The sequence below is a fragment of the Mytilus galloprovincialis genome, chromosome 11, assembly GCF_965363235.1.
Source record: "Mytilus galloprovincialis chromosome 11, xbMytGall1.hap1.1, whole genome shotgun sequence".
NCBI lineage: Eukaryota > Metazoa > Mollusca > Bivalvia > Mytilida > Mytilidae > Mytilus > Mytilus galloprovincialis.
In genome coordinates, this window is record NC_134848.1 from 67,280,519 (window position 1) to 67,350,589 (window position 70,071).

The window sequence follows — 70,071 nt, forward strand, 5'->3', positions numbered from 1 at the left end:
CATACAAAGAAAATGTATTATGATATATGCGGATTAAATTCAATCTGACATTTGTTGCTAGAAGCAACAGTTATCGCTACTTTGTATTTCTGGCGTACGAGGCAAAGGACTGCTCCACAAAGAGATAAATTTCACCTTGTGTAAAATTTTATTATAGGAGGGACAATTTGATATATAAGGATTTCCCAGGTTTCGCGGTAATGAAGCACTCGTTCGAAATCTTATGAACTCCGTGGAGGGCGATTGCGATTGCGTTTGATTAGTTAGCGATCCATTTGACTTATTCAAAAAAGTTAGGGTACTTTCCCCAATGAGGTTAAGAAAGAAATGGGTAGACGACATATGTGGAAAACAATCTGCGAGACAAGTTGGGCTATAAAATCTGATGTTTTATTCAATTGTCTTCATGCATACTCTGTGGTATGTGATTCTCTAGAAGATATCGAACAAGATTTGGATGCAAAAGCCAGAAGTTACCAATGTTTTATTTCTTTGATGAAGTGGTCTTAGTTGAAATACTGCAAGAAAACGTGAATCCGACGACGATTGGGATACATTGTACAACAGTGCGATCTGCCCATATAACTGATACACTTTCATAAAGCTAGAACTTGACCACTTTAAATTTTGATCTAGTCAAATATGTATACTTGTTTGCTTATTATTGTGACAATTCCAGTGACCACTGCCACCGCTGAACGCAATTTCAGTGTTATTCGCGGGATACAAACCAGTGATACAAACATATCTGCGTTTATAAAAGCAGGAGGTTTGGCTAGCAACAAAACCAGGTTCAACCCACCATTTTTTTCTTAAAATGTCCTGTACCAAGTCCGGAAAATTGCAATTGTTATCTTGTAGTTCGTTTTTGTGTGTGTTGCATTGTCGTTTGGTTTTTTGTTGCAATTTAGTGTTTCTGGTGTTTCGTTGTTTTCCTCTTATATTTGATGTGCTTCCCTTGGTTTTAGTTTGAAACCCGGATTTGTTTTCTCTCAATTGATTTATGACTTTCAAACAGCAATATACTATTGTTGCCTTTATTTACCATCACAAGAGAACGACTTTTTGGGCTATGTATACTTCACGGATACAAGGAGAAACCCATTGATATTGACTGTTTTGCGAACTAAAAATTAAAGAGGCTTGCTTTTTTTTTTTTTTTTTAAAGTTACTGGTGAGAGAGATTGACCCTTTTAATACTTCTTCAACACGCATATGGTCTTATCTGAGAGTCATGCATAATGATTTATTAAAAATATTGCTAAGCTTAAACACGATATTTGCCTAATATTGCCAAAGGAAATGGTGAGCTATCACATTATATCAATTTGATCGTCTGTTCCATTTGGTTTACCTCGTTAGTTGTTTCCAGCTGCCCATCAGTGAGTATACAAATAAAACGATGTGGTATGATTGCTAATGAGACAATGATTTTCAAGAGACCAAACGATAGACAAATTAACAACTATAGGTCACCGTACGACAAGAGTAAAACCCATACCTATAAAACTGAACTCCTAATTGTAAAACAATGTATACGAGAAAACTAACGGCATGATTTATGTACAAAATAATAAACGAAAAACAATTATTATCTACATGAACGAACGACAACGATTTTACTGAATTGGTTTATCAACAGAAAAGCGCAGACTACATTAATTGGGTTTCCGTTGTGGGGATTAAATTTAAACGTTCCATTTTATTCTTTTTATAGAATTATAAATATATCAATGTGATATATATACTTTACAGTTTATATAAAATATAGTAATCACACAAATGTTTGAAGGAACAGGCAAACAGAGTATAAACTATTATTTCCGTAGAATCGTGGCATGTAAACAGAAACTAATATTACAGCAGCTATATGTCATTCCCACGCGCTTATATTTGTATCGTTTCTTATAATCACAGTGTTTATGGTGATTGAGTACATGTGGCTATGTTTACTTTCAGGTATCAGAAACTGCCGTTACGTCAAAGAAAGTTTGCAACCATGTTTAAAGCTTTAATTTGCTTTTGAAGACATTTTCACAACTGCTGCATTGCAATTTTATAAGAACATGTCGACGACGTTATATGTTTTGGATTTTATTCCTGCACGACCTTACTAATCTTCCACGGTAATCTCAGATGATTAATAGATGTCAACACTCAATCTAAAAGTAGACGATCTTTTACAGTCCTTGGATGGTGTAAACTTCCCACTAACACCATACATCATTACACCACTCACCATACACCATTACACCATATATCCTGTGACATTACACCATACACGTTATACATTTGCACCACACACCTTACAGATTACACCATAATGCAATTTAACTTCAAAGAAAACGTTCGACTACAGAATTATGCATTTTTTTATGCAATCTAAAATTTTCAATATTGTATTATGTATTTTCTGTTGTATTTGTTGTTGCCTTGTCAAATATAGATAACCATGAAATCATTATGACTTTATGTTGCAAAAATGACTTCACACGTGTTGATACTCGATTATGCGCAAATTCTCATATTTCTTTAATACAGAATTGTTGGCTGGTATATCTGATATCCATTATAAACAATACACGTGATGTAGGATAAAGTTTTGTTAAGGCTAGTTTGTTGGTACACAAATTTTGACAATGTTTCATTAATTCAGACATAATTTATGTCTTCACCTGAATGTTTTTTTTTTATACTTATACTTATTGCTTTGTATACAAAACAGCTTGATTAACACATGGAGTTCTTCATATGGGATATTCCTTTGTATCTGATCTAATGTAATAGCAACTGAGTTTTTCTGAATATTTGTTTTATTCATGATTCATGATATGTCGTCATTCTGTTCTGCTGTGTTCGAAATTCGTATGTGTTTTACAAAATGTAAAATTGGATGCTATCTTATCCGATCATTCAATAAAGATAATATTCAGTTACCAAGTGTTCTTGACATGTTAGATTTCGTATATTGTGAATATAAATAAACAAATGAATGGTTAGTCAACAAGAAAAAAAGAAACAAATAATATAACACAACAAAAACAGAGCTATAAACAAACAACCAAAGCTCTAAAGGAGCAAACGATAAACAGGTAGCCATACCTGTACAATGTATGTACAGTAATACTATTTATATTCTCAAGAAGTATTAGTTTTACCAGAATACAAATTTATCCCATCATATGAATTAAATTCACTCAGCTTTCTTCACATTTTTACTTTTTAAATCAGACATTCAGTTCATTAAATAGCTAGATTCCATTTAATTGATACATTTGAACAACCCATTCCATATAGTCAGTTTTGAAGGCCTCGACATTAAAAAAAAAGATACAATTCAAACGAGAAAACTTATGACCTTTTAATTACTTAATGCAAATTTGTTTTTGAGATCTTAAACCTTCTTTCCCTGGAACATGGTTTCATAACACAACATCAGAAAAATTGCAATACAAATTATATCAATAAGAACAGAAATACGACAAAATATGAAAAACATGCAATATCTTGTAAACCAGAAAGTGTTCGTTCTTGACCATTCATGGTGAAATTACAAGACAATGTACCGTACTAAATTTAACGATTGGAGAAAAATATACAATTCCGAATGGTAAATGATTTGATTTGATTTTTGGTGTTTTATGCCACTTTTAAGCACCACATTTAGGCTATTTCGTGGCGGCCAGTTTTTATTGGTGGAGGAAGCCGGAGTTTCTTGAGAAAATCACCGACCTTCGATAGGAACACTGACATTCCTAGTCAATTGATTAGAATCGAATGCACCAACACGAGCGGCGGGGTTACGAACTCACAACCTGAGTGCTGACTGGCTAGTGATTACAGAAGTAACTACTTAGACCACTCGGCTTCCGAAACACCTGAGTGGTAAATGATGTAGCTGTCTGTTAATGGGCAGTTAAAATGCAATTTCGTTGTATGTCTCTCTAGTATTATACCGATAACCTCTGATTGTGTATTATTCCGCTAATAATAAAACAACACAGAACTATATCGGTTTTGTCATATATATCAACAACCCCGGAATTGTCTTCATTTCACGAAGCATTGATACCATAAATTACTATTACGCGGTAAAAATCAATTTTATTTTATATTCTGAATAGTGAAATGTTATCTTTTTACAATGATTTGAATACCTCGAATATCAGCGTTCTAGAAGGCTCGCTTGATATTCTAGTTGATAATGTCAGTATTAAGAACATAAATGCCATTGTTCTATATTAATATGGACGTAAATAAAAAAAAATATACAAGAATAAAAAAAAATGTCCATAGCACAAACACATAATGTTGGGATCCAAACATACCGAGCTCCATCAAAAGTATATTAAAAAATTAACAAAATACATACAAAGAACATTAAACATGTAATTCTAATGATCAAAAACCTCACACTTAAAATGGTTTCGTTCGTTAAAGATTCCTGTGCTGAGATGACCTTTTATGTCAAAGTTAAGGTATCAGTCTACAAATTGGTCGCAAGAAGCCATGATTTCCGTAACATTTTTAATGTTTTTGCTCGACAATTACATCATGTACATCGTACGACGATTCATCAGCACATTGGTGACTATACATTTACGCTACACAAACAATCACTCATTAAAACATAAAAACTGTATGGAAGCAATAATATGAAACGATTTGTGCAAATATTTAAAAGAAGCACATTGTCATTTACAAAAGTTTTAATATACTGTCTTTGAGTCAATATTTTAAACTGATCCAAAGAGTTATCGCTGATAAAGTTTTCTGGAAGTAAATCCAAGAGTAGAACTGAGAACTGGCTAAAGGTTTGGAGTTACTGATATAAATTAATTTTGTGATTGTGAAGGACATTATTACTCGATTGTTGTTATTACGAGTTTAGAGAGAGTTCCATTTTAGATGGTCAATCATAGTTTTTTATTATTATATTGTTATTTTGGGAGGCGACTTTCCTGATATGGAACTTGCGCCCTTCAATCATAGTAGTGACGGTACTGGTTTTATAGTACATATAGCTGTTTGTGACGTTTTGTGCTCTTCCTCATTGTAATTTTGTAATATAATTATATTTATTTGGGTGTTATGAGGCCAAACGGAAGAGTAGAGTTCTGGGTTTGTTCGTACCATAGATTTAAAATCCAAACTGTTAGTTTCTTTTTTTTTAAGAGTCCAATATCTAATTGTGTAAGCAGTGATGTTGTTAATATTGTTAACCCATGAAATTGCTAAAGTGATACCAAGATATGTTACTGCGCTATGCTCTCCACATTTATGCAGGTATATGTGTTCGTATTGTTATACGTTTACTTTTCTACATTGGTTAGAGGTATAGGGGGGGTTGAGATCTCACAAACATGTTTAACCCCGCCGCATTTTTGCGCCTGTCCCAAGTCAGGAGCCTCTGGCCTTTGTTAGTCTTGTATAATTTTAATTTTAGTTTCTTGTGTACAATTTGGAAATTAGTATGGCGTTCATTATCACTGGACTAGTATATATTTGTTTAGGGGCCAGCTGAAGGACACCTCCGGGTGCGGGAATTTCTCGCTACATTGAAGACCTGTTGGTGACCCTCTGCTGTTGTTTTTTTTTTTTTTGGTCGGGTTGTTGTCTCTTTGACACATTCCCCATTTCCATTCTCAATTTTATTCAATTTCCCACACATCATGCTGAACGTCTACAAACAGATATGTGACAGATCAGAATCTGGGAATCCCGCGATGCAAAATCGTTGTCATAATAACATTTACATTCATAATCATTACCTGATATCATTGACAAACAGTTCATTCTCAAACATCTTAATTACAAATTACAATTGCATTAAATTGTGTTGAAATAAGGAAATTTAGCTAACTCATTTATTGGCAGTTATAGTATGGGATGAGGATGTCGATACGTCGAGTACATATACAACTTCACATGTAATGGGAATGGACATGTATTCTTATTTTTTAGAATGAAACTCAAGTGATAGAAAATACAGATCAAGTTAACAGAAGCGACGAACAGTGACCATATTAAAAGGAACCATTGTTTTAAAATGTTTTGCCCTAAATTATCCCAAAAAAATGAGTTAATCTATCATATACAAAAGAAATAGCCGTAGAATAATATATCATTTAGGATAGACTGGTTACATGCATAATCTTATATTAACAAGTAGTTTTAAGTGTTTGAAATGCGCGGGTAGGTTAATGCGGTTTCAAATTGATTTTTGGTGATTGCATCGGAATCTCATCTTTTACGTCATTTTTGAAACTATTCGAATTCTGATTGGCTAAATCGGACGTTGGGTAAACTTGCTATGGAGTGGTGATTTTTTGGCTACAACAAGGTCAAAGATTTATCAACTTGTTGTTTTTTGACAACGGCATTGCGACGTTAAGAATGTCTTCATCTATGACCATTGTTTCGTTGAACACATATAGTTTTAAGTAAATAAATCGCAAAAAACTAATAATACCCCCCCCCCCTTAATTCTCCTTTGGTTTATTGTATGCAATAAACTAAAACTATCTATTAATGTATAGCTCCATAATTTGGGTAGTAAGGGTAGCATGCCCTATATATCAACCCAGTACCTCTCTTTAGGATTAGTAATTTTCTATACCTTTATATACCTCTCTTTAGGCTTAGTAATTTTGTATACCTTTATATACCACCCACACAAATGAACAGTGTTGTTTTTTTTTATACAGAGAAAGACATGGTTTCAATTCAGAATATTTTTTTTTCATTGTGATTTGAGCATGAATTTCATGAATATAAAACTTGGAATTGTTACACAAACTGTATTATATCCATAGTAATTTTCTAAGTTCATGAGAAAATACCAGGCACACAAAGACAAATAATTTATAAATGCATGTACAAACAAATTAAATGTACTATTAAGTCATATGTAAGTCAACAGGCTACCGAGATTGTAAAAAATGAGAGAATTTGCACATCTTAGTTAATATATTATCAATTTAGATCACCACTTTTATTCAAATGACATAAAGACTATTTAGTACTTATAGGATTTACTTGATAACTATTAAAATGATATAATTCAAATAAGTGATTATTAAATCTACTTCAAATGTTGTGAATCTACAATTGATCAATATCATACAGATTAAATACCTAATAGTCTTTGTTTTTTACAGCTGATTTTCAAATGCTTGTAGAGTTAAACTTTGGTTGGCTTGTTTGCTTTGCTTGTATAATTATTTATACAAGCTTTGACATCTCCAAACAATTAATATGACATAGTTAAACCTGTACATATCATATTTAAATTTAATTGGACATTATCCCAATATAATTGTACAATAAACAAACAAAACAAGCAAGCTAACCAAAGTCTTCCTATGCATGCATTAGGAAATTAGCTGTAACTGTATCTCTTACATTGCATATTTCTTACACTATTGATGTGTTTATTGCTTTAAAAGTTTTGATTATGCAACTTATATTTGTCTTTTGCAGAATTTTTATTCACTGGATTTTTCTACTGCTTCCAAGTGACTTGACATGTAGGAAGTCTGCATTATGTAAGCATTCAAATATTATGATATTGTTGAACACTTATTTTATAGTCACATGTAGTCATATTAAGCTATAATGAGTTCAGGTTAAACTGTGTGTTACGAAAGTAAACAAACATTGTATTTATTTTATTACAATCATGTAAGTTTACTATTGGTTTTACTTATCACGGCTTATACTATAGGCTATAAAGCTTACTCAAATTTGATATCTATATATCTTTATTCTCACAAACCAAAAAACAAATGTATTGAAATTCTTTTTTTTTTGTATCAGAATACTTAGAATAATATTATGTTTATGTTCAAAATATTAATAACATGACCAAAAAGAGCATATAAAGCAAGTACAATGATTGAGGTTATAGATAATATTATACATATATATAGCAATGGGGCTTATACTTATAATGTATGTAATTATATTATTATTTTTTTTGCAGAATATTAAGATGAATGGTAAACAATGGCTACTTCTAATACAATAGCACATTTAATAAAATGAATAAGACACAAGGACTGCATTTTTCATTCTAAGGAAGATCAACAAATAAAACCCAAACAAGGATATTGTCATATTATATTCCTGTCATATCATATTCCTGTATATCATATTCCTGTACATGAGATATAAAGAGAAATTTAATTTTCCTGAAAAAACAACTCTTTACTTATACATATGTGTGACAAAATGAATAAAATCAAGACTGTTTAACTGTGCTATATGGAATACAAATTAGAAGCTAATTGTATTGAAAAAAGTGAGAAACATAATTTACTGCATGAAAAAGCAGGTTCTACAAAAGGAAATCTGTTGAAATGAATGAATAACTAGATGCATTGATTATTGAACATGTATTAGTTCATATTCAAACAAAGGAAGAGTTACTTTTTAAGAAAGTGGAATACATATATATGATATGTGATATTGTGTCCTTATTGTGATCACTGAAAAGAGGATGTTTCACAGAACTTTTACTTCATAAATGTGTGTACAAATTGTTATCTCATCAGTTTGATAAAGTATTATTTAGATGTGCACCATGGAATATTAAATCTAAATTATTAATATTGTTTATTAAGGCGAAGTGTACGTAATTGCACGCCTCTAGCGGAATACGGGATTAAAAACGTTCGTCGTTAGTTACGCAAGTTATCTCCCTTACTCCAAGAAAGGACACACGAAAGAGAAACTACTTTCTGCGGTCTATAATGAATCCAACAAGCACGCCTGTGCTGTCTTAAACCTCATAGAAATTATCTAAATAACTCCAATTAGAAATCACAGCATTCTGTACGTTGTTCTGTGTGGAGCCTGACTTAAAAACACTGGTTTTGTATTTGTTTTAGACGCGTAGGAGAAGGCATTTCGTGTTTATGATATCAACAGAAAGAAAAAAACGCCTCACAACAAAATTATAAACAAATAAACAAATAAACATGTAACAATTTTTCTTCTATTGATATCAAATTAATTAAAATGAAACCTGAATTGACCCAACAATATCGTTTTAAAAAAAAACCGTAGTCTTGAACGAAAAACACAGTACTCAACGTAAAGTTTTATAATAGCCTGTTACAAATAATTAATGAAAGACGTGTGGATTTAATTGTTTAATTAAAAAGACGTTGAAAAGTTCGTATTTTGTGTAATTGAAAATTTAACGACATGATTTATATTCATATAAGAAATCAGACTATACCAAGAGAATAATTTGACCACTAGTGCAAAACTTACCATTAGAAAGAACAAAGACGGAAAACAAACAAAAAATAAACAAATTAGGCCCTAAAATTACTCAGTAACTTAAAAGTTGTCTCACTCTAATATTTATCTTAAAATAAGTAAAAATTATGTCATTCAACTCCCAGTTTTCAACTTTTTCTACATGCATGTGCAGAAAATAAACAGGTGTCTTCTATTCCGTCCGCAATTTATGGGAAAACTAAATCTAAATTTAGAACCATATTGAAATTGAAAGTACACATGTAAGATAAAATATAACATGTTATTTATTTCTTCTTTCACAAATTCCAATTTCGAAGAGAGATATAGCGAAATCTGTTTTCTTTTATTGTGCCTGTGTGCATCATTCAAAATTAGAGAATGTAATTTTGAAGTATCAAGTCTCAATTCAAGATTATGAATGAATAGAATATAGAATTACAGGGGGGGGGGGGGTAGGACCTTTATCGGAACTCCGGGATCGGGTGATTTTTAAGCTCGGGATTTCGGGATTGACCTTTTCGGGATCCGGGAATTCTATTTCCGAATTTCCGGTAGTCGGGATTTAAATTTTTTTAAATTCGGGACCTCGGGATTTTGTGTTTTTAAGCCCGGGATTCCGGGATCTGGATCCCTCCTTCCCTCCTCCCTCTATTATGGTTAAAGAAAAGAGGTCAGGGAAGTTTTGTGAAACTTGTAACTACAATTTAATATTATATTTAGTGGAATGAGAGGTGAAATGTGTTCAGACTATTACATTTCGATTTTTTTTTTTAATTTAACCCAAGTTTACTGCAAGGGGTGTTTAACGACCTCGATGATTATCCATGAGGATCTCGCACTCGGTCAGCTCTATAGGTTTTCACCTAGTTCATGATCATACAAGAATTGAGAAGCCTGTGGTTTGCTAGTCTTATAATATGAGACTTTGGAGTTCATATAATTTACATTCAACGTTTTTTATCGAATATTTCAAGGCTTTTTGACTATCAATGTTGACCCCTCCCCCAATTGATTGGATAAAATGAATAGATTGCCGCCCCTATTTCAAACTGAAGTCCTATAAACTGACTGGTATTCGAATTTGTTAAAAGAAATAATTTGTATCTCTGGACAGGGGCGTAGCTGCCGTTAGGCACTTTAGGCATGTGCCTACACATAATTTTTTCACATTTTTTTGTTTTATTAAAAATAAATTAATAAACAATGTTATCTGAAGATGAAAGCCGGTGAAGTTGTCAAAACTCTATAATTATCGAATTTCATGTGTACACAGTTGACTGAATACCTAGCTACGCCCCTGACTCATATTGATTCAATACCGTAATGCCGAAAAAAATCATTTGTTTTCGCGAATTCCGAACAGCTAGAAATATATTCCCGAGTTTCAATTTGAGTAACTCGAATAATTCAAGCCCTTTCTATGTCCGATTTTCTCCCACACGAGAAATGTAGCATGCGTACATCAGCTGAATAATACGACTGAATTATTCGGGTTACAATTTGTGTAAATCCCGAATGCACATAAAAGTAAAGGTCCAGCCCGACTTTCGGAAAAGGACTGTTGTAGATTTCAGATTGATTTCCAGAAATAAAAATCATACAAAAATGTTTCACTCAAATATTCGTCTTCAGACGTGTAAAGTTATACAACGGTTACTAGCCGGTCTGGATTGTGATAAAAAGAAGCGCATGTGATGCATAAAATATATAATGTCGTGGCTCAGGAATGTGTTGAATTATAGAGATGCTTATGCGGCACAAATATAAGATTAATTTACCCAAATGTACTAAGAATTACCACACAACTTTAATTTACTTAAATATTGATTTGTTATCCTGTGCCAGACAGATGGCTGATATTCTGAGAAGAGACCTTGATAAAATGAAGTTTTATGGGAACAAAGATTTTGAAAACACGTCGCAGTGTTTAGATTTTAACAAAAATAAGGCACCAATTAAGGTAGGAAATAGTTCTAGTTTATAATGGAAAAATGTCAACCGTTTTCTAGCTTGGCGATCTCCGCACGCACCCGAATATAATAGACAAATACAATACAATAATACACAAAACGTAACACAAAGAACTAAAGACCGAGCAACACGAACTCCAACAAAACGGTATATATTTCATACAAGTATAGAACTATATGAAGCGTCGTACCTAACTGTTGCTGCGACGTCAATAACGTTGTCGTTGTTTTTTGTTTTTTTACACTCAAGATTCAACTTTAACAGTGTATAGCTTGAAAAGTAGCACGGTTGCTAAGGACTTTCTTTGCACCAATCGATTCCTCAGACATTTTAGAATCGTCTCATAAATTTAAAAAAAAATCGATTGTCTAATATAATAGAAAATCTTTGAAATGTAACAATTCCTGCCGAATTTCACGATTTTTCCTATATATCCTTTGTAATTTTGGTGTATGATACTGTTAACTTCAACAGCTCGTATCTCAAAAACGAAAACGGTTACCCCCTTTTTTTATTTTATTTTCCGATTTATTTTTACAAGCAGAATCTACATGTAAAATTTTAAAAAAATCCATTGTGTAGTTTAATTACGTACACTTCGCCTTAATATAAATGTGAAAGAAAAGCAAAAGTGTCAGGAATGATGAAATGTTTTCACATACAAAGTAGCAAATTGATTCATCACTAGGATCACCCATTCCCTAATTTTATTGATTGTGAAACATGTTATTGTAACAAAAACAAAAATTTCTATGTTTCTGGGTTCTGATGGTCAGTTGTGACACATTGAAAATCATACCATATAAAGGAAAATAAGTCAGTGTTGCTGCATTTAATACACAATTCCAAATCAATCAATCAGTAAGTGTGTACTTTTAATAACTTGGATTAAATGAAACAACGTTGAGATTAACAAGTAGTTTTTTTCTATCAGACACTGATCAAATATTCCCTTACAAAGTCATTCACCCCCCTTTTCAGAAAGTACCAAGTAATGCTTATTGAAGAGCAATTATCAATAATTTAATTATCTAATTATATAAAGCTTAAAAAGATGAGAAATAGTATCACTTTTCTTATTTAACTCAACATGTGTTTAAACTGATGTCTGCTAATTTTATGATTACTTTGCTTAAAAATAAACACCTCATTGATGGTTAGCATTGCAATTATAAAAGATAATATATTATCGATATAAATAAAATATAGATAATCAAAACAGTTGTCCCAGTTCATGATTTTTCTAATTTATAAAGATTTAGGCCAAAGACACATAAATGGGGGTCTGAACTAGGGAGGGGTCAACTAACTGTTCAATTAAATGCATTGAGAGAAAACTTTAATATTCCAAGCTGTCATTATATATGGTGTGGTTGCAACTGTGACCAACGACCGAATGATGTACAATGTATGGCTCTGTATGATTTTTATAAACAATGAGCAAAACCCAAACATGAGAGTCACCCGGGCCCATCTGGCAAATAGAAAACACTATTCAAAGAATTGATTGATTGAATTGTGTCTAACAACACTTTCCGCACTATTTTGCGAATACACGGAGGTCATGTTTTATTGGTAGGTAAAGCTACAGTGTCCGTAGAAAAGTTTAAAATATAATTGTATTGTAAAAGAATAAACACAAAACAGAAGATAAGGGGCTTCATACCCCAAGCCGATGTGTGATAATCATTCTGATCTATTCTCCGAGTAAGATATTTATTAAACAGTTGGTTTCTTTAATTAAATCAACTGATTATGGAGAAGATGCAACAAAAATTACATTCAAAAAGATCAGAAACAATTTCCCCATGTGTGAAATTTGTATTACTGTTCACAGAATTACTTCCCCTTGAAAGTCACTTGTGCGTTTGTAGACAATGTCGGACCAGAAAACTTATGAAACACGTCAACTTTGACTTAAAAGTGCTAGCATGTTGTTTATGCCGTTTAAGTATCAGACGTTATAATATCTGAAGGTCATAGTATTTTTGGCACAGTACAGTCGAAAATCTCAGTTTATTTAATTAATCTTTTTATTCAAAGAGGCGAGTAGCACTTTTCTAATACTTGAGTACATAAGCTATCCACAGATAACAATTAATACTAAAAAAAATTGACTGTCTACACGCTATCACTTTTGAGTTTACTATTTTCATGGTTAAAAATTGATTTTGAGTGTCACGTGATAACCACGTGATAATTTGAGAATTTTATTTTTGAAAACAAAAATTCATATCTTCAACATTCTAGCAAAACTAAAAGATATAACAAATTACACCAGAAATGAGTCAAAAAGTCTTTTTTTATTCAAAGTTGAAATTGTAGTATCATTTTTTTTTTATATTTTTGAAAATACAGCATTAACCTTCCTGCGCATGTTGAATGGTCGATTCAGATGTTTTACCATTATTTTTAACAATTGTCGCAATTCCTACTAAATGTCTGTCTGAATGAATACGATTATAGGTATTTTTGTACTTGATTGTTGTAATAAATTTCTTATCATGTCTAACTTTCGAGATGAAAGTCTAACATTGGAAAGCCAGACAGATAAGTCAACGTCTGAATGTCACGATAACGGTATACAATATACAAGGGACTATCATTGTTTGTTTTAATGACCCCAGTCTACATTTACAATTTTATACACACACGAAAACATGGATAAGATGCATTGTTGGTATCGTAAGTATGATATTCATTTGTTATTTAAATATCCACAAATTTTTGTTACAGTGTTAAAACATGTTACCAAAAATAACACATTTCTTTTTAAATCGAGTATAATGTCTGATTGAATTTCTGACATTTAACATGTTTAAGACAGGTATTTTTATCAAATAATATTTGCTTTGCTACTCAAAACTGGGAATACATTCATTACTCTACACAATACTATATGTGCTAATTTTTTTCATAGCTGTATACTTTAAGGAATGGTTTTATAAAAACATGCATCATTATTTTTTTTCAAATATAAGAATGTATGTTGTTTCTATGTGTAAATAAAAAAGGTTTATTGCTTTCAAAAATGCAGATACTGTACATATTAGAGTGCAATTGTAATAGCAAGCAATTTGTCTGAATGGCTTATATGTTTCGTTGTTTGCTTTTATATTTGATTTGTGTTTCCCTCAGTTTTAGTTTTTAACCCGGATTTGTTTTCTCTCAATTGAATTATGACTTCGAATAGAGGTACACTACTGTTTGTTAATGCATTTTAAGGCGAATCGCGGGTATAATTTTTTTTTCTAATATAGGATTTCGCTTTTTTTTCTATAAGTAAACTTTATCATTTACCTAATAGAAAAATTAGATAAAAATATGGGGTCACCGTTCATTTAAGCTCATAATTTGCCTTTGAAAGAAGAATGCATTTTTATTTAGGTACTTTTTTCTGTTGAAAGATAGGAGAAAAAAGGTAATTTCGAATTAAAAAAAACTAAAATACAGAAATCGGTCAAATTTTACAATAGTTTTGATTAAGGTAGATGGGGTGTCTAAATTATAATCCATAGAATCTTTTAATAATTTGCCAAAATGTAGTTCATATCCTGCTTGTTTAAAAACATTAATAAAAAGAATGGGTCACCGGACTTATTTTCACGCTACAGGTTGTTCAAAATTGTCAAGATTTTGTATAGATTATGCATGGAAAACCCATTTTTCCGCCATAAAACGCAAACCACACCATAGAATTTTGAGATAAAATATGAGAAGATAGCTCCAATATTATGCTTTCAGATAAGAAAAAGAAAAAAATGGGGTCACCGGACTCGTTTTCTTGCTACATGTAAAAATGGGTAAATTCCTAACACATTCTATTGTAAAAGTAACACTATCTGAATTATCTGCCCTTGCATTTGAGTTGCCTCCCCTTATTTGACAAAGTTGGAAAAAAATTAATTAAACAAAAGAATTCTTATTTTTGTAAAATACAATCATAAATATGATGAAACATGGCATTTTCTATATTATAATGAAAACTCTTACACATGAATTACCTACTACTATAAAAATTTGCACATTTCATCAAAGATCTAGACCTTGTTTTCTAGTATTTCAAAATCCAAGATGGAGGAAGACACCCTATCTACCTTAAGTACTGTTTATATAAATAAAATAATAATTGATGAGTTAGAATGCGATTTTTTTTTATGTTTTCACCAAAGGGAGATAATTTGGAGCATTTTCAATTATATAAACATTTTAAAAGTCATCTGGATCCAAAACGGATTGACTTTTTTGATAGATTTTTGTACCATAATAAAAAGTAACAGCTAATAGTGTAATAAATAAGATTGTAATGGAAAAAAAAAGATTTAAATATTTGCTGAATTTTTTGTACTCTCGAGCCTCCTTAATAATTAGAATTTTTGTGTGTGTCCTGAATTCAAACACTATATTGGTTTTTCTCATTATTGAAGGCCGTACGTTTTTTTGTGCCATTTAGTCTCTTGAGGTAAAATCACACTTATACAATATTTAAAACTTTTGTTTGTATATTTATTTTTAAAAAATATTAACTAATTGATTAAAATATTCGAATTATCCATTTTTTTTTTTGTTACAGTGTTAATGTGTATATACATTATCCTGAATATGAAAGTTGGTGAGTCCAATTAAGTTTCGTCATTTGTAAAAGTTTATTTTGCCTGTCCATTTTTGTTTTATCATAAGGTTTCTTGCGTACAGTTTACATTTGTTTTTATTTTGACCACACGTTTATTTGTTGAAATACATTTTAACACCTCGGTCATTCATGCGTTAATTCATAAAATAAAAAATATTCAAAGCACTTTCATACCCGTCATTGGCATGCTTACTACCAATATCAAACACAATTCATATTTTTTAAATGCAACATTAACAAACGAGTTGCTCCAATTGCAGATCTGAACATAAAAACTGAACTCCACTTTTACAAAATCAATTTAGGAACAAAGTCGCAACTAATTTATAAATGCCATATAACAAGAAAGAAGACAATTTCATCATACAAATAAATCTTACTGACGAATTGATTATAAATATATATATATATATAATATAAATATTTAAATATCACTTTTAAAAATGAATGCGAACATTTATTAAGAACAAAATAATTACAAACTGGGTAACAAATGAATAATAGATAATTAAAATCCGTAAAAACCAATGGAGTGTGATTCTATTTTAAGAGGGAGGACAAATCTGCATGAAATGTTCTCATGCTGCCCACCCTGATTGTGGAGAAGTGGAACGGTGCCAGGATTACGAGGTACAAATGTACATTATATTGATACTTGAGTATAATCTATCGTATTGCGTTATTCATTTGAAGATAGCAATATTTTTATAAATTATGTGTGTATAATTTTAATGCTTATACATGTTTTATGTACATTTTAACAGACAAAAATGTTTTATCATAGACATCATAGATATGTGGTGTGAGTGCCAATGAGACAACTCTCCACACATGCATTAATAAGGGAGTTGTTATTTGATTTGTAAGGAGGCTAGGATGAAAACTTTTGCCCTGCATTTTTAGTTGTAATATATGTCCTGTCTTCTTTTATCAGTTCAAGCTGACTTTTTATACATAAATAGGCATACTGCCATTTTGTTGCAAAGTGTCTTACATATATTCAGCTTTTTCACTCAAAACTCATGTCCTGTCTTTTTGCAAGCCCTAGCTCACCCCTTAAAAATCAAATGGTAGTACCTTCTTATATATCTCTTTTAAAGTTACCTTTTTTATTTTACTGCTGTTTCCTTTTACGCATTTTATTTCTTTGTAGTTTCCCACAGAAGCGTTTCGGACGCTGCCCTATAAAATATAAAGATAAAGTAGGAATAACAACAACAAAAATAACAAATAACAGCAAATATAAAAAATAACATAAAAACGTCTATCCAATCTAAAATTACTGTGTTTGTTACTTATTTTAATGGTATTGGGATAAAAGAAGTTCCACATAACTACTATTTATAGTGCATTATAAATATGATATCGATGAACATTAATGTATGAGTTTAATGAATTAGCAGGCTCAAATCAGTTTTTCGTGACCTTGTGGCACTCAAGTATGCGGCTCTTTTTTTCAACATCAAATATTAACTCCTTGACATCATGCTGTTTTAATTTATTTGTTGCCCTTTTTTATTCATATCATTGTCCTTTGTGTGAGATAGATTTTCATTAATGTTATGTGACCTGGGAAATGTACAGATTACACAAATCATCAGAAAGAGATGCCCTGCTTAGATTGATAAAATGCATAAAATCAACTTGTAAAAGAGACAAAAACAAAATTATGTAGGTCTTTAAGGCTTCTTTGCTCAATTGAAAAACAAAGAAAAGGAATGTATTATCGATGTCTTCAATTTGTATTTTGAGTGAAAAAAAAACATATGTTCTGACGGAGATATTCTTATTTTTTTTTTTATTTTGCATTCTCTACATTTTGATCGTGAAGCACTATAACTATCAGCACATGTGACCACTCTTTTTGGTGGGGTGCGTGTTGATAAGTCTTTAGTTTTCTATGTTGTGCCATGTGTAGACGAAACGCGCGTCTGGTGTACTAAATTATAATCCTGGTACCTTTGATACCTATTTACACCACTAGGTCGATGCCACTGCTTGTGGACGTTTCGTCCCGGAGGGTATCACCAGCCCAGTTGTCAATACTTTGGTTTTGACATGAATATCAACAATGTGGTCATTTTTTTTTAAATTTCCTGTTTTAAAACTTTGAATTTTTCGAAAAACTAAGGATTTTCTTATCCCAGGCTTAGATTACCTTAGCCGTATTTGGCACAACGTTTTGGAATTTTGGATCCTCAATGCTCTTCAACTTTTGTACTTGTTTTTTTTTATTTTGATATGACCGTCACTTATGAGTCTTATAAAGACGAAACGCGCGTCTGGCGTACTAAATTATAATCCTGGTACCTTTGATAATTATTATGTAGTTATTTGCCTGTTTGTAATTTTCTTTCTTTTAAGGCCATGATGTTGTCAGTTTATTTTCAATTTAAGAATTTAACCGTCCCTCTGGTAACTTTCGACACTCTTTAAAGACAATCAAGCAAACATCGACTTTTAATAAATTGACTTTTGAGGCTTTACTTCCAGTATTAAATATCACAATCATATTTGAAAATAAAAGGGCGCTTATTTCAATAGATATTCGCCAAAACAAAAATTAAAATAATGATATGCTGCACTTATAAATGCACAAAAACAACATTACAAACTACACTTATGGAGATATTATTTGTGCAAACTCTATATTTGTCAGCCATTATAACTTTTAAATTTGACAACGTAAATCAACCGTACAAATGTAACTTTAATATGCACATGTAATACTATCCAATCGTATCGTCATCAACATCTAATCAATTATGATTCTTTGATATCATTACACGAATATTATATCTTTTTAAGAAATGCTATGTTAGAGAATACCTTACACATTCTGGACGTGCATGGTTCGAATCTGGTTGTGCTGATCAACAAGTAAGGAGTTTATCTATTTATTTATATAATTTAACACAGTAAGTTATACTTAGTTGACATAACAATACATAGAAACATCTATAAAACATTGTTAAATGTATACAAAAATGTAAAACCATATTGGAAGAAATATGAAGTGTTATTGCTGGAAACTAAAGGCGTCAGTGCTGCTGATAAAATAGCATAAAAAGATTATTAATGGTCATCTCAACTCGAATCCTCTTTTCGTTGCACCGACTCAAGCGGGAAAAACGTTATTGTTGCTATTTTATAAAAAAAAATACCTTATTGACTGACAAATGGATAATTTTCACACTCAGCAGTGATATAAAAAAAACTATCGTTAAAAACTAAAGGAGCACAAATCTGATAATATATGTTGTGCATATTTCATATTACAAAAGCAAAAGCAAATAACATTTCCACTCTCTTAATGTGCGTGTATTTGGTATTTTTTTATCATTTGACATGGCGTTGTATTGTCCCCGAAATCCACAAATCATCAAAGGAGATCATTGAAACTAGTAACAATCAGGAACGGTTGTAGTTGGTAGCCCTTTATTTCAACTGAAGGTTCGGGTTCGTATTGATTCACATGAAAATTATGAACCAACCTTTTTGGTTGCTACTTTGATTTTCATCTTAGTATTCGCGTTTTGAAATTTGAACATCTTAGTTTGATATCTGGATCAAGAATTAGCTTGTATTTGTCAATTGAATCTCTTCTGTGATATATTTAGTGGAATACTTGCTCATGCAATTTATGGACAGTATATGCAAACCATTTGAATATTAGAACTACAATATATTGCTGCGTTTGCTTTTTTAGTTTATATACGTGTTTTCAAAATTCTCTATGTAGCAGGAGAATAACCAATTATAAATTCAAGTTTAATACAATAAGCGAGCAATCGTGAATGTTAACAACAACCGTCTTTGTACATGTGTTACTCTGTTAGCCCTATGCAAGGGTTATGTAGTGTATAAATTGTGTTTTCTATTCATTTTGTAAATGATATGGTTAAGAGCTTTACAATTGTGTCTATTATATCATCCTTAGAAATGTAAGTCTGACCCTGGAATTACTTCATCCGGATTTGGAAGAAGACAGACAGAAAGTTTAACAGTGTGCGAAAAATGTTGCAACGACACAGCTATTTGTAATGCAAAAGGACTATGTGGTGACATTAGTAAGTTTGATAACAATAAAAATAACCCTTTCAAATTTGTTTGATGAATTACAATTTCAACTTTATGGTAGAAATTCACAAGTACCAATTCCTTGATCTCGGAGTAGGTGGAAGCTAAACACCATAAATTTATTTGCAGACCAAATTAAGAACGGTTGTAAAAATGTGTGGAATAAGGTTTCAAAACCTGAATAGAAATCTTATTCAGTGCAGGTACATTTTCAATTGTATGTTGTCTTTTAATATTTTTATTTTGCAGCTTTTCAAACACCAGGTCCAATTTGTTTTCAGTGTGCAGATGCTTCAAAATCAAATGATTGTGATTTAATAACAACGTGTTTCAAACATGAGGTATAGTTTTACGACAAAATGTACTACAAAAAAATGTAAAGTAGGTAAATAGTTTTAGTTTATTTCACCTAGACCTTATTCTATTCAGAATAAACCGAAGGATTTTCAATCGCTCTATGTCGTATATCAAAACCCCAACCATTTGGAAGTGTCGTCATTTGTAGTATTCTCTTGATACTTTGTTTGCATTAGTTTATATATTAACTTTCCTTTTTTTTTATAAAAGAACTGTTTGCGATATATGTTTAATAGATATAACCAAAACTTTCCGACAGAGACCAATATGATTGAATGAAAATAACCATATATTGTAAGCGTCTAAAGCGTTACAACTGAATTAACTGCATCTTGAATGCTCGCGTATATATGTTAGCGGCAATACTTAACAACATGCATTAAGCTTAAATCCTAGGCAATAAGGTAATGCCTAGGCAATAAGCATATTGCCTAAATGATATTAGGCATTAGTATTAAATCCTAGGATCCAATAAACATGATAAAGCAGATTGAATAAAGGTGTGACTTGCAAAATTTCGTATCCTCAGTTGTGTAGTTTTTACCAGCTTAAACCATTCTGGCCATTGAAGAAAATATCAAAACAAACAATACATAATTAAATTATTACACGTGTCTAAACCAATCCAAGGAGTAATCAAGCATTTCTATAATTTCTTTGTTTTTGGGAAGACGTTTTGCAGTTTTCTGATCATTATAATTTGTAATGCGGGCTTAATTTTGACATTCGTAGTGTGTTCCCAAGTGTATTGGTGTCATGTAATTATTTAAGTATTCTTTCTATTGTGTTGGATTAAGTGTTTTATTGTTTTCATTCCGCATGGTGTTTCGGATATCAATTTAGGTCACACTCGGACCAAGGCCGTTCATCCTCATCAGGTGCTCTGGCCAATATTTAGATTATTTATTTGATCTATTAATATGCTTGCTTTTTATATCGGATGCGATTATCTTAAAGAGCACGACACCTGGCGGATCTTTTATTCTATATACTATCTTTTCTTGTGTGTCTTTTTTTACATTCAAATTATAGTTTTGATGATGTAAGATATTCCTTTAGATTTTTATGTCGTTTATATGCAATTATAGATGGTTTTGGGAATAGTTGTTTTGCAGTTTTATTTTTCTCAATGATGTGCCAGTGTTTTCTTATCAGTCTGTCAAGTTGTTTAAACAAAGGATTGTATCTAGTTGCCAAAACTAGAGGTGGCGCTATACGTTTTTTCTTATTTTTATAAATCAAAGTACCATGTCTAGATCTTTTTAATGTTTCTTTTATAATCGGTTCAATTTCGCTTTCTTCATATCCTCTTTGTATTAATTTATTTTTGAAAAGATCTATTTTCTGTTGTCTGTCGATTTCATTGTTTGACGATCTTATTATTCTTATTGTTTCCCCAATAATGAATCCTTTGAAGACAGCATTAGGATGACAGGAGGTTTTGTCTAGGTATTGGAAGTTATCTGTAGGTTTCCGGTATAGTTTAACATCCAAAATGTTGTCTTCCAAGAATCTCTTTCCCTTATATATTGTTACGTCTAGGAATTGTATTTCAGTATTTGAAATGGTGTGTGTGAACTTAATTAGTGGATGAATGCTATTAGCAATTTTTATAAATTCCATGAAATGTCTTTCAGATTTATTAAAAATTATAAATCCATCGTCCCTGTAAATTGAAATCATTAGGATGTCCTCCGAATATTGGAATCGATTTAGTATGTCTGATATTATTTCAAACATTTTCAGATCTGTTAGGCATGGTGCGGCTGATAGTCCCATTGGGACACCCACTCTCTGCCGAAAAATATTTCCGTCAAATTCAAAAATATTATTTTGAAGAACTATTTTTAGTAGTCCCAAAAATTCTGTTTTAGGTGGAAGTTGGATTTCATATACACATTTATTTAGTTTAGGCCAAGCACGATCCACAGCCTCAATAATTTCTTCATGACGCATATTTGTGTACATAGAAGAAATATCAAATGAACACATAATTATTTCCTGAGGAAGTTTTATTTTTTCTAGTTTGTTAATAAAGTCTTTAGTGTAGGTCCATTGTTGTTTTACCACCGGGTTAATGAAATAATCGAGGAATGTCCCTACTTTTTCAAGTGGGCTATTGCATAATGATACAATAGGTCTTCCCGTAATATTAATATTGTCTAGCCACTCTTTGTTAACTTTTAGTTTATTTCTGTCTTGGTCATTTACTTTGTGAATTTTAGGTAGGAAATAAAGTCTTCCCTGTCTTGTATTTTTAGGAATTGATAGGAATTGATAGATATTTTAGAGTAGTATCGTCAATGTAAGATTTCCGGTACAGATTGTTTATTTTTTCATTGAGAATCTTTATAAGTTCTTCAAAGTCGGATTTATCCACCTGTTCATAGTGAATTGGGTCATTCAAATGATCCATGGCTAATTTGTCATATTTATCTTTGTCCAGTATTACTGTCGATGAATTCTTATCTGCTTTTTTAATTATGATATTCTTGTTATTCCTCAAAGTCGATAGTGCTATTTTTTCTTTGATGGACATGTTTGATTTTATTTTTTTTAGTATTTACTTTACCAAAATTGAAGTTTCGTTAAAAAATTCATATTAGTTTTTAAAAGATAATTTCAAAATATTATTTATCAAGAATAGTTCCAAAAATGTACATTTTTTCAGAAGATACTAAAAAATTTCAAAGTTCACTTATTGCCTAAAATGATGTATAGCTTATTGCCTAGGGTAAAGGTTTAATGCCTTACTTCATTTATTGCCACTAACATATATACCGTTATGCACCGAAAGCCCGTTAATCAATAAAATTACCCCATACCATATAGTGAGTTGTTGTAAAATGATGTGATTGCATTGAACAATACAACTAAGAAACACTACACGAAATCCCGGATTTGAAGAGGTATGCAAATGTTATGTAAATGTATTCAGAGACCGACATTTACATATATTTACAAACCACTGCATTTAGTTTATCTTGTCTTTACATGTTGTAAATATTAATATTTCTTGTGCTATACCCTCCTATGGGCGGTTATGAGAGACCGCGGTTTATAAAATATATAAACACCTAATCAAACCATTTTGCAGTTAAGAATTTATATATATTTATGACCGTCGCAAAACTTTTGCAAACTTAAGTATTTGTATACCTCTACAAATGGAAATCTTTGTCATATATTTTTCTATGATGTAAATTTATCCGCAAATGTGTTTCTTTGTCTAGGTAGCAAAGCATCATCATTCAAATGATTTTATATGGGTTATAAAGTGTAAGGTGCATCTACATTTTCCTGGTATGTAAACCAATTCAAAACGAGAAGTTTATAGAGGGGTGTAAGCATCATTTCCTTTAATCTACAGAGGCCTGTCAAATGTATTGTAAAGAAATAATTTTGTTAGTCTTTATTGTCGGCTAAAATGTATGTCAAATCAGAACATATCAAAAGCCTTTGAACATATTCCGAAATGTATGGTAAATACATAGATTTGCAGACAATTTGTTTAACTGAGAAATTTGGTCAAATGATAATATCAATGACATGTGTAAATATATTGGGCATATGTAACTTTAAATACATATGCAAAGAAATGATAAAGAAAGATATTTCAGACAGCTAGAAATGTATGTGTAAATATATTGGGCATATGTAACTTTGAATACATATGCAAAGAAATGATAAAGAAAGATATTTCAGACAGCTAGAAATGTATGTGTAAATATATTGGGCATATGTAACTTTGAATACTTATGCAAAGAAATGATAAAGAAAGATATTTCAGACAGCTAGAAATGTATGGTAAATAGATATATTTGCTTTTAATTTGTTACTATATTTGAAAGGTGCAGATTATATTGGCAAATATTTCCATAGCTTTAGTGGTCAAGCTATGATATGACAAATATAGCTGCTTTGGGATTGGTTTTGGCATATTGGTAATATCATTTATTATACATGTATTTTAATAATTTCGTTTTAATAAAAAAAAAAAAAAAGTCGGTTCTACATAATCGGTTCTTGATCTCTTCTCGAGCTCTGTTTGGTGTACTGCGTAAATTACTTTATCCATCAAAATCTTGTTTCTCGGTAAGTTATGATGGTTCATTCGCATAAAACAATCGTTTCCTTCGAGTATCGCTTTGAAACTTCTGGAATTGCACGAGTCATAATTCACTCTGTTTATAAAACATATAATTTTTTTAAAGAGACATATACTACAATATGTATTATATATGTTACTGCAGAGACATATATACTATATATATATATATAAGTACATTGTACGTCTGAAATTGCGAAAGCAAATTTACAGATCTAACATTGTTGGGTTGATGTTTAAGACGAGTTGTACTATATATATATATATATATATATATATATATATATATGTCTCTGGTTACTGATAGTTATAATACATATATATACAAATTAAGCCTGAACAATATTAGATATGCGGCCTCATTTTAAATTTAAATCGGTACCATTCGGAAGGTTATCGATCGATTTATCAAGTTTTAATAAAAAGTCCAAGTTTCTGAAATAGAAATATTCCTTCATCGGTAGAATAGTTGTCACATAATATTTGACACAAAACACATATTGAGAGAATGTTTTTTAAGAATCGGCTAGTTTGCACACATACTTAAACGTTAAATTTATTGACGAATATTTCAGTTTTGTAATATTTGTTTTCCTTATCCGTTAAGTCCAGTCTCGAGATGTTGAACTCCGTGTGCTTCATGAAGCTCTCTCTGCAAAAACTTTCTTGTGTGTGAGAATGAAAGTTAAACACTACAAACAAAGACCCAGTGAGTCACGTGTCATAATTGGCACACAATTTACCAATGAAATCAAACAAAATCGATAGATAATATCATTCCATCGACGAGATGTCGCCCTTCCTCCGATCAACGGGGTTTATCAGCAGTTAAATGTGACAATTATCACCTTTCACAGAAAGATCTGGTCCGAAAATATCAATAGAAGACCACCGCTAGTATCAATATCCATCAATATAAGGCACAAACAATTATCATTTCTTTATGATTAATAACATCATACATTGTCTTAAAACAATGCTCCCGTTGTCATTTGATTGTGTTGTTTTTAAATACGCAAAACTAAAATAAGTTATCGAACTATCAGTCATTCGATATCTCATTTATCGCCTATTCCATCCTAAAATTTTACAGCTTCCATATGTACTTTGACAGGAATCGTATTTTTTCTGTCATGATCAAATAAGATTTAATTTTTTTAATTTTTTATTTTTTCTGCAATAATTACATTTAACATACTTTGCACACTTTTTAATTGAAATAACATTGAAACAAGAATCGATGTGACAAAGTCATTTTGTTTTAACATAATTCAAGAAGATTTGTAAACGACAAATACATATTACAATTACTCTTCAATCTTTTGAATCTCTCTCTGGCAAATTTCAAACAAAAGAAAAGTATATATATTGGATCAGCATCTCAAAAACCTACAGGTCTACACAACATAAACTATACACAAAACACAAAAAACAAATTACAGTCACAATACAAGTACATGTAACTTACTCAAACAGAAGGTACAAAAACCTATCTTACAAAAAAACCATGGAAAACATATCTTTAAAAGATATAAGGCAATTGTACCCTGTACAACAAGACGAAGTCTAGACTTATAGTTTTAGCGGAAATGTATATGATTCGTGTTTGAACAAAGCAATATCTTGCACTTCTTTCTTGGACATATTTTACGCAAAGTCTTAAAATAACTACATGTATCATTTGTCCTTTAACAGTGGAGTCGGAAACATATATCATTGTACTTGCTTTCCATACAGGCGGGAAAAAAGGAAAGAGGGGTAAAATACATAAACTATCGTTATAGTTAAATCGCATTGATAAATGTTTAAAACTCTAAACAAGTTGCTTTCTTTAAAAAAGAATGCAATGGTAAACCCAAAATGCATGTTTGGTATTAAATATTAGATATTTTTTAAGAAAAGAGTTGGTTTCTAGGCTTAATAACAAATTAATGATTTTTGTGCTTATAAAAAAGAAATGCAATACGTGAAACTTAATAGCTGTTTTTATTGGAATTTGAGATACACAACAGCCTGTGTTTGATTTTGCTTTTTCCACCTGCCCACCCGTGCCCACTCTAGCTATAATCTCTTTTTTTGTAAAAATATTGATTACAAATGCTTATCTGCTTTTTTTTAAGTGATTGTACTTGCATGTTTTTTAGATTAAACAAAAGGAACTACATGCCCACTCCTATGGGTGGGCAGAGTGGACAAGGTAGAATTTTTGCCCACCCGGTGCCCACTCCTTTGGTGGGCCGGTAGACAAAGCAGAATCAACCTGAGCTGTAGTGTATGTTCATAGTTATTTGAACAAGGAAAACTCACAATTATGAAAATTGTAAGGTGTTCCTTTTATATTTGAACATGTTCTTTCATTAACTTTTAAAAAGTGTCTTTTACATGGTATAGTTACATTAATGTTTTATGGTATGTATGTAAGATTTTTTAAAACAGGTATATTCATAAGCACATGTTTTAGTCAGAAGCATGTTGTTTGAATTGTTATAACAGTGTTTTTGGTACCCTTAGTAGGATGCAGTTCAAAGTGAGCCAAATATTGAAGGCTGTATTATAACCTGTTATTCCTTACTTTAACTACACTGTATCTTACTGGAGAGTTCTCTTTGGTATTCCTACCACTTTAAAAACACATTTTCTCTCTGACATTTGATTATTTCATTAGAATAATCTAAATATTTAAATATAACTGAAGTAGGTTTCTTATATTGACCTATCCTTCTTCTCTAATACTAGTCTAGTCATTTGGGTGCACTGTATAACCTACTGATCACTGAGATGGTTTGTATTGAAAGAAAACAATGTAACCTGTAAATTTACATTTTGCCTAATTGTACCACATTGTGTCTTGAAAGGGAGTTGTGTCAATGACATTCATACCACATCTTCTGAATTTTAAAGCGAATCTGTTTTGAATGAAAAATTAATTGATTTCCAATATTGATTTTTTTTTAACTCAAACCAGTTGAATCTAGAGAAAGTAATCTCCAATTATATATGTCATTCAATGTCAAGTTTCTTGGTGTTTCTATGTTTGTTCAGTGTGAGCCAAGGCTATGTCCGTGTTGAACCCTTCAAGGACGTACATTGACCTATAATGGTTTATTTTTTTAAATTGTCATTAGAATGGAGAGTTGTCTCATTGGCACTCACACCACATCTTCCTATATATTTTAAGTGAAAGAAAAAGTAAATGCAAAAAACAAAGCAATTTAATACCAATAATTTTATTTTAAACAAACATTGTAAGTTTATTTAAGATAATACAAAAGCTCTGGTATAACAAAATAATAAAGATTCATATAGCCTTTCAAAATTAAGAATCTTTTGAAACTTTCAGACTCATACAAGTTATCAATTTATATGCAAAGATATTACTTGAACAAACTTTGATTTTGAAATTTGAAATTAATTGGAAAAGTGTTTAAATAAGAAATTGGCTAAGATATTGATTTTTTTAACCGGTTAAGAAATCCTTTTCTCTGATAAATTAATCATAATTAAGCAATAAACTTGTATTCTAATAATCTTAAACACTTGTGTCCTTGGTATTATTATAAAGTGCACTATAAAGTGCAAAATATTACCACTCAACAATTAAAGTAAGGTTCAATTATATATTAACACTTATTTTATCAATACTTTAACCTTAAAGATTAGGTATGTTTTAGCATTTTATAATTTTTATCTTTACTAGAACACACCCGTGATATCACGGATCCGTGACTGAATTAAAGTATACAACTATGCGCAAGCCTTATTTTAGTATTAGTATTGCCATCTGATAAAGTCATGTCGATTATAAGATACACAGTTTTTCTCTGCTTTCAAGTCTTTCTGTTTGAACCCGTTGAACTGGAACTTATCAGTTATTGATAATATTAATTATTTTGAAAACAAAAGGTCCTGGAATGGAGTATTTTTTAATCAACAGCATTGTCCTATATAAGTTATAAATAAAGTTGAATTCTTTGCTTTGCTGTTTTACGTCATGCCCACTAACAAATTGAAAACTGTACCTATACGCCTTATTTTTAGTCCAGATTTTTAGTATTCGTATTGTTATCTTAGAAAGTCTTACTGATTAAAATACTACAATAGGTAACAATTTGACAATTTAGTAGTGTCAACCCTGTGGTTATGACCCGTGTATATAGCATATTAGTCCTGAATACAACGTTTGGTGGTGCGCCTGTCAGATGCGGAACGTACAGATAAGGTAATAGGTAACAGGTGAATATATTATTGGTGTCGGTAGCGGACTCGACCCGGAACTTCTTAATTATTGGCAATATTAATTACGTGGAAAACAAAAGGGCCTGGAGTGGTGTAATTTTTAATCTACACCTTTGTACTTTATTAGTTATATATAAAGTTGAATTCTGTGATTCGTCGTTTTTACGTGATGACGGCTGACAAATTGCACCTCGTAATTTTAGTATTATAGATATATTTCTAGGATTAAGTGCTTGTGCATAATAAAACGGACTTATCTTTCTTGAAATCCAACTCCAACCTCATCGTTGGTGAGCTGGGGACTAACACTAACGGAATGAGAACTTATACTTGTTAATAATTGAACAAATTATAATTAAATAAGTATTATCATCTTTTTTTTTACCTGGGTTGACCTGTCAAAAAAATGCGCGCAATTGTAATCAAAAGCTGCGCGCAAATGTAATGGTACTGCGCGCAAACGTAATGCATCGATCTGCATCTGTCATCACTCGGTATCTGAAAATAGACATTTGATATCTTATCGCTGACCCTATTAAGTCTACCGAAATTGCATGCATGATTAATTTTAAGATTTATGATTAAAGCGGCACTTTTAGGGTGCAATTGTTTCTAACTAAAGTTTTGCAAACGTTTTGAGGCGTTTGTTGTTATTTTCTAACTGCTACAGAAGTAGAAACAGCGTTTAATAATTCTTTTCTGGCCCTATTTGAACTTTCAATAATTCATGCTCATGTTGTTGAAAAACATACTTTTATAAACGTAGAAAAAATTAATCTTAAACAGGTTGAAGTTAGAAACAAAATAATGTTTGCATGTAATGTATTAACAAACGAAAAACGAAAATTTGCATAGTCAAGTGTATTTTTTTTAAATATATTTTAGTTGTAGGTTTCCGTTTTATTTTATTTTTTCATATTCAATATCTATTTAATTACATTTTTAATAACCAAAATTTTTTAATTAAAGTTGCAATAAATAATCACAAAAAAATAACTGTAATTTAATCATATGCAAGAAAGACTTCCCTTTAATTTCAGTATAAAAAAATAAATAGCTTGCTTTTTACATCATGTACATCTTCCCTAAACTTAAAATCTAAAATAAAATGCTACTAATACTTTTTTAAAGATTGTATTTTTAATTATTCTCGTTCAGAATAAAAATCGCATTGTTTAAATGAAATCTTATCTATACACAGCTGGTTTCAACGTTTGACTCTAATTAAAATACACGCATGTAGGTTAATATTAGCAGCTTGTAATCGTGTGCAAGGCAATATTATATCATAATAAATTTCAGATCATACGTAAAATATCTCTATAGCAACTTAAGGATGTACTTAGGTGAGGTTTTGGAATTTGTGTCAAATGTTCGGACTCCTTGGTGTTTTTCCATACAATACAATGTAAAATATTTTGCCCCATAACACCCATTTATTTTTTCATATAAGACTTAATAGCTCATGAAAGGTCATTTACCAAAATTTTAGAAGATTCTTAATTTTCTTTCTTTTGTTTTGAGACCTGATAATACCAATGCAAATATAAGGTAAAAGTCAGAGTCAGCCTTTTCCCGCCATTTTCTAAATCTAAAATATCTCGAAAAGGAGGTCCATGACCTATCAATATTTTTAGCTTATTCTTATCCTTTATTGATGCTCTACCAGCTTATAGTATCAATTTTAACTTCTTAATTTATTAATTTTCACCTAACCTCACCTAAGTACATCCTTAAGATGCTAATGCTTATTCAACAGATTAGTTAGCTATTGCGCATGTATTTGAAAGGTGGTCATAGAAGCTATTGCGCATGTATTTGAAAGGTGGTTATAGAAAGAACAGAAGTGTTCCGAATAACATCTGGTGTTCCGAAAAACTACAGATATCGTCCAATATATACTGCGTAAACCCTCAGGGCTTTACGCAATAAGTTGATATATTAAAGAATATTTTCCAATAAAAAGATAAAACAAAAAAAGTGACAAGCCTTTGTGTCTATGAATATATCAAGGCACATTTCTGATTTTACAATCTTTAACTTGCATCATGCATGCTTTGGTACCTGGCGGATAAAAGTATTCGTCCCATTGGCTATCATACAACATCTTTTTTTACATACAACTCCTCCGTTCACGATGTTGTAATACCTATGCAGGTTGAACGTCAATTTAGAGGTTTATCTATTGAAGTTTTAGTTCTTTGGGTACCAAACGTGACCTTTCGAATTTAATTACTATAATTTTTAATTAGTTAATTATGCAAGTTGCAAATCTGGCAGAATCTATCGATGCAAATGCCTATATATATTCGATTGTATCTATACTTATAATCAATGCACATAAGTTATGGACTAGTACTGCACCCGTGTTAACTAGCATTGGGGGTCGCATGTCATTGTCCATATACATTTGTACTAGCAATAGTGTTTTTTTATTGTATTTTTTGTGTGTGTGTGTGTTTTTTGTTATTTTGTTTTTTTCTTTGAGGGGGGGGGGCTGTAAAACTTGTTAAGTTTGGTGAACCTATGGTCTAGTTTGTTAGGACAACAGTTGTGCGCTCGAAAAAAAAATGCAGTTGCTATTTTCATCAACTAAGATAAATATTGGGATGCCCCTGACCACTTTTACAATTTTTCAGTAAAAAAGGAATGTTGACACACATCATATGCTATGAGAATTCAAAGACGATTCAAGTAGATCAAATAAAAATTAACCGAGCGTTCCGAGAAGGATAAAGAGTACTCTAAGGGTTGCAAGCGCAACATGAGTTTAAGGGCTGTCAATCCTTCTAAGATTGCTACTAGATACACTCTTAGCAAATAAGAATAATCTTTGGCACTAAGATTGTGCCAAAACTAATTTATGACAGACTGAATGCTTCGTTTTTATCAACCAAGTTTCATTAACCATTTACACAAAAAAATAAGTTTGAATGTTAACAACACAAAGACAAAAGTACAGCAATGAAAAATGCTACCCAAGACGTCAGAGTAGAGAGGAGACATGCAACAACGCCAGCAGATGAATACCATGAACGAAAAAGTAAAAAATAACCTAAGCCTATAACTTAATTGTTGTTAAATGAAAGTCATAAAATGAACTATCCAAATATAAATCTTGTTTATTGTAAATAATGATAATCAAACTTAATATGAACGTAACTTTTATTGTAAATCGTGTCTTTTTTGTCATGTAATTTAAATTAATGAGAGAAAATAATATATTCCAAATCTATTTGTTCCTATGAATTACGGCGCTTCTTTCTTTTAAGAGTCATAGGATAAAAGAGGGTCTAGAAAAGGAGGGAGGTGGGTGTTCTTTAATTCTTAATATTATTTACGCCATACATGTTTTCTTTATTCTATACAAATTTTGCACGTTATTCTCTATTCTTTATATTCTAGAAGCCCACTATTCATTATTCTTAAATTGTTAGCCTATCTTTTTCTTTTCTATTTATTTTTTCATTTTCAATGCAGTTTCGTGTTCCCCTGCAAGTGGTCAATTTTTCTTTGTATTCCACAGCTGTGTACTAATATCAAGATAACACGATACTGAATGGCATATCTCCCGATTTCTAATTTTTTTTACACACACTTTTACTGCTTTGCATCGAGTTACATCGGAATGAAACAGATATTTTGTCTAGTGTTGTAGACTATATGTATATTAAGCAATCTATGGAATTACGAAAATAAGCTCCACATTGGTCAATTATATACTTAAAATATAGAATAGAATAGGATAGAATAGAATAGAATATTTTTATTAACCAAATAAGGGCCCCAGGAGGGCAGATAGCATACAGGCAATATTATTATAAACAATAACATATGCAATACACAGACAATACAAGATATATAACAAGTGTTAACAAAATAATTAAATAAAAGTAGCAATGTATTATTATTCAATGAATACTTTGTTGACATCAGTGACTCAAGTGCACCCGGTAAGTGTATTTTCACTTTGAAAAGACCAACAAGAGGCATTAGTAGTTTGTGGGGAGAAAATATAAAAACAAAAAACAAAAAAAAAAAAAACAATTTAAGCACTCGCACATTTGACCATGAGGTATACTGGTATACAAATAACAAGTATTATTTAATAAAGGATATTTAGTATAACTTATCTGCAGAAAGCACCAAGAGTCGGTGCTTAAAGGGAAGTCCCTACTTGTACTTAATGCAGATGAGTCAAACTCCTAAATTATTTAAAAAATATTTTAAAAACATATATTTAGGATTATAGATTCTGGGTCCAACCAGCAAGGATCATCAAGGAACGGTGCCAGAGAATTTGAAATTCTTCTTATGATCTGTACAGGCTTAACAGGGTATCCAAATTCATATTAAAGAGTTATATTGAAATTAGTTATTGTAGATTATGTTGTCCTTCGATCCTTAGTATCTTCTATATATTTATAAAATGCAAATAGTACATTGGGATCCTCATTATTCATTATCCAAATTAAGTTGTTATTAATATTTAAATTTTGAAATTTTGGACATGATTTTAATATATTTTGCATCAATTCCTCTCTTTTTAATAAATGCGTGTCACATTTAAAAAAAAATGAACTTCACCCTCAACCTCACCTGAGGTGCACCTGAGACAAATTCGGTTTTGTCGAAGAGTACCCTGGTATCTACCAGATTCAATTTGCAATTTGTGAGCAGATATTCTTAATCTAGTTATACATTTCCTTTGCTCAAAATGTCGCATTATTGACAAATAATTTTCAAAACCGACGTTGCACTTGAATGTTAAATAAGTTCGTAGTTTACCATCTTTATGTATATCTAGTTGTTTTTTCCACAATGCAGTATAGTATCCCTTAACAATCTGACCACAGTGTAGTTTAAATGTTGAATATTTTTCCGGAAGATGCTTTTCTATGCCTGACATTTTTTCCCTTAAAATATTAATTGATCCATACCAAGAGTTTTTTTTATATTTTTCAATAGATGGCTTTGTTCTTTTATACGGAGAAAGACTAAAAACTAACTTAATATCCAGGATTGTATACTGAATCCATGCATCTAAGATGCATGTTTTTTGTATTAGTTGTTATTAGCTTTCAACTAATTGTCAGTAACTGCGAATAGTCTAAGATCTGTACTTAAAGTCTTTTGTTTGTTCGGATGTATAAGTACCCTTCCATGTCCACTCTGTTTTTCTGAGATGTATTCAATTTGTATTCATCTGATGAGATAAGTGAACACAACAGGGATCCAGTTTATGCCCAAGGTTAGGGGAGGATTGGCTCCTTTAAACGAGTTTTAACCTCACCACATTGTGTATGTTTCTGTCCCGAGTCAAGTAGCCTGTAATTCAGTTTGTTGTTATGTAACATATTTTTTTTTCGTTCATTATTTTGGACATAATTTAGTTCGCAAGTTTTCTCGTTTGAATTGTTTTACATAAATATTATGTCATTTCGAGGCCTTTTATAGCTGACTTTATGCGATACGGGCTTTGCTCATTGATGAAGGCAGTTCAGTGACCTATTGATGTAAATTTCATTGTCATTTGGTCTCTTGTGGAGAGTTTGCGATCAAACCACATCCCCTTATTCATATATATATATATAGAAACACGTATGTCATCGTCCTTGTTTTTTTTTTATATACATTGCTTCAAAGTTGACCGATACGCTTAGAATTTGGCAGAAAACGTGTGACGTTACGGAATAACGTAATTTGGTAAACATTGATATTGAGGTACAATTTGAATTGATTGATAGATGGTTGCTCAAAGTCCGCAGGCAAATATTTCATGCATTTACAGGACGATACAGTGCAATTTGAATTGTTGTGTCTGACAAACACATTTTGTGCAGCAGTCAAGAAAGGTTAAACATTCTGTTAGTTGTGATAATTAAAAAGAAAATCAACATCCTGATACAATACAAAATACAGGATACTCTGTATGATGTAAACGTGTGGGTTGTGTGCGTAGTTAGTCGGATCCAGCCATTTAAAAAAAAGGGGGGGGGGGTCCCAACCCAGAGTAAAAGGGGGGTCCAACTATATGCCCCCATTCAAATGCATTGATCGGCAAAAAAAAAAGGTGGGTTCCAACCCCCCCCCCCCTCCTTGGATCCGCCACTGATCAGTGCCGACACACTTCTGATGTCATTGAGTAAAAACAAAAAAGAGACTCAAAGACAAACACCAGTTTTAAAACAAGTATACGACATATACATGAGGATGACAGTAAACCAAATGTATTTTACATTTATTTATGACTTGCTATTTTTTTTACCGGATTTCCAGTCCCGTTATTGATTTATTGTTGTACTGCTGACGAGCGGGCGGGCTGATCCAATCGTTTCCGTTCGATAATCTACGAACCTTTCATCCAAAGGTTTTCAAATTTTAATATGTTGTTACTCATGACAAAATGGAGGTAGATTCCGATATTGGCGATTAACATTTACATCATTCAGCAACAACATTATATAAGTTTGAAATAATTAAATGTCAATCTTGATACGAAAATGTTTTTAAAATTTGGAGCCTTCGATTGGAACAAATACATGTACTGCATGGGAATATCTCTTGAGATCATTATATCTTTAAATAGGATAAAGTCAAGATTGGAAAACAAAAAGGACAAAGATTTTCTATATCTATTCTGAATTGAATAAATATTTTCATATATAACTGTACAATCAGATTAATATAATAGAAGGAAGTTTATGGAAATTGATGTATTTTTTTCCATTAATGTTGGTCATGTTTATTCTTGTTGAAACACGAAATACAGAGATTATATTCAATTTAAAGGTTACATTATTTGCTTTGCATCGAATTTATTAAATCTGCTATATATGAGAAGCGGAGAAACGAGAATGCTTGTTTTTATATACAAAAGATAATTGTTTTAAAATACTTTTTCTGTATATAATTTCAACATATTTCTATATAATAAGCTTGTAAACGTGTACATTCTACTTTTAAATATGAAATGGTGTTTATCCTTAACAGAATTCAGATACAAATTATGCTACTGTTCTAATTTCTTCTTTAATTTTTTAGCACGTAAACTTTTAAATTATTTGCCTTTTTCAAAGTATTAACACATTTTCATGAATACAAACTGCATGTTTAATTATAAAAATAATCCCGATGTCTTTATCAACCATATTCGTGGCTTGCGTATAATTGGCATGATTTGTACATGTTTATATTATTAATCTCTTCAGAACGTCTGGATTTGATTATACCCAATTAGCGTTATTAGATCAATTTTGGTAATTAACACATACGGTTTTCCTTTTAAGGAACCCTGTAGTGCTAAAAGATGAACCATTTCACAGTCGGGGAAATCCATTCATTTACATACAAGTGACACATTTACCACCTATTGAGGGATACTTGATTAATGCTCTTACTTTCTTTATTGTATTATTATGCATTTTCAATTGTTATCATAATCATTCTGATAAAATACATGTACATGTATGTGCATACTCGTGTATTTTCAAATTATACGATCATGCAAAACATTGAAAACACACGCCTTGGCTTAAGTTATATTGAAGAAAAAAAAAATTCAATTATTCTCTTGATTAAAATGAGAAAAGATCACAAATAAGCAGAAACTAAACTAACTTTTTCCACACCAATATTGGTACTTTACCTTGGGTTGAGAAAACGTACCGCTTTTATCGATTTGATCATTATTTGTTCTGGTTTAGAGTTTATTCTAATAATTATAATGTCATTGAATTACGTCGTCTTTTTTTCATATTTGAAGTACAAAAAGTAATAAAGTAATGCTGCTTACAATTTAGTACAGTGTTATTATATTAGTGCATTTCTCCCTACACCTGAGATTCGTGTAGCATTTGCAGCTGGACGTTTACACAAATCAATCCATCAACCCATTCATTATGTGTCTTTAAGCTATAAAAAAGTATCAATTTACTATTACAATTCGTCGTATAAGTTAAAGTTTCCGTTCTGATACAAACAAGCATATCGAATTGTAAACCCTGCTGTAAGGAAAGATAAATACATTTTACAGCATTTGTGTTTTTTTATACCAGCAAGATCTTAAAAAATCCTCACTCAAGTTTTAAATAGTTTCCTTGGTTCTGGATAAAAGCTTTGAAGATTTTTTTAAGCATTCAAATAGAAAAAAATATCATCGGTCCGACATTTAAAAAGCAACCTGCCATTTTTAATATCATAACTTCAAAAAGTTCTGGTTTGGATTCGGGAAGAAAAATATCTACTTAATCAATTCAAATATTTTCACGGTCTCTGAAACCATCAATACGTAAAATTTCTTATAATATATAAGACACTTTCTAATTTTTTGGGAGTTGATAAAATACATTTCTTTACATATATGAACGATATCAACAAACGTTTGCAAATATTACACAAACATTTGACAGCATTTACATTGGTTGTAAATGTTTTATAAACCGTGGTCTCTCAAAACTTTGCATACGTCTGTAAAGATGTGTTGCAAATATCAATATTTATCAAAATAACTACAATACTGGAAAGTATTAGTAAATAAAATACATTTCTTTACATACGTGAACGATATCGACAAACGTTTACAAATATTACACAAACATTTGACAGCATTTACATTGGTTGTAAATGTTTTATAAACCGCGGTCTCTCAAAACTTTAAATTCGTCTGTAAAGATATGATGCAAATATCAATATTTAACGAAATAACTTTAATACTGGAAAGTATTAGTAAATAAAATACATTCTTTACATACATGAACGATATCGACAAACGTTTGCAAATATTACACAAACATTTGACAGCATTTACATTCACTTTGGTTGTAAATGTTTTATAAACCGCTGTCTCTTAAAACTTTGCGTACGTCTGTAAAGATATGTTGCAAATATTAATATTTATCAAAATAACTATAATACTGTAAAGTATTAGTAAATAAAATACATTTCTTTACATACGTGAACGACATCGACAAACTTTTGCAAATATTACACAAACATTTGACAGCATTTACATTGGTTGTAAATGTTTTATAAACCGCGGTCTCTCAAAACTTTGCATACGTCTGTAAAGATATGTTGCAAATATCAATATTTATCAAAATAACTATAATACTGGAAAATATTAGTAAATAAAATACATTTCTTTACATACATGAACGATATCGACAAACGTTTGCAAATATTACACAAACATTTGACAGCATTTACATTGGTTGTAAATGTTTTATAAACCGCGGTCGCTCAAAACTTTGCGTACGTCTGTAAAGATATGTTGCAAATATCAATATTTATCAAAATAACTATAATACTGGAAAGTATTAGTAAATAAAATACATTTCTTTACATACATGAACGATATCGACAAACGTTTGCAAATATAACACAAACATTTGTCAGCATTTACATTGGTCGTAAATGCTTTATAAACCGCGGTCTCTCAAAACTGCCCACACCTCTGTAAATCAGTTATGCAAATTTTAAACTTTGCATATATCTCCTATCTTGGAAAGTGCAAGCAAATCTATGGCATTTCTTTACATATCTTTGGAGAATGACTAAAGCTATGGAAATAAAATAATTATCTTTAGCAAATCTTTGACGACCTCCTAAAGAATGTCAAAGGAATAATTCATTTACATATACATTAGCAGGTCCGCAAATATATCTTGCAGAAAAGTAGTTACATTTGTCAAACATTTACATGACTGTCCAAATTATTGTAAATCTGCCTTTTCGTGTAGTGAAACCCAATGATTTGACAATAACCAACAACAACCACTAGAGTACACTCTCTCCTGCCTTTGAAAAGAAAACCCTATGTGGTAGATGAGACAGATTTATGAGCGCTCAATACATGCAAGTGTAAAGAAGTAGTCCGAAGGGTAACATAATAACAAATTAAAGTAATAAAAAATGCAAGGAATCAAATTGTGAATACCAGACGCTTGAATCGTCTACAAAACACTCATTGGTGCTACAAGAATAAAACAAAAGTTAAAAAGGTCAAAATACAGTTATAATTAGCAGATCTAGAGTATTGATGGCCCGTAATTCAGACATCTTATTTATACAAATATGGCCAATTTAAGTATTTTCCAAGCGTTTCCGATAGAATTTTGAATTTGTCCTTGACCATTATTAAATGATTTACATTTCTCTGCTTTTTTTGTCATGGTTTTCCACTCGTATGTGCACTGCGTGTTTGTCATAGTTTTAACGAGGGTATCGAAGTTATGGTACAACATTCTGTACGATATCAACGAAATAGTGTACGAATACATAAAACTTCAATATCAGTAGTTTATTGAAGTGTTGATAAAATGATGTTTGCGTTTTACAAGAAACTTCACGTATGCGTCTTATAATTGAAATTTAGGTATCTAAATAGTATATCAAACATATTGACCTTTTTTTTAATATGCAGTTTATTTGGATTTGAAGAAGTTTTATCATTCGATTTGTCTATAACATCCTTCAACCTATTCTCTTGTCAACATAGCATCAGGAAGAACAATGAGGGCTATGAATATATTGGTAATATTTTTTCATATGTCATGCGAATGTGATTGAACATTTTATGAATTCGTATGAAAATACCGGTGAATAAAATTTCGCTTAAAACATTCTTTTGATCTTGTCAATCATAAACATAGTTAATTGGACGCCTTGTCTATTTTCAAAGTAACAGTATTCAATTATAGGTTTCATAACGAGTGAGAATTAGATATCGATTGATATCAACTCGAGTTATTTAATTTCAATAATAATAAACGAGCCTATGGCGAGTTTATTATTATTGAAATTAAATAACGAGAGTTGATATCAAGCGATATCTAATTCTCACAAGTTGTTAAACCTATTTCTCTTATGGCAAAAAGTTGTATGTGCGTGGCCTATTTGTTGCGAGTTGTGTTGCTACGGCCGTTTTTCTTTGCAACGCGTACTGATCTTTCTCTTATGGTTGGGGCCTGTTATCTAATTTGTAACAAGTGTATTGACACGTTACTTCTACAATAATTAACAAATAACTCACTTGTTGCGCCTTAAAATCTTTTTATCAAATTGTATTACATTCTGAAGCGGCACAGAAGCCAGAAAACGCCCGGTGTTTATGTATGACACCGGAAGCATACCTATGACGTCACGTAGTGTAGGGACCCAACTTGAGAAGATAACATCTTTTCGCTGAATTTTCTTTAATGAAGATTTTACACTGAAATTGTGATTGAAATTTTATTATGAACTTGTTTTGCATTAGAATAGAGATAACTGTATTGTATTTGAAGCTTTGCGGACGTCCATCGGTAGTTTTACTGTCGCATACAGAGGGAAATTGAAATTGGAAGTTGTGCCAGTTATAATGCCCTTTGCTCCGTTACATAATCGTACACGGGTTCCTTTCTTTATTTCTTCGTCCATGATGAGATTTATATTAGATAATGCAGACTAAAATCGCGAAAACCGGAAGTAAACAATCAGTTGTCAAGAAAAATAGTCCCGGCATGACCTTTTCCAGTGAATAATGACCTGATCAACGGCCAATGAAAATATTGGAAATTTACGAGATAAGCCAATCATATTAACGTAATTTTGATATCACTTTTTCATATCACACTCCGTACGGTGTGATACGAAAAATATCTATTCACGTGGGAGTTAGATAACAGGCCCCAACCATAAGAGAATAAAGACTACTGGATGTCTCATAATTGTATTTTTATCTGTTGATTATTTTCAGAAATGCTTCCTACAGAAGAAACAAAATTCGTTCTCTCATCGGTATCATTGGTCATCTGGATGTGCTTCTGAAGTTGTGGTATAGCCTTAATTTTCAAAAATCTGACAAATCTATATGTTATGAACTTCTAATTAATTGAATGATACCTTTAACTACAGTTAACATTTAAAAAAAATACGTATTATAAATACGTTACAAAGTATTGAGAAAAAAAGAAAAAAACGGAAGCTTGGTGAAAGCATCTCTGTAAATGTCATTGAGCGATTACAACATACGTGTTAAGGGGGGAATTTCAATGATTTAATTTTTAAGATTTTCTTGCAAGGACCCATTTCTCATTTTTGTTTTCATTAGGGTTAAGTTCCTCAAGATGAATCATTATACTCCATTCTTTAAGAACGAAGGAGAATAGTGAGATGCGCTGGCCCGACTGTTAGTGTTAAGCTCTGTTTTCAAATGGAAATTTCATTACCGATTGACCTCATCTTCCAACACTATATAAACAACAATAGAACTGTGATGGTTATGATTACTTAACATACAGGCTTCATTGTCATTAATAAAAGAAAGCCTTTTCTTGGTTTGTGATGGAATTTATTTTACTATTATCGACCATTCGTATTTGTTTTGATAAAGGGGTATTCTAGTTATTAATTAACACATAAGCTGTTAGTCAGAATATTTATCATGTTAATCTACTACATTTTAGAGGTCTAATATCATGAGGTATTTAGTAACCGCATGCATCTGTATATAAATTCAAATTTAAATGTGTCAAATAGGCAATCTATCAACATATCATATAGTACATGATATATTGCATGATAGTTGAGCAGAGTGTTACTAATACGATCTGATTAATTGCTAAATAATTGTCGTAATAAATCTATTCTTGAATACTTTGGTAGTGTCAATTTCTACAACAATTTCAAACTGATGATAGACTTTGCAACTACTGCTGTGATGGAGATCTTTGTAATAGCGAATGTAAATATCATAGTGTTGTATTAACTACCACGGACTACAACAATTCATCATTGAAAACCTCGACACAAGGCAAGTGTTTTAAGGATGTTAAATTAGACTTTTATTCGAAACTGAATTTTTGAGATTATATGACTGTAAAAATAATTAGTGAAGAAAAAACCATATGACGGTGCACTTTTTTTTTTGCTATGGCCCTTTGAATATATCAAATGTTGATGATTTTTTTATAATTTCTACCGTTGTTTGGGGCTACACAGATTCACAATTAAACTTTTGTTCATAATTTCAATAAAGATGAAGTGGACCAATCTGAAGAAATTTAACTTAACAAAAATTATAGGTAGGTGTTAATATAAGAAAATTTTATCATGTATTGATCCTTTTTGTGTCAAGTTTACCATGCTGTAAAATTTGTAAATTTGTGATTTTTCCCAGCTTTAACAATAAAATGCATATTGCTTCAATTTTGTATATCAATGATGGAAAAAAATACATATCTAAGATTTGAAAAGACAAAAATGATATGGGATGTACATGATTTTTGAAAACTAAATGTTTGTACCCCTTTTTTTCTCAAAATTTTGGCTAAAACGACTGACTTGATTGGTCGCAAAATTTGAAAACTGGATAACTATTCATTGTAGATACTCATTTTTTCACACAGTTATATTTGATTATTATAACTTTGAAATTCATTGATATTTTCTACTTGTATCACATTTTTTTAAAAATAATTCAAGAACGAGATTTCAACGAGACAAAAACGTCAGAAGAATACATCCTTAATATAAAAATAAAATGCTCTCCTTTATACGATATGAAAGCATAAGTGTATTAACATTTCATTCACTACGGTAAGAATTGTGTATATTTGGATATTATAGTAATTGACTGTATTAGACTTCTGACTGTTAGTAAAAATTGGTACCGTTAATGTTATTACTACCATTGGGTCGATGCCTCTGCTGGTGGACTGTTAGTCCCCGAGGGTATCACCAGGCCAGTAGCCAGTACTCCGGTACTGGCATGAAAATACGGATTTTTTTTGTTATTAAATTTGCTGTTACAAAATATTATTTTTTTTATAAATTAAGGAATGTATCTCCCTCATGCATCACGGATTTGGCTATACTTTTTGGAACTTTTAGATTATAGCTCTTTATCTTTTATATAAGCTTTGGATTTTACATATTTTGGCCACGAGCATCACTGAAGAGACATACATTGTCGAAATGCGCATCTGGTGCAGAAAAATTGGTACCGTTAATGTTATTAGTAGAATCTTGGTATATATGATAATTTTATTTCATATTGTTTGTGCCAAACCATGCAGTGAAGAACGGGGAGCACTAACAAATACACACACCTTTTCATTTATATTAAATATACAGTGCATGGTTAATTTGTCAAAGCAAAATTCTTTCTATGAATTTCATGCTAATTGTAGTATATACACTTTCGGTATCTTCAAATATTTGTCCTAAACAAAAATTGGTATCGCATTTAAATATCGTCATGGCTCATTTAATATCTAGAAAACATTTTAGGAGATAAATATGAAGGTCAATTCTTGAGTTGAAAGACAAAATATCTATCGATTCACTTCAAACCAAATGATTTTTTATATAACTCAGTACAAATAAGTTTGATTCTGAGTTTGGCAATACCCTTCCATGAATCCCCCCTTCCAAGATAAGTCAACAAACAAAAACATAACACAAATACGTAAGGGTGTAAATATAGATCACGGTGGTAATATTGGAAATGCACATCGAAGCATAACTTCCGCTCCCAAAATGTAACAAGACAAGTGGTCTATAAAAGCTGATTAAGTCTTGAGGTCCTTAGTTTTCCCTGTCAAATCGAAATATTTTTAAAAAAAATATATTTGCCATTGTTTGAATTAAAAAGAAATGCCTTTTTTTAATTAAGACTGTGTATAAATATATTGATGTGAAACTATTCATATTTAGCGATTCAGACGTGCGTCACATACTAAGCAAAATTTTGAAAATTGAATGTTCCAAAACACCTTGATTGGTTTCAAAAACAAATATTATTATTTTTTTGAACATTTATTTCATACAAATTCGCAAAATGATAATTCAAAATGAAAAAAAAAATGAAAATGTAAAGCATTTTTAAACTGATAAGTGTGCATTAAATCTGACGCATACTTGTTATATATTTTCACATTATGGATTAATTATGATATATAGCGCCGTTTTAGTTCGGCCGATCGGTGAAAAAACTGTCCAAATAATGGGGAAAGCACCAAATTTGGCATGATGGTACCTTTTTGTGTACTTTGCAATATCAGTTATGAACCAAACCTAAACATTTAATATCGCGGCTTATTTCAAGAAAGTCGCCATACGTTCTAAAATACTTTCCAGTATTGCACAAACCACAGTGGATGTCATGCTGGGAGCATAAAATTCAACATGATTAAATGATTTGGTGTACTGAGCTAGATTTTCTTCTGATCTATCTTTTAAATGGCGGCTGTTTTCAAATTTGCTGCCTTGAAAAATAAGCAAATATCAATAATGAGAATTGATCTGAATTTTATCATTTTATTTAAGTATAGTGTCATTTAGTCTCTGTTCCAGTTCTGTCCTTTTGATTTTGCCTGACTTATAATTTCATATACAAAGTAGTAGCTTTCTTAAAAAGCTGCAGTAGTAGTTTTTATTAAAAGCTGCAATATGTTTTGACTTGGATCACACATAAAAGCTGTGATTGGAGATTTTTATGCCGTAGGAATTATTCAATGCCTATCTTATTTCTTGGGTTGCTATATTTTGCAAATTGAAATATTAAATTGTGATTTGAAAAATGTATAAACGTTGAGGACAACAAGGACAGAAACATTGCAATGGCAGAAACTGAATCACTTGGGGATATGGAGAAACCCACAGCTGAAGATACTTTAACAGAGAACAACTCAAAAATTACTATTCAACAATTGTACCAAGAATTGTTTAGCAGATAGGAAATATAATGCTCAAAGAACAGCTTACATTGACTGCATTATAACAGAGCGAAGCGCGAATTGACAAAATAAGTGTTGGTCTCATAACGATGTAAGCTGAACAGAAAGAGGCAATGCATATTAATAATGAACAGATGAGAACAATATTTCAGCAACGTCAGCAGTCTAAAGACAGGATAAACAATAAGGCTAATGGTAAGCACTTGGCGGAATTGACGGTCAGACCAATGCGAAATTAAATGTTGTGTTGAGACGGATGGACAAGCTGACAACACCTGAGGAAGGAGACACAGTCAATTTAAAAGTGCATTTGGACAACAGGGTACTTTCCAACAAATGGCATCTGTTGTAAGTGAATAAGGGACCAAGGATAATAAAGAAGTTAAAATTCCTCCAATGGACACATCATCTAAGCCAATATTTGACCTTAGCAAGTACATGCACGTCCTCCACCGATATAGTCATCAGACGAACTATTGGAAAAAGCCTAGAAGTACGAGGTATTATATAAGACCAGAATATGATTGTGGACACTGGTTACTGAAAAGATTATAAAGAACACCTCTCTCGACATTAATATATACATACCATGTGTGCAAAGCGCCGTTAACAGACGATGGTATACTTCGGCTAGATATTTTAGAGACACTATGCACAGTGATAAATCTGAGTACTCCCACATTAACCATCAACAACAAAGTGATAAATGTGGCATTTAATAACAGTGCAGGTGAAATTTCAACTCAGCAAGTTTGCACAAAACGAACCATCCCAGTTCTGTCAAACTCTGAAATGACTGTTGCCATTTAAAGTGAAGTGTTATATGAATGAAGGTAACTATTGATGAAGATGTAAATGTATATCAAGCTTTAGTACAAAATGGCAATATATCTAGGAGATCGCAACATGCCGTTTAGAACTATTTATTTATTTTTTTAATGTTTTTGTTATTTGATATGTTATTTTATGCATACTTCTACTACGAACAAATGGTTATGACTTCATTGATTTATTTTACAGAACCAGCCTCGCTTCAGATAACTATTGAAACAACTACAACTGTAAATGAACTTCTTCCCTGTGAAAACCGTATTTCAAATGGTATGTTTTTGGTTTTTTAGGAGCAAAACCTGTTCACCAATATTTCTTTTAGAGATCTGTATCTACTACTTTATACATGTTATACATTCTGAGGGTCAACAAAACTAAGTGATGAGAACTTGAGCAAATAAAAATGTACATTGTACTGAAGTTCATATCTGATAACTATATTTAAAAGTAAAAACACCAAGGTCGATGCGAATCAACATCCAGTAAACATAGAAATATTGAGAATAGAACATACACAATCGGTTAAAAAACTGATCAGGTTACTTAGTACTGTTTTTGGTATCTAAAGAACTTAAAAAACAATTGTATGGCGTTGTATTTAAGCTTATTATTAGTCAGGTTGCTGTAACTGCTTTAGACATATTCTTTTATTTTCACATTATGAATTGACATCTTTGTTTTATTGTGGTTTTTTTTTTTTTTTTTTTTTTTTTTTTTTGCAGATAGTGGTGAGTATTGGTTAGTTATAAAACCTAGCAAAAATATCCCATCACTTACCGTCATTAATAGTTGGTGGTTGCCGCATTTTATATAAACAGACTGCATATTACAATAAAGTGTTTTCGTACAATAGAGTTATCCTTTCGTTAAACATATCAATTTTCCGTACAAAAAAGGATCTTTTTTAGAACTTACAAGAGAAGGATACACATGACAAACATTCTGATCATAACTGAATGAAAACCGAATTTTTCTCTCATAAAAGATAACAATATAGATCAAAAACAAATATATACGAAAGATTTATATATAACATAAAAATATCAGACTAGAAGAGTTAATACGCACACATCACATGATAAGTCGTTCTGTTATATAAACCATATTAAGGGCATACGATATAGTTACAGGGGAGGTAATGACGTTGCTAACGTAAAATATTATTTTCGCAACGTCAAACTGTGACATATCGGGAAAAGCACATGAAGCTATATTTTTTATTACATATTTGATTAAATCAGGCAAAAAATAGCCTATATGGAAATTTCCATTAAACTGTAAATACGGGATAAAAACTTTATCGTACGCCCTTAAATCGACAATACAGTACATTGTAGATATTTTTTGAGTGGCATATTGTTGAGTAATATACGAAAGAACGTAAAAGTGCACAAAGCTTGAAGAGGAATAATACAATTACCTAAATTCCAACAAAGTTCTGACAAAAAAGTTTACATTATAAGCATTAGTATTGAAGTTAATGTCCGCTACCTTCTGGTTGTAAACAGACGATTCCATTCAATATTAGTTAATGCAAAGATATATTCAACTAGTAAAGTAAAGGGTTAAGGTGACCCATCTGCTAGTGGTATTTTAGTCCAGTAGGTATCAGATGCTCAGTTGTTTGTTCGTACTTCGGTTCTGATATGATAAAACAACTCTTTGTAAAAGTTTCCGTTTGTAGATTTTGAAATGAAATTATAAAGAAACTAGGGTTTCAGCTCCCTCAGGGAAAGTTAGTCTATAATCCACCATGTTCTGCATAAAAAAATACTGGTTCAAAGTCAGGAATGTGGCTGTTGTTATCCATTCATTTGATATGTTTATGCTTTGATTTTATCTTCTGGTAATTTATTTTTTGAATTTTTCTCTGAGTTTGATATTTTGGTTATTTTCCTTTTGAGAAGGATTTGGCTATTGACGTAGGTTATGTTGGTCATCAAATAGCTCTTCAATTGTGTCGGTTCGTATAGGTCTTCGGCTTTTAATAATTTTCTATGAGCGTTGCTGCAAAAGGTAAAATCGGAAAAAAGCTTCGGACGTTCATAACCAACGCTTATGTTAAATAAAAGCATATAGTAGCATAATTATGTTCATCATGGTTTTTTTTTTTTGTGTTTAGTTTCAACAATAGTATATATCTAATGTAGAAGTATGTCAGTTTCGCTCGTTATAATTCAGGCTTAAATGAATCGATCTGTACAGGAATGCGGATATAATTGAAGCTGATGTTTTCTCAGAAATAATTAATAAAAATATGTGGTTTGATTATGGAATAATTCATTGAGCCATCATTTGGTAATTTACACATGGGCTGGACCGTTATATTCGAATTCAATGCTGATGCAATATATAAATTTACAATAATTTACGATTCTAATAGGACAAATACGGTCATAAAAAATTAAGCGAGGGTGGGTATGCCAAGTGTCTGACTGTTCTATTTTATCCACTGTTCGATATATTGTTTTAAAAATCTAATAAATCTGTAGCTTGCTTGAAATGTTTTTTTGAATAACCGCTAGAGAATAAATTGTTTCATTCTTTTTTAATTCTCAAATATAACATAAGCCATTTTTAATTTATATTTTTTTCTAGTAACATACCGTCAAATTCAATGTTGACATTTTGTAACCATTGAGCCGCAATGCAAAGTTAACTTGCTGAAATTAGAATAATGGACTCAAATAAACGAAATAACACCTACCTCAAAACTTTATTTCATTGCAATATCAATCGATCTTAGAGGGTAAACTTAATGGAAAACCACTAGCGATGACGTGTTCATTCGAGTGACTTCATGATTTGAAATGACATTTATGCGCAAAAATATTAAAAGGAATTTCGTAGATTTTTATATATTTTTATTTTGAACATTTTCCTCGAGCTCTAATGCAAACATTCTTTTTGTTATGCCTTAGAATAACAATCAAGATTTTGTACGGTTTTCATTTTTTTAAACAGCGCCATCGGCATATCGTAAGCACATATAATACGAAATACGTGGATGCACGTTGGAGGTATATTTTTATAGCCATTATCATGTATAGATCTGAGGCCGTGTTCCCACCAAACATCGTGTACAGTAAACATGTTTATAATTAGTTTAATGCAATGGACACTGGTTTCATATTAAATTTGTACACATCTATACACCTTGTTCATTTACCTGTTGATAAGATTTGTTCACACTAGTAAACTATATTCTAAATAGATATAGGATGATGTGGTGCGAGTGCCAATGAGACAACTCTCCATCAAAATAACACTTTAAAAAAGTTAACCATTATAGGTCAATGTACGGCCTTCAACACGGAGGCTTGGCTCACACCAAACAACACGATATAAAGGGCCCCACAATTACTAGTGTAAAAGGATAGGTTAACGTTTTTTCAAGTGGTAATTTAACGGATCTGAGATACTAGACAAACATATCATTTACCTCATACTTTTTTGTAGTAATGCATGTATGCGTTGTTTGAGTTAAGACAAGTGTCGAATATTTCTGTGTACGTCAAGTCGATTCGGGAAGACTTTTTCAAATGAATTAGGTAGCAACTAATCAATGTAAGCAATATATATAATGGCAGCTGAGGGTAAAACAAACAAAAAACAGGGTCAAAACATTTTCTTTCTCCAAAAATTGGAAACAAACTTTTTTTTCCAAAAAGAAAACCATAGCACTCCCCCCCCCCCGCTTTTAATGTTTTATATTCTACTATAATAGGCCCCCCAAAAAAAAGTCAATTGGTTGCTGCCTTATGGGTTCGGCAATGATGCTGCTTTGAGTTTCAGGGGTTAATAAAGTATGTTAATTGTTTTTAAAACAAAATAAGCATGTTAATTTTAGACAACAATTTATGTAAAGAACTTTATTAATATCAATGTTATTCAAACTTAGTTTCCTCCTTAAATATATACACTGTAAAACTTATGTCCTAAATGCATAGTTTTGTGTACACTTAACCTAAAACAAGGCCTACATTGACTATTGTGTTAAGTTTACGTATGAGTTACACTAACACAACACCGAATTTAGGTCAATGTGAACACGGCCTTAGTGTAGATATATCGCACATTTTATCAATGTGTTGTTAAGAAGCTTAGAAGTGCGTCATATTATAATTGCCAATGATATATTCCTACACCAGAGCCTATCTACATATCGTGGAGGCTAACTATGAAATGTGTATGACCAGTGTTTTATTAATCTTTAATAATATGTTTGGCATTTATTGTAGATCGGCAATGGGTTGCAAATGTGACTAATTATTCGTCACAATATGGAGGGTAAGTTGTCCTTACCAACTATCTCTTTTAACATGTTTAAGATAGTGGTTTACACGTAATACAATAACTTATTCTGTGCAAACCTGAGGAACAGAAGAGGATGTTTCATTGTTTATCCTTGTGTATATCTATTACTGAAGGTTTACTGTTGCTTATAATTGTGTACATTGTATGGCAAGTGCTATAATTTTCATCTTTATGCGCACGTTATCCTTTTATGTGCGCGTTGGTTGAACATGTTGAATATCTGATTTGTATATGGCAATATAACGGAACAATAAATAACTGTCATACAAGTGGGTGAATGAGCTTGCTATACACACAGTATTAACCCATTGTTTTCTTTGAACAATGCCTGTACCAAGCCAGCAATATGATAGTTGTTTTCCAATCGTTTCATGGTTGAAGGTTAAGGATGTCGGTATTTATGGATATCCCCTTTTAGAATTATATTTAATATCGGTGTTTTCTTATAAAACCCGTTGATTCTCGTTACTTTGTAAATTGTAAAATGACACTTAAAGTCCCTGGTACATATCGAACATACTTATGTTCAGAACTCTTTTGAATGCTTCATTGTATAGCCATTAAAAAACATCATGAGTGTATCCTGGTCATTTTCAATGTGAGCGGTTTTAATGAGACTTTTGCAATATATCTTTACTTATGATTGGTGGCGTTTGATGTTGTCATTTTTAATGGATGTCCTCTTTTGGTATTTGCCCTGGTATTCAGTAATTTTGTTTTACTGTTTACATATATAAAGTTTTTAGTATAGCAATTACAGTTTTACATGACTAGATATCTTTCACATGTTTTCATTCTTTCCATTTTAAGAATTTTTTTAACTACCCATAGCTTTTATTTTGTTTTAACTAAAATAATTCCATAGACATATATCTTGCCTATTGTGATTAACATTTGTGCGGAATTGCTATACTGTCTTTGTACTAAACTCATTAAAACAAAATTTTGCAAAATATTAAGATCACAGGCAAGTTATTCTAAGTGCCACCACTCGGTAATAGGCGGGTCTAATAATAATCATTGTAATAAATTGTTTGTAATTATACTGCTCTCTTAGGGCGTCCTTGGATGACAGTAAACATATTGTATTGTATTGTATTGTATACACTGTATACAATGTATGATCTAACAAATTCCTACTTTGTAAATACTTTAAAAATATATACGAGAATTTCTTTTGTAATATAGTAGTTGGCCAGCAACTTCTGTGATTGGACCTCCGGATGTATACCCACGTTATGGTGACTTGCATGGTGCATGGGCACCCTCAACATTTGGTTATCAAAATATAACGGTACTTTGTTTGATTTCTAGTTTAAACTTTATATAAACAGATTGGAGGTTAAGATTGAAATAAAATAGTCTAAGATTTATATGAGCAAAAAGGACGTTGAAATAATACAGAAATCCTTAAAAAAAAACCAGAAAGGTGATATAAACTAACATCTACATACGATATGTGAATATTACGGATTATGGTTATCTCGAAATCAAAACATCTTAGGTTCATGTTGGAATAAAAGACTTGAAAATCAGTTTTCATTATTGATTTGTTTTCAAATAATATATGACCTTTTTAACTCTTTTGGACTTGAGCGTCACTGATGAGTCTTCGTAGACGAAACACGCTCCTGGCGTAAATACAAGATTTAATCCTGGTATCTATGATGACTTTATTTATAAGATGTGATAACCACTCAAAAGCGTAGATTTGTGTAAATCAGGCACAAATTTGCTCCAATTGTTTTCGGTAATTATGTGTTTCCATTGTTCCTCAGAAACATTAAAACATAATTTTATATAAGTCATGCCTCCAAAGCGTTTGTTTGAGTTAACCTTTATCTTGGAAGTTCAATGTTGAATATCTTCCAAAGCGCTTGTTTGAGTTAGCCTTTATCTTGGAAGCTCAATGTTGAATATCCCTCAAAGCGCTTGTTTGAGTTAACCTTTATCTTGAACTCTCAATGTTGAATGTTGTATACGAACCGAAATGGTTACAGAGTTGTATGACCGAAAAGTACGTAAACATAATACCCAAAATCACCAAGAGTCGCCATGGTAGGGGATGAAAGCATTCAAACTGCTATGATTCGAAAATCATCGATAATGGTGTTTTAGACGATACGCGCGTTTGGGTTATCAAACGATAAACCTGGTATCTTGTGTGAATACAAATATGTTTCCTTCATTTCATCACTTACAATGACCACTCAAAATGAAAACATTATGTGTTAAGCTTTCGCTGTATTCTTTTAAAGGTATTGTTTGAAAAGGAAATGTACATACAAACTATCAATTTATACGAGACATATGGAGCTGGAGGGGTTTATAATATCACGGTAAAAAATCAAAGCGGGGATTGGCATACAGTATGGGAAACTAACAATACGTTACAGATAACTAAAAGCCGGATTTTTTGTCCATCGTTCAAGGTAAAGATGTGCATATTTGTAAATATTGCAACCAAGGAATGTGCAGATTTGTTCAACTGCTGTCGTTTTATTTTACATTAATATCCACAAATATCAAATTGTGATAATTAAAACATGTTTTTAAACTCTGTTTTAAAAGAAAACCAACGACTGTGTCTCAATATTTATTTTGCAAATACACATAAAATGTTTACATATTTTACTGGATCGCTGACCATAACTGGACACTTCTTGGTGAGTTTCTTCTAAAACACCTGTCGATAGATAGACTGGTCTAAAATGAGCGAACGGGTTAAACTCCGCCCAGTCAAATGAAATAAATCAAGTAATACCCATTTTTAAAAAATGTATTTCTCTGACTAACACTTTAAATTTTGTTATTCATATTGATAGTGATATAAATGTGTATAATGATCTATTAGATACGGGTTTTTTTGTAACTGTATAATATTATTTAATATTCATATCTAAATTGTTAGTGAGTTCTAGTTTATAATATACATGAGCCGTAAGCTGTGTTTAAGCCTAAATCCATCCGAAAAGTATATTTTCAAATTATAAAATTGAGAATGGAAATGGGGAATGTGTCAAAGAGACAAAAACCCGACCGTAGAGCAGATAACAGCAGAAGGTCACGACTTATGTTATTAAATAGTATGCAAATAAGTTGATTGCTGCAGATTTTTTTTTTACCCCAAATTAAATATTCAGAGGATTAATGATACTTTTAAATTATAAGGAGCAAAACTATTTGTGCATGTCTTATTTCAAGCATATGTTATTTTCGATTTAAAATTGTGTATAGAGTATTATTCAAATTGACAGCCATTCCATGTCAAAACTAAAAAGTTGTATGGTATTCGGACTTGTGCTAACAAAAAAGCTTTCCCCGAGGGTATCATCAGCCCAGTAGTCAGCACTTCTGTGCTCACATAAATTATCATTTATATGGTCATATTGATAAATTAACTGTTACCAAAACTTTGAACTTTTTTTTAAATACTAAGGTTTTTCTACCTTTGAAATAGATTACCTTACATTGGCAAAACTTTTAGAAATGTTGGTCCTCAATGCTCTTCAATTTTGTACTTTATTCGGCACTGATGTCATATCTTTCTACATCTGATTTGAAGATCAGGGCAATTTACTTAATAGTTACTCAAATGAAAATCTTTGAACGGCGAACATATATGCATACAGCATCATTTAAATATATAATAATGCTTATAATATAAATACAAAAACTTTAACGTAAAAAATCAAAAATATCGAATTCCAAGGACAATTCAAAACGAACATGTCTTTGTCAAATAGCATATCAAGCTAACACACAATTACCTAATGCGAAGTAAGTATCATCATCCTGACTTGGAACAGACATGCTATTGTGTTGAAAATAACGGATTAAACCAGGTCATATAGCTACATGTAGCTCAAAGGGGAAATAACAAAAATACAGAACTCTGGGATAAACTCAAATCGGAAATTCCGTAATCAATTGGCAAATTCAGAATCTCAAAAACATCAAATGAATGGATAATAACTCTCAACATCTTGACTTGCTACACATAGTTTCGTACTTTTTTTTAAATCATTTTACACAATGAACCAGAAAATTGTTTACCTAGGAATTGACCCTTTGTTGACTAATACACAATGTGCATTTGATATTATAATAGTACCCGTTTAAAATGATTACATCTATATTACTGATTTAGTTCATCTTCTGTCAGATCAAAACCTGACATTAAAATAGTATGTACGGATTGACACCTTATATCAATTGTGACGTATTTAAACGTAAAGTCACATGGAGATTGTCCACATTTTAAAACAGCACGAATAACTTTGTCCGCACTTAAAGTCGTTCACCTTGAACAAATAAAAAAGACAAACACAAAATGGTACAGTTAAATATCTGTGTGACTACATATGAATGAATTGAAATGTGATAGTGTTAAATAACATCCCTAAAATTCGTATCATAGGACGTTTCGACCGTTGTTATTTAGCATGCAAACAGTTAAAATTTAAATGATATTTCAAATTTTGCATCTATCCAGACTAAAACAATTTACTTTATGACTGAAATATAGCTAATATAATGCTTTCGGCAAATTGTTCTGTTTTTTTTTTTTTTTTTTTTTTTTTAATGGTTGTGTATTATATCATTAACCCTTTTTCGTAACTAAGACAAACTATTGTATAAACGACTGAAAATGTAGCATGAGACATATCAGTGGGCTTTGATATTAATATTCCGTTTTCCGTCTTTATACATGTATAAGCTATAAACAAGTTTAAAATGTTAACCACATTCAACATTCAGGCCAATATGAACTTATATAGGACATTCACTAAAAGATAATAAAAGAAAAATACTTTATGGATGCTAAATTGGGAAGCGTAAGCTAGCAACAATTACAAATGTAAAATGTGTACCTGTGTCAAACACATTCCAATATTAGCATTTTACTTATATAGTTGTTATGTTTATAAGATTTTCTTACTGTAATATGTTTAATTATTCCAGAAACTTACATTTCGAGCAAGAGAAATACGTATTCAATGCCATACTGACAATGTGTATTATGAACTAGATGCAGTAGAAATATCTGGAACTTATTAAATGTACTCAACAGTTGGATGTTCATTTATGTTGTTTATATATCATTCCCGATGTATAATTGGTTTTCCCTACAATCTGATTCGTTAACAGGCACAGCTGATGCGTTTAATGTAGTGAACTTTTACTTTTACAACGGTTTAAAAAATAATTATCAGTCAATCAATATTTTGTATCATCAATATAATCACAATTATGCAGAGGCAACAGGAACACCATAATGAGTTAAAGATCCAAAATTAGACCATGCTAACACAGCATTTGTACACAAAAAAAAATCAGTTGAAAAGGCATCATAAAATAAAATCATAAAAAAACAATTCTTCGAGGAAAAGTCCCACATCAAATGGCAAAATCAAAAGCTCAGACACATCAGACAAATGGATAGCAATGACTCGGTACAGCCATTTTCCTATATAGAAAACGGTGGATTAAATCTGGTTTCATAACCAGTTAAACCTCTTTCGTGTATGAAAGTCGCATCAAATTCCATTATATTAACAACGATCGCAGTCCGAATCTACGCTCGGTAAAATGGAACAATCGGAAATTTGACGCTATCTGTACCAAAATAGATTAGACGACTTTACTCCTTCATTTCTGTTCATAACTTGATGACAAACTGACATGTAAAAAGAAAACCGACGAAAGGACATAGTTTGGTACTTGACTTCCACTTTCAGTTTCAATTTCCTTACGACTCATCTTATTTAAATTTAGTCGTATAGTTATGCATCAAACACATTAGTATAATATATATTTTAACTTTGATTGTTTTCACTGTGTTATTTGCGTTGATGAAACATCAGAATCAAGAGCATGTTGAAAAAAAATATATTTTTATGCTATGCGAAAAGAAAAGTTTAAAGATATAAAAATATCATCGATCTATTAATAATACAAATCACGGTAAAACACAAAACAAATAATTATTGCATTGACTTGATATAGCACAATCAGAAATAAGAGGCTATCGGTATAATCGGTATCGATATAATTATAAATGCATTACAAGTTTATGTTGGTTTCTGGTGCAATCTTTGTGATCTAAATGACGCTGAGTATAATCTTGAGATGAATCAGATGCCATCACGAGATGGCTGATGTTATGAAAGATTTGTTTCACCAATCACGACGAATATTGTAAGTGAGTAAATAAGTGACTAAGTAAGTAAGTAATAGTTTTATAATATTGACATGTGTAATAACAGTTCAATAAAATACAAGTATATTACACAATTAAAAAAACATCAATCGGGTCAATCGGGTCTACAAGTCACTGTCAAGTAATAAAACGTATTTCTTTTATGTCGTAAGTACAATCATGTCAAGTTTCCACGAATGTGCCCTACCGAATCACACTGATTATCGAGTTCGTACTTATATGAGCAATTCAATAGGTGGCACATGCATGTGGAGCACATATTGTGTTTTTGTGCTGTTTATAATTGAGAATGGAATATGTCAAAGGTATAACAACCCGACAAAAGAGTGGGAAAACATCCAGACCATCAATGGGTCTTCAAAACAGCGAGAAAATCCCGCACCGGATGTTTTCTTCAACTGGCCCCTACACAAATATATATATACTAGTTCAGTAATAATGGACGTCATACTAAACTCCAAAGTTAAAAAAAAATAAAAATCATGAATCACTAATAAAGGACATAGGCTCCTAACTTGGAAGAGGAGCAAACAGCCAGCGGGATTAAACTTGGTTTTTTTTTAGATCTCAACTCTCTCCCTATACCTCTTGCCAATGAAGAAAAAAAAAATAACCACAGCAATAAACACAGTGAAACTCAATTTAAGAGAAGACCGAGTCCGATGTCAGAAAAGGTAACAAAAAAATCCTAAGCAAAATGACAATAATACATGAATTAAAAAAGGACTACTATCAATTATTGATTATTATGCCAGCTTTCGACCTAAATTTAACTAATTAAAATCGTCTTTTGTCCTGTCTGTTTGTCCTAGTGTTGTCATTTTATTTTCGACTTAAGGGTAGGCATTACCCTTCGCCCCTCTGTAAGTATGATATTCCTACTGTGAATATTTTATTTCAATTATTTCTTTTAACGCCCAACAATAAATCTCCTGTATAATTTTCTCATGAATCATTTTTACTCGCTACTTTTGTACGGTCTTAATATTATATCGATATTGCTAGGAGACAAAGTCTTTTAAAGAAATTGATTAACTTTGACGAAGGTATCGGCGAAAGAATAACAATACAGGAAGGCGATGATTGCGTATTGTCCAGTTGCAAGTATTTCATGCATATTTAGAGAGAGTATACAAGTTTTAATAATTTTACATTTCTAGTGTATGAATTAACTTTAGACTGCTGATTGCGTATTGTCCAGTTGCAATTGTTTCATGCATATTTAGAGAGAAAATCAAAATTTTAATGCGCAGAGAAAGGGACATTTTGACCAGGATATAAAAATATTTGCTTACAGTTTACATACGACATAGCCGAAATGACGCCCCCACTTTTACCCAGTTTAAACTGCCGGTTTACAAAAAACCTTACGACTTTATCTTTATTTTTTTAATGAAATGGTAAAATAATTATACGTTAATGAAATATAAAAAAGACTAAAAACGCTTGATATGGAAACGTTTGGGGATTGGACAAGTTTAGGGGTCAGTTGAAAAAATGAACACGTTTTGGGCGTTTATACAATTGGCACGCTGTGGAGCCAATACATGTTTTGCAGATCAGTGACGTCGATGTTGGACACGTTTGGGGAAATAGGACACGTTTGGAGGGAAGGACACGTTTCTGAGTGTTACATATATATCACCGTTCAGCCTCGTATAACAACAAAAAAAGCATAACGTATAGTCAGCTATGAAGAATGGCCCCGAATATAAACTAACGACCTAATCTCAACAATAAAATTTACGAAAAACAAATATGACTGACACGAACCAACGACAAACAAAACCATCAAACGTCATCTACGAGGACAGAGATAAATTACCCGAAAATTTAAAGAATACATTAATTAAATACCCCGCATCAGTAAACTCACCTTCTATAGTTTTCAACATCAATAGCGTATGTTTTTACAACATGCATACAAGAAAAAAAAATCTTTGAATTATGTTTTATTATGTCATAAAGTATAAGTAGACGTGGGGCCTGCTTATCGAAGCGTTCTTAGGACTAGGACAAGTCCTAGATCGTCTAAGGATGTATCTCAGTCTTAAGTGGGGTCATCAATCATGTCGGAACTTAGGAAAGGTCATAAGAATCATCCTAACTTTACGATACCAACGTAGGTGTGTTAAAATGGTCTTATGATGGTCCTATATCAAGGATATATATATTATGAGGGTTCATTTGTAAACAAATAAAACCGCTACTTATATATGTTTATTTATAGGGAGCAGTATCAATAATTAGTGTAGCCATATGCCACTTAGGGGCTATGATAATCCACTGAACTATTTTGTAGATTTGTTTTTCATTATTGATCAGTGAGAGTGTGTCTGTTGGTAAAAGCACGTCATGTCGGGAACCACATAGGCGGTTATATTTTGCAACATGTACGCTTAAATGAAAATTATTAAAACAATTATAGAAAAAAATAAATGACTGTAGCTGTTTTATAATTCTATTTTTATTTTTTTTTAATTGTCTGCCTCTTTAATTACCATTTATGAAACATGTAGTCTCATCCTTTATGCTAACGTCAGTTTTGATTTCTACAGAAGTCAAACTATATACATAAATGAAAGGAGTTGTCGGTTTTACGTCAATGATACAGCAAACAATCAATAAAAAGCAACCAATAAACATCCAGAGGGCAACTATGGGTTTTTCGACTAGCTGTACAAACTGTTATTATAAATATGAACTACAGTAATTGTAACGAAAGATAAAAGGGGAAACAATTCGAAAGGTTAAACAAAATCTAAAACACAAAGACAGAAAAGAGAAAAGAACAAATAAGTCAATGCGTCAAGCTCCTTTCGCCTTTCGTTTTTCAATGCTATTATAAGTCTTTGATTTTAGATGACTATATCACGTCCAAATTTCTCTCGTTCATTTCATGCCATAGTAGAGTGACAATAAATTACTTTATTTGACTTTTAAAGAGGCAGGATTAGTTGATGCAGATCTTGAAACTTATGATAAACCATATAGCAAAATAAAAGATTCATTAAAGATGAATTCAAACAGAAATTTATGTTTATTAGTGTGGGTGACCTGCAACGAAAGTAGCAACCTGTCTAGGAAGATGTATGAACTATAAATTATGTATTTTGATACACATTGAGGTCGATAGCCGGAATGAGTGCATCTAATTAACACCAAGATATTACTGTCAGTGCAGAATGAAATAATTTCAATAATTTCGGAGGGGTTTTTCAACGATTTGACCATATGCTATTGAAAATCATAATCAATGCAGGTTATCGGATTTCATTTATTTAACATCTTAGTGTAAATAAAGATACAATTTTGCCAGATGAATAGAATATAAAAACTCATTTCTTTACATATTCAATCTTAAATAATTCAAAATTATCATATGGATATTTCTTTAACATGATAGTTCAGAGCAGAATAATGTATGTATTCATTACATGCTTGCACTCTTTGAAATAACGTATTAATTGGTGCAAAGACATATATACATATAAGACATATATACACATATGTGTATATAAGTCTCTGATAAGAGGGTATGACAGAAAGTCACAATAAAGAATTAAAGGACAAAACGTCAACATATGGTGTTTGGGATCGTTTTTTTTTTTTTTTTTTTTTTTTAATTTTTGGCAAAGATTTGAAAACAACAAAACAAACTTTTACATATAGAATACATTTGAGGAAATCACCAAGAATTACAAATGTACCACCACACATTTTTGATAGAAAGACATGCTATCAATGAGACCTCAAAATTGACTAGCTCCATGACAAAGAAATATAAATCCTTTTTATAGTTCAAATTAATGTAACCTTCATTCAACAATGCGAAGGAATATTTGCCGGAATTGTGAAATGAATTGATTTAAAACGACTGTACACATATTAATTACTGTCCTGTCAATTTTATTACTTTTAAATCTTAGCATTGAATATTGACTGTATAGAAAACAAGTATACCGCTGTAATAAAAGTACTAGACTATGTATACCTTGGAATATATGCTACTTCCTACATAATTTTGTTTTTTTTTAGTTAAAAATGTCATTAACGTATATATACATATTTTTAAATACTACTCAAATTGCGGTTTTGCGATATGTTACTGTATAACTATATTGTCTGTAGTGTTTTGAAAGAGGCTATTATAAAATGTGTTTGGACCTTACACTACGGAGCTATGATATCATGAAAGGTGAACATATGATGTAATTGTAAAATAGTCATGTAATTTCCACGTTTCTTTAATATTTGATGGATCGTTGATTTTATTACCTGTTGATTATTGGCACGTGCCATCGAACTCAATATTTAACATGTTTAATGACAGAACCTATTAAATAACGCCAAAATGACTATTAGAGGAAGAAGAAGATGAAGAAGAATTATGTGTTATAATTCAACCTGAATAAACAATATAATACACAATAATCCCCCGGTCAAATAGACTTATGATGGATGCAATTTCTAATACTTATTGTCTATTCTGAATCACGAAAATAACTTTGAATTCAAAATTTAAGTTTGATGCTAAAATGAAAGAAAGGATAAACGCATTTACAAACAGATGTTATAAGATATATACTCGATATTGAACTTAAAATCAAGTTATATTGTTTTAATGGAAAGTTCTATGAGGGTCTGAATTGGGGCGAGGGGTGTCCTTCATTTCTGTATTATGTTTCAGGCTATTTTTCTCTATTTATATATCTCTTTATATTTTTTTGTCCATTATTCTCAATTCTTTACATCCAAGGACCTTCTTATGCCCATTTTTGTTTATCGATTTTTCTCTATTCTTATATTATTTGCCCTTCATTTTCTATTCTGGAAACCCCCAACCACATCCTCCTCTATCGGGTGGTATGTTATTTATGGTGTTAACACTGTCCCGTCACGGTCTTAGTGCAGTTTCAGAAGATAAGTGTACTCAGAGACATGTCTCAGGTGACCTGGTGCGCCCTTGGGGTTCAGACGCACCATTCTACGAGGTAAGAAAAAAAAACTCGCACGGAAATGATTATTAAATGCTATGAAGTAATTTTTAAGTTTAAGAGGAAAGTATCGAAAGATAACTAAATTAACGAAATGAATCTGACATAAAACATACTTGTATTCGGCGTTTATCGTTCCTGATGAAGTTTAATCCAGAAAGTGGTTCGGACGCATGAAATTTATAAAGAGTTGTTGTAACTTTTTGTAAGACGAAAAACAATTGCTATACACATTTTATTCAGAATAAGGTCTACATTTTTTTATCGGATTAACGTTATTTTAAATTTAAGTGTATAACTGATTAAGGATTACACAGTAAACAGATTCCTCACATCGTCACACTATCCGTTTATTGTAAATCTGTTATAAACGGCAACTTTCACAACCCCAGAGGCGGATTTAAGGGGCAGGGGGCCCGCCCCCCCCCTTTTTGGGAAAAAAATTGGTTGCTTATATAGGGAATCACTGAAGCGTGACTGGAGCAGGCCTCCTCTTAGGTCAATCAGTGGGCCTCCACTTATGAACATTTCTGGATCCGCCACTGAACCCTTAATTAAAATACATGTATAAATTATTATCCATAAAATACAGGCGTCAACAAAGTATTTGTGAAATTTAAAAAAAATTGAAAAATACAATAATAAGTAGATAAATACATAAATTAACATAAATTAGAAAAATAAAACCATTAAAGACGAATAATTATTTCCTCCACACAAAAAAATCAGAAAACGTTAAGATATATTAATTCCGTTATATCTTTAGAAAAAAAAATTAATTAATTCCGTTATCTCTTTAAAATCAACCAATGACTTCATGTTTTATTATTCAAAAGTGACGTTTTAATTTTAGCATTTATATTATACATTTTTTGTAATTAAAATGTATCATCAAGACGAAGGGCGTAACTCATAGTATCTTCCTAAAACACTGAATGGATCTTAACACGATCTGAAAAAAAAAATGAACGTTACTTTTTATGTTTGGCCTTAATTCGTTCAAAACCGTCTTAACAGATCTTAATCGAACGCCAGGGCCTTCCGTCTTGTTTATCCTGACATGACTGAATAAAACTGAAAACGATATATCAGAACAGCGTCTGAAAGTCTGAAAACAGTCTTAACGTTTTTCCCTTGCGGTAAATTCAGTCGATTAAGACTTGATCAGACCAAAATGACTGTTTCAGACTGAAATCTTGCCACTAGTGCCACCCAAAAATGGTCGGTGATTTTTTAATGATTTATTTCAGTCTGTATGAGATTATAGTTATCAAAATTGAACGTTGACAATACTTAAGAAACCATATCCGAAATCAATGGACGAAAGAGACAAATGAATTACAAAGCTTAATGTTTTTTTTTCAATGAACACGTGTCGTACGATATGATCATACTTTTGTATTACGTTACCATAATCTTATCATATAACACTAATAATTCAATATGTTAGTATGATGATGGAGCGCGTGGTCGATGGTTATACCTTATGTTGTCTGAATTGATTTGCTTTGGTTTTTTATACTTCTTCCGATTATATGTAATACTTATGACTTTCAAATATACGTAGTTTCACTCAAAGAGGATCAGCCTACAGACGGAATTTTTGTTTTTTGTTTTTTGTTTCGTTATTATTTGGGGAAAGTTCACATGCTCCTGCAGGTAAGTGTAATTTAAGGTTATAATAGTTGATAAATGTTGAATAACAATATATAATTACATTTCTTCAAAAGAATATTAATATTTAGATTTCTAAGTAATGATTTAGGTCTTAATACACGTTACATTAATGTGTTAACCTCCTATTATTGACAAGGTATATAATAATGTACAAGAATATTTAAAACAAGAAAAAACATATACTCAAATTAACCCGTAATTTACTGGTTCTGTCATAAATGTAATTATAAAGACACTTCAGAGCGTCATACCTACAAACAAATGGTCCGAGACCACCATTGTCGTCCCTTGATTTTCGTTGTTTACAAATATAGTCCCTTGTGTTGACAGTGGGTTACTTGCCATTAATTTTTATACTGCTTCCAAATTTATTTCTCCATGTTTAATGCCTCAAACTGCAAGTAGGGGGGGGGGTGAAATTACACTGTTAAAAAAAATTTGGGTCCAGAATTTTAAAGGAAAGTAGTGATTTGGTCCAGCTGCAAAAAGTTTAAAATTAGCACTTCGGAGGCTGTCAAAAGATTTCAAGACGCCCTAAACATAAAATTGTCCATATTTTGCGTTAGAGACGATGAAGTTTTTTTTTATAATTTTTGATATAATTTGTCCCAAAAGTAGTACAACAAACTGTAAAAGTTTCTTTGAGAAAGCGCAAGTGGAATTTTTTTATTTTCATTTATGTTCTAAAAGAAATGCACTACGAAATAATTGTAGTTTCGGAGGTGAAATCTGTAAATGTAGAATCTGTACTTTGGCAGCTTCCCTACATGATTTTTTGGTATAAATGTGTCAAATAGCATGAAACTAAAGGATTGGAACTTTTATTTTATAGAATATCTGCAAACATGACCAATTTTTGCATTTTATGGTCAAAATAGGCATTTTATAACTTTTTCAATATTGATGCATAAATGGCATCCTGAGCTTCTATCTGACAGGTTTTCATGTGTCAATATTTGTGTTTCTTTGCTTTATCTACTCTTTTACTTATTTTTGAACTCTGAATCTACATAAAAGAAGATTATCTCAGACAAAATGTGCAAAATGTGTTGAGCTTGGTACATAAAATGTGATGGCCATAATAAAGACCTCACTAAATTTGTATAAAATGCACTTTACAATGTCTATTGTACCTTTTCCATTTCATATAATATCTTTCTTTTCTTCTGTTGGATAGCAAGTGGTTTAAATATAAGCCTGTTGAGAATAAATTGCATGCAAGTTTTTCCCTAAAAAGGAAAAAAATCTTTGTATCAGACCATACTGTTTGTAAGAAAAGTTAATTGCAAGAGTCTTTTTGTGCTCAGATTTGTTGTATCATGTCACATGAGTATAGAAATGATAAAAAAGACACAATTTTTTTTAATTTCTTATAGCCTTAATATGCATTTTTTAATGTAAATATGTGGCACGGCCTAAATTGACCCTAAATTTTTCCAGTCTTACTTGACCTAAGACCCTTTTACACTAATATGATATGTTATTTGTAACTTTTCTTTACATTTAAAGTACTTTCCATACATATGTAAGGATTATTTATAACCAAAAAGCTTCACAAATTTAAAATTGCTGGAAAATATTACATCTTCGTGTAAGGCTCCCCTTCATTGAAAAACCGCAATTTTTAGGAGCAGGCTCATATAAATTTGACTTTTAAATAATTATGCCAAGTCTGATAAATCAAATGAGTACTTTATTGCTTTTAGTACATGGTACGTTATATATTAAGGCATTTAAAAAGTATTTTTTTGAAATATTTTAATTTTTAAAGCCCGAAATGTTGATAGTTGAAATTTTTCAATTTTAACGTCGAAATTTTACACGCAAAGATGAGTACAGAATTTAACTTAATGTCTATAATATACATCCTATTGTCATGCAACTTTGTAAGCAGTGTTATTATTCATTAAGCTTTGGCCATACCAAGTTTTTTTAAGATTTGTCAACTCTTTCTACATTATTAGGTCCGAGACCACTGATTTTATCAATTTTTATAGTTATCATATCAAAGTTTGTTGCAAATCTACAACTTCCTCAGAAGCGTTTCTTTTTCTTGGTGGTGATATTACATTTCTTCCATCTACCACTTTCCAATGCATACATGATTTGACTACTTCATATTTATTAGAAGTAAATTGAGTATGTACTCTTGATTAAAGTTGATATCATTACTGAATATTATTATGTACTCACAAGTCACTGACATATGCATTTTTAACAGGTTTCCTTTATACAAACACTGATAGGGGAATTTTATTATTATGAACGACTGGAAAAAAAACATACGCAATGTGTTTCACCATTAATAGGTTTAATTAAACGATGCGTTTGTATCTTAACCCATGCGAGTTATGTTTGAAAGGTTTTAGATGTTAGGATACATTGTATCTTAACTCATGAAAGATATGTTTGAGAGGTTTTAGACGTTAGGATACCATAATTTCATTTCTTCACAAGGATATTAACGTTTTGATTTCAAAGTGATGTGTTAGGTCTAAATAAATGTTACGGCAAAGTTGAAACATCCTGTTATTTACAAGGTACATAATACTGTACAGGAATATTTAAAACAGGGAAACTATATGCTTGACATAACCCGTAGTTTATTGATTGTGTCTTAAATGTTATTATAAAGACTTCAGATCTTCATACCAACAATCAAATATCAAAATTTATGTACATCTACCTGCTAACTTGCGTTAAAATCTTAATGGAAAAAGAGATCTGTTTCTTGTTTTGTTTAAAACCCTAACTTTGTATTTTTATAGTTATCATACCAAAATGTGTAGCAAATCTACAAATTCCCGTGTAGCGTTTCTTTTTCTTGTTGATTATATTACATTTGCTCTATTTATCGCTTTCCAATAAATAAATGATTTGACTACTTCAAGATTCTTAGAAGTAAAGAGTATGCACTCTTAAAGAAAGTTTATATCATAACTGAATATCATTATGTACTGCAAACACGGATAGAGGAATATGATTAGTAAGAACAATTAATAGGTTGACTGATACAATAAGTCTGTATCTTAACTCACGAGAGATATGTTTTAGAGGTATCAGACCTTAAAATACACTGTATCTTAACTCATGAAAGATATGTTTGAGAGGTATCAGACCTAAAATACACTGTATCTTAACTCATGAAAGATACGTTTGAGAGGTATCAGACCTTAAAATACACTGTTTCTTAACTCATGAAAGATATGTTTGAGATGTTTTATACCTTAACAACACTGTATCATAACTAATGTGAGGTGTGTTTGAGATGTATAAACCTTAAGATACACTGTATCTTAATGAATGGCAGATATGTTTGAGAGATATCATACCTTAAAATACACTGTAGCTTAACTCATGAAAGATATGGTTGAGACATATAAGACCTTAAAATACACTATATTTTAACTCATGAAAGATACTTTTGAGAGGTTTTAGACCTTAATATACACTATATTTTAAACTGATGAAAGGTATGTTTGAGAGGAATTAGACCTTACGACACACCGTATCTGAACTGATGAGAGATGTGTTTGAGAGGTATTATGCCTTTTAAGAAACACAGAATCTTAATTCAAGAGAGATTTGTTTGAGCAGTATAAGACCGTAATATACCCTGTATCTTCAAAATGTTCAACTCATGAAAGATATGTTTGAGAGAATTTTAACCTTACGATACACTGTATCTGAACTGATGAGAGATTTGTTTGAGAGGTATTATGCCTTTTAAAAAACACTGTATCTTAACTCACGAGGGCTATGCTTGACCGGTATTACACCGTAATATACACTGTATCTTAACTCATGAAAGGTATGTTTGAGATGAATTAGATCTAAAGATACACTGTATCTAAACTCAATTGAGAGATATGTTTGACGGGAATTAGACCTTAAAATGCACTGTATCTTAACTGATAAGAGATGTATCTTAGTGTTACAAGACCTTAAGATAAACTGTATCTTAACTCATGAGATATGTTTGAGAGAAATTTGACCTTAAGGTATACTGTATCTACTCATGAAAGATGTGTTTGAGAGATATTAGAACTTAAGATACACTGTATCTCGACTTAAAAAAGTTATGTTTGAGAGATACTCTTTGAGGTATTTTAACCCAGGACAGATATGTTTGAGAGGTATTAGACCTTAAGATACACTGAATTATAATTCATAAGAGATATGCTTGAGGAATATTAAACCTTAAGATACACTGTATCTTAACTGATGAGGGGTATGCTTGAGAGGTATAAGACCTTTAGCTACACTGGATCTTAACTCATGATATATATATATATATATATATATATATATATATATGAGCCTGAAAGATTGTGTAACAATACCGATAAATAGATGGAAAACAAAACACTAAAAAGTGTTGAATATCATTGCACAAAGATGGAAAAACTGAACAGATGATATAAATTATACAATAATTGCAAATATTTCGGCTCAACAAATGGCCTTCTTCGGTGACAAAAGTTTTAACAATAATGAGATATAATGTATAAGGTGTAAACATAGATCACTAATAATACAGGTAAGTTTTGGTCGATTGATTTTAATCCAAAATCCTGAATATAATAATATAAACACTAGACTGTAAATTTAATTATTTCTTTCTATTGATTCCATCTGAATATATATTTGAGAGAAATTAAAAGTGAGAGACGATAAAAAACGTTGTGAAATCTTTTATTTTACAAATTATGTATAATTCCTTACCTTGACATTTTAATTGTATCTGCAAAAATATGGCTCGGTTATGGGTGTTAACTTTGATTTGTAAGTGTTGACTAAGACAAATCATCTAACACAAAACATGTATGTGTATTTATATCCGCTGTCTATTTAACATTTAACAGTTACAAAACAAGGCATCTTTTTTAAAGCACTTTAAAGAATTGTGATTATGATAATTAGAACATATTCTGGGTTATCTATGATAAAGATAGCTTCGTTCTCATCCCATATGGAGTTTACATATCCCATATTGTTCAAACTCTTTTAAGTCATTTTTTAGTAGCAATAAACAAAAGAACTATGTCAATTGGACATGCTTCGATACTATATATGCGCTTGAATTTTTACTTGATAACATCTTTGTTCGCTTTGGAGATTCCGTATATTGTCAAGTTATTGAAATTCCAATGGGGACTCACTGTGCACCACTTATTGCGGACCTGTTTTTGTATTGTTATGAGTTATGACTAAAATTAGCAAAGACCCATCGAAACAACATTTGATACAAAAATTTAACAATACTTTTAGATATTTGGATGATATATTGGCTCTTCATAATGACGACTTCAGTATGTACTCTAAAGAAATTTATCCTGTTGAACTTATTTGAAATAAAGCAAATACTAACAATGACCACTGCCCTTTCCTCGATATTGATATCTATATCATTAACGGGAAGCTTGATACAAACATTATGATCAAAGAGATGATTTTTCATTTCCTATCATTAATTTTCCATTTTTAGATGGTGACGTTCCCTCGTCGCAATCTTATGGTGTATGTATATTTCAACTTGTACGATTCGCTGGTGTTTGTAACAACGTATTATATCTTAGCGAGAGAAATTTATGTATTACTGAAAAATTATTACACAAGGGTTTTCGATATCACAGACTAGTCAAAACATTTACTAAATGTTATCATCGGTATAAGGAAATAATCCGTAAATATAACTCAATATGCAGACATCTTATACGTTCAGGTATTTCACATCCAATCTTTAATGGTAATATTCTTTACAAAGCACAAAAATGTCAGTATTCACCTCAAAAGCTAACAAAACCTTTAAACAGACTTATTAAGAAGGGATTTAGTTACGATACTGTTGTCAGGTTATTAAAGATTGCACATTTTGGCTTTAATAATGATTCACTTACAAAAATGTATAGAGTCTTTGCATCGAACTAAACACATTTATTAAAAAAAAAACAGTTGTTGGCATGACACGGGTTATGTTCCTCTCGTATATTTTATGATAGTATGATGCTAAACCCCTAACGGGAGGGATTGTGCCTGATATTCATATGATGAAGACATACTCTTTCAATCAGTTTAATTGAGGTCTTGAGCTGGCATGTCAGTTAACTGCTAGTAGTATTATTGTCATTTTATTTATTTTATTTTGTTTCATCTTCTGACATCGGACTTGGACTTCTCTTGAACTGAATTTTAATATGCGTATTGTTATGAATTTACTTTTCTACATTGGCTAGATGTACAGGGGTAGGGTTGAGATCTCATAAACATGTTTAACCCCGCCGCAATTTTGCGCCTGTCCCAAGTCAGGAGCATCTGGCCTTTGTTAGTCTTGTATGATTTTTAATTTTAGCTTCTTGTGTATAATTCGGAGTTTAGTATGACGTCCATTGGCACTGTACTAGTATAAATATTTTTTTAAGGGGCCAGCTGAAAGACGCTTACGGGTACGGGAGTTTCTCGCAACATTGAAGACCCATTTGGTTTATGTAGCAAGTAACTCCCGGTGACCAATTGTAAACTTAAATTATTTTTCCTTACTAATATCATTCTTTGATTATTTACTGACAAACAAACATCCTTTAACTTGAAAGGATTAATCAAGGCATATACAACATGTATTGTCTATATTACATTTTTCGGTTGAGCTAGTTCTTATTTCTTTGTCACAACTTGTTCTGATTTTTAGTATTTAAGAAATAATTCATGAAAGCCCCAGATATGATGATAATTAACATATGGCCTTAATCGTGATATTCGAATTTTATGCTGAGCGTTAACGAGGGATGAAATTTACGAATATCACGTCCCAGGCCATGTAGTGGTGTATCTTTGATAATAAAATTTATTTTTTTTAATATACCCATCTAACACACGGCTAAATTATAAATCATTCGAAAGCTACACATCTGTGCTATCTACATACATGTTCTCGAATGACGTTATTTCACAAAAATCATTAAGAGAAGTTCGTGGAATTTTAATTTAATTGTATTTTGTATATTTTTCCAATATTTTTTCATTTTTGTTATATATCATAATAAGAATAAAGGCTCTACACTATTTTTTAAATTTTAATTTTTCACAGAGCGGAATTGGCATATAGTTTACTCATAGGTTACGATACATGTTGATTTGCGTGATATGTATTGTAACAGTCGGTATTACAATGTATGAACAGCTAACTATAGTTTTAAAGAGAACTTTATCAGGGTGTTGTTTGCAAAGCGATAGAAGCACGTCATATTATAATTTGATCAGTCCGGTTTTCATATGTCAAATTCGGCCTTCATATGTCAAAATTCGGCCTTCATATCTCAAAGTTATGCCTTCATATCTCAAAGCCTTCACATCTCAAAGTTCGGCCATCATATCTCAAAGTTCGGCCATTATATCACAATGTTCGACCTTCATATCTCAAAGTTCGGCCTTTATTTGTCAAAGTTCGGCCTTCATATGTCAAAGTTCGGCCTTTATTTGTCAAAGTTCGGCCTTCATATGTCAAAGTTCGGTCTTCATATCTCAAAAATCGGCCTTCATATCTCAAAGTTGGGCCTCAATATCTCGAGGTTTGGCCTTCATATCTCAAAGTTCGGCCTCCATATGTCAAAATTCGGCCTTCATATGTCAAAGTTCGGCCTTTATATGTCAAA

The 70,071-nt window shown here is 31.3% G+C and overlaps 1 protein-coding gene and 1 long non-coding RNA gene across 3 annotated transcripts; both read left to right on the forward strand.

Moving 5' to 3' along the window:
• The first annotated feature begins 13,788 nt into the window (after positions 1 to 13,788).
• Positions 13,789 to 45,495, forward strand: LOC143050874 (uncharacterized). Its single transcript, XM_076223979.1, has 9 exons — positions 13,789 to 13,926; positions 15,815 to 15,853; positions 16,425 to 16,504; positions 18,683 to 18,754; positions 19,815 to 19,944; positions 20,204 to 20,295; positions 40,393 to 40,470; positions 41,301 to 41,448; positions 45,395 to 45,495. The coding sequence occupies exons 1-9, from the start codon at positions 13,902 to 13,904 to the stop codon at positions 45,493 to 45,495; spliced, it is 765 nt and encodes a 254-aa protein (XP_076080094.1). The 5' UTR covers positions 13,789 to 13,901.
• Positions 45,496 to 48,690: 3,195 nt separating this feature from the next.
• LOC143052667 (uncharacterized) lies at positions 48,691 to 54,599 on the forward strand. Of its 2 annotated transcripts, none has more exons than XR_012971196.1 (5): positions 48,691 to 48,756; positions 49,447 to 49,495; positions 50,714 to 50,816; positions 51,781 to 51,954; positions 54,488 to 54,599. It is a non-coding gene; the product is annotated as an uncharacterized LOC143052667 (long non-coding RNA). The 2 variants fall into 2 exon arrangements; XR_012971197.1 differs by having other exon boundaries at positions 48,739 to 48,756; positions 50,711 to 50,816.
• The last annotated feature ends 15,472 nt before the right edge of the window (positions 54,600 to 70,071 follow it).

Bases quoted from the DNA above. Each gene is read 5' to 3' on its own strand.
- LOC143050874 (XM_076223979.1), top strand. From the start codon at position 13,902: ATGGATAAGATGCATTGTTGGTATC. The intron at 13,927-15,814 runs GTAAGTATGATA...TTTTTGTTACAG, and splicing joins TAAGATGCATTGTTGGTATC to TGTTAATGTGTATATACATT. The intron at 41,449-45,394 runs GCAAGTGTTTTA...TTTATTTTACAG, and splicing joins ATTGAAAACCTCGACACAAG to AACCAGCCTCGCTTCAGATA.